This window comes from Glandiceps talaboti, chromosome 2 (genome assembly GCF_964340395.1).
Source record: "Glandiceps talaboti chromosome 2, keGlaTala1.1, whole genome shotgun sequence".
Classification (NCBI taxonomy): Eukaryota; Metazoa; Hemichordata; class Enteropneusta; family Spengelidae; genus Glandiceps; species Glandiceps talaboti.
Window position 1 is genome coordinate 12,488,163 of NC_135550.1, and position 52,358 is coordinate 12,540,520.

Below are 52,358 nucleotides of genomic sequence, written 5' to 3' on the forward strand. Positions count from 1 at the left end.
CCTCCTCCTGACAAAACATTTTTTCGTAACCCCCCCCCCTATTTTACAGTCATAGCTGTTTAATGGCGTTCTAAAAACATTACACAAATGGTGAGGTCGAGTGTTCGATTGAGACACACACACACACATAGACACACACATATACATACATACATACATACATACATACATACATACATACATACATACATGCATGCATGCATGCATGCATGCATGCATGCATACATACATACATACATACATACATACATACATACATACATACATACATACATACATACATACATAGACAAATAAACAAAATCCAACTTTTTTAATTTTGAAATTGAATTTCCTCATAACATGATGGATATAGCTTATTTTAAAAGGAAGCGGTAACAATGAATGCAGCTTATTCCCAAAGTACCTAGTAACATTGGAAATTAGGCGGCATTAGTTGAATCAAAGTTTAGCTTAGTATTTTTTGAGTCACCCCCACACTCCGATTCCTCCGGCCCCCAGGTCATAAATAATGACGGCTCCCTAAGATATATCTTGTAAACGAACTGATGACGTAATTTATTATACGTATCAAAATGGTGATTGAAATCCTTACTATGCAATCAACTGTTTGAACAATGCCATAAGACAATTGTGAAGTACAGTTAAAGAAGGCGTGTATTGATAGCCCATGATACTCGAATTATAGTTCAATCGAGGTTTACGTAAATACTTTCTTTCGTCAAAACATTTTAAACTCAGACATGCCACTTTTACGTATGCAAATTTAACGCTGGTCAATATAAGCGTACATGTATCTATACACAAATTACAGCAAATTTCACCGGACCTCGCCTAAACTGTGTGTACGTGTGAGCACCTGTATTTTCATCGTTGATTCTTCGATATGATTAATAGATATATAATGACAACACTTCAACATGCCAAGTCATTACAAATGGACGGAAATAGGATTAATTATAAAAAATTACTCGAGCTCGTATTCTATAATTTACACGGTCGGAATGCATGGAGTGTCGCCCATAGGTTTCTGTATTGTAGTATATGAAAGATATCAAATATATATGTATGTAACACACAGTTTTGGCGATATCTGATGAAAATGAATGTAAGGGGCACACTTCCTCCAGTTGGTACTCAGCTCGCGAATTAGCTCATATCTATCGAGATAAGCGATAGGGTTAGAGGCAGGTCAAAGGGGGGGGGGGCGGGCAAACAGATGAAAACCACAATTGTAATTCATAATAAATTACACAATAGTGTTGCGTAACCTTTGCGTTATATATTTGATGGTCATGCAATTATATGATGGTATTGTCTGCATATCGAAAGGTTGTCCTAATTTCTGCGTGCGGGCGTGCGTGCGTGCGTGCGTGCATGCATGCATACATACATGCATGAATACATACATTCATGCATACATACGTACGTACATACATACATACATATACATGCATGAATACATACATACATACATACATACATACATACATACATGCATACATACATACATACATACATACATACATACATATATACATACATACATACATACATACATACATACGTACGTACGTACGTACGTGCGTGCTTGCGTGCGTGCGCGCACGCACGCGCGCGCACATACATACATACATACATACATACACACACATACACACATACATACATACATACATACATACATACATACATACATACACACACACACACATACATACATACATACATACATACATACATACATACATACATACATACATACATACATACATACATACATACACACACACACACACACACACACATACATACATACATACATACATACATACATACATACATACATACATACATACATACATACATACATATAAACAACATAGTCTATTGAAATAACTTCCTGTGTACAAACAGTCACTCGGTTACATCATATGTTTATTGGAGTAAAGTCTTGGGGTATTAAAATACAAAAAGTCATACGACATGAGTTTGTTGTCACTTATTCATGAAGAGGTAGGTCATAACTTTAAATTAAACGATACTCTATAACAGTCACCAATATATGTTACTTCCATTGTTATGCGCTTGCTTTTTTCGTAACTGAAAAACATGTGGGTTTCAATGCAAAGTTTAAAAAAAGGGGCCTGACAGCTGTAACTGGGATACGCTGCTGCCATATGTACACGATTTTTTTTCTCTTTTTTTTCGGGTGGTGGTGGTGGTGGTGGTGGTGCAGGCGTTTATTAATCATATTTGATATGTATTTATAACAGCGGAAACCGAGCTTTCTCAGCTTAATTACCAATCCAGACACAAACTAAATCTATTGTTATGCAAGTGAGTTATAGCAGTATCTTTAATTGTTGTGTGAATATAATCACTCTGTAATCAATGAAGAGTAAACACTAGACAACGCCCCCCCCCCCCGACATGTACAAGCTCACGGAAGTCACCAGAAACACCACCCTACTGTGAGTACTATAAAACCTACGCCAATTGAATAACTCACATCAACATATCGCAACAACAGTTTTAGTTTGTGTCTATTTAAGCTGAAAACCAGACTTCCGCCGTCGTACTAGTAAATACCATGTACCACGTTGTGTGTGCGCGAGCAGTTATGTTGGGTATTATATTAACGTGAACTGTCAATTTTGTAGAGTGCCAGTACATTCATCAACATGCATGCATGGACAATAGACAATTCAAATAACTTCACCGGGTACTTTAGGAGCGCGAGCTATAGTATCAAACATAAACACGGTGCCTTATAAACTCTGACACATTTCTTTAACAAGAGAAACCGTATAACACTGATCAACAGGTGACGCCGGTACGCGCCAAACTTATAAACATAAAAATACCGCCAATAGCGTTGTAGCACAACTGTAGTTTTAAAAATGTGTATCCATATGCTAGTCCGTGCTAACAATAAGTGTTCATTTGCTGAATGACTATCCAGCTAGTTGCCTATCCAACCATGTTGCTATCTTTACGATATACACTATCATTTGGCTGTTGCTATGGGCGTGGTCATGTTAGATATATTTGCATACATTTTTGTATGTTTTTGTTCACTTGTGTATGAATTCCTGATATTATCTGTGCAATATACATGATCATTTGGCTGTTTAAGATTTTTGACCAAAAAATCACATTTTTGACCCAAATCATAAACCGCTGGTAGGATCATTTTGATTTGAACAATTTCCCAACTAGACCCCACAAGTAATATCCCTACCAAATATCATGGCAATCAGTTCAGAGGTTTTTGACTTTAAGTTGTTTACACACACACACACACACACACACACACACACACACACACACACACACACACACACACACACACACACCCGCACACACGCACACACACACACACACAGACAGACACACAGACACACAGACAGACAGACAGACGCCGGGCGATCCATTTAGCACTACTGAACCTTAGTTCAGTTGTGCTAAAAACAAACGGCTTGTCAAGTGAGGTGAATGACTTGTAGTGTTCACGGAGTAATTATTAAATACAACCGAATTCCTAATTTGAATAAGTTTAACACAAATATAAGAGCAATTAATGTTCCGGCGCATTAATTATACTGGTTACATAATTTGGGCCTACACTCAGAGATGATTAACTAATTAACAATGGAAACCAACAGAGTAGAAAGAAACCGCTGTCTGGCTCGACAAAAATCTCATCAACTGTACTACATTTGAGTGTGTACCTCCACAAATATCTTACTGACATTGCTACATATATTGTATTTTGTGACTCCATAAATATCTTACTGACATTGCTACATTGTATTTTGTGACACCACAAATATCTTACGAATATTGCTACATTGTATTCTGTGACGACATAAATATCTAATATTGCTGCATTGTATTTTATGACTCCATAAATATCTTACTGGTATTGCTGGATCTTATATACATCGTCTAACTTGGCAAAGAAATCTTAATATTAACATTCCAACGTGTTATCACCTGATATAAGAAGAAGTGATCTGAAGTACAATTTTACATTTTATTTCACAGACATGTTTGAAAACAGTGTATGCTGTTACAATGTATTCGATTTGGCGACGATCTGCCCAGATAACAGTAGCTCACGCAAAGACAATGCCGAAGTGGTCGTAAATATCATACCAGATCTAGACAATAACAAGGAAGTAATCTGAATATATTAGCAAAATTATTGTTGAAGCAGACGATATCTTGTTCCTACTCAACTGATTTCCATTGTAATAAATAATACATCCATATTGATACGTTTACTTCCTATTTTTGTAATAAATCTGAAAAATTTAGCAAACGAATTCTACTCTAAGGCCCGGAACAGTTTCATTAGCTTTCCTGCGAAATGTACGCGTTATGTTAATTTTGTTTGTGGCTACTGTATTCATTCTCCAGCCCTGCGTCTTAGAACAGCGTTGTGGTGGTGGAATAGCAACGGCAACGTTGAGGGCACTCCTATATACGTGGTTTTCACTCTGAACCGTACTGATCCGGCTAGACGCTTCCTTTGCGTTGTTGACTTGCGGTGACACTTGTGATGACCGTTTTCCACATTTCAGGATGACAATAATGGCTTCGCGAAACTGCAAAAAGGAAAAAATAAACAAGAAAAAAATGATGAACAGTCTTCACTCGTCTCATTTAGAAATTTAGTATATAATCAACGGTAGGTTTGTAATGCATTCATATGATTATATATCAAAAAGAACTGAGCTGAACGTAGCTCGCAGTGTTATGCCGGTGATGCGTATAAAAGCACAAGTTCCTGAAGTAAAAATCTATTGTGATACGCGATATGTGCACGTACATGTACCTGGTGGGATTAGACATATGTTGGGGTATATATATATACCCCAACTAATACCTATCAATGGAAAAACACTAATTCTGTCATTGAATGGTTCACATCTATTACCAATAAGCAATCATGCTCTTTCCTCACGTTTGATGTAGTTGAATTCTACCCATCAATCACCCAGAAACTTCTACATGAAGCACTTGACTTCGCATCAAATTTTACAGATATCAAGAACGAAGAAAAGGAAATAATTATGCATACAAAGAAAACCCTACTTTTCCACGATGATTCACCATGGCACAAGTCTAACCCGCCCTACCTATTTGATATTACTATGGGCTGCTATGACGGAGCAGAAACTTGCGAACTTATAGGCACCTACTTACTTAGTAAAGTCAAACATATGTTTGATAATGAGGTAGGATTATACAGGGATGATGGCCTAGCTGTACTCCGTAACCATTCACCATCGAAAGCCAACAAAGTAGCCAAGCAGCTAACTTCAGAATTTAAGAAACTCGGCCTTAGAATCACCACCGACCAAGGTATCAAAATTGTCAACTTCCTTGATGTCACTTTCAACTTGCGTGACGAGTCATACCGACCGTACACAAAACCAAATAACACCACCCACTACGTCAACAAGAAATCAAACCATCCTAAAGCCATAATTAAGACCATACCCAGCTCGGTAAACCAACGACTATCCAACATTTCCAGTGATGAACAACTATTCGACGCCACTACATCATCCTACCAAGATGCACTCAATGAAGCAGGATATAATCACACCCTCAAATTTGACCAAACAAGACACACTCAACGCAAGCGGAATCGCAGCCGTAATATAACTTGGTTCAACCCACCTTACAGTAAACACGTTTCAACAAACATCGGTAGAAAATTTCTCAACCTCATCGACAAGCATTTCCCTATATCCAGTGTACTGCATAAAATCTTCAACCGTAATAATACCAAAGTGAGCTATAGTTGCATGGACAACATGGGTAAATTAATCAGCGGTCATAATAAAGCCATACTTTCAAAAGCTAAGCAAACACAACAAAATACCTGTAACTGCAGAAAACCAAAGGAGTGCCCTCTCGCAGGAAAATGCCTCATAAAAAGCGTTGTTTACAAAGCAACAGTCACCACTAACCAAGATCACAAATCATACATAGGCGTTAGTGACACAGAATTCAAAAGCAGGTTTAACAACCACAAGTCTTCATTTAAACTTGATCACAAGAAGAAAGACACTGCACTCAGTAAATACATTTGGCACCTAAAAGACAGCAACATTAATTACGACGTACACTGGTCAGTTCTCAAGCAGGCTTCCTCATACTCTAACGTTACCAAACGATGTCAACTATGCCTCTGGGAAAAATATTTTATTATAACTGCCGACAAATCAACGAACTTGAACAGCAGAACTGAATTAATCAGTAAATGCCGGCACGCTAACAAGTTCTTACTTAATAATACGTAACCTTTGTTGTTAATCTTTTTGTGTACACACAGCCATCAGTGAACACACACAAGTTATGTACATAACGCAGGATGTATAGCTAACGAATACTATTAAACCACACTATTACACCTGACGATCCTTCGGGTGAAACGGTCCGTAGTGTAATTCCACTATGTAATATCAGACTCGTCTTCTTTCATTTTTATGTATGATAGCTCTCCAAGGTGATCGAGCACTCTACTTGGCGAAAGAAGAATGAAATTATATGTATATATATATATATATATATATATATATATATATATATATATATATATATATATATATATATATATATATATATATATATATATATATATATATGTTTGCTATGACATATACATCGAGATATAGAGGAATGTAACAATGCCTTCTCTCTGCCGTTCAAATTCATTTTTGAAGTATCACAGTTTTGAGACTCTTTTACGCGTTGGGACTTTTTATTTATTAGACTTGTAGTGGTCCAACCCTAGTCTAGTCCCTATACGGAATAGTTACGATTTACACATCCACTCACGTATAGTCAAAGTCGTTACTCTAGAAGTCCTGAGATGCCTGAGATGCAATCTAAACTTCATCCACAGCTACCCACCCACACATATAACATCATATCTTTTTTTAATCAATCACAAAATTGTAACCAATAACACAGTCCCTCGTAAAGTTAGTGTTTATTATATTGGGGTAGTTATGTAATGTCCAAATACGGTATATTTATCAGCTTAGGAAGTTACTTATACACTGTTTACATCACTATAACGTTTGGGGTTCACTGATTGGATAAACAAATGTTTGTGCTGATTGAGGGACTTTAACCAGACGTGGTTTAGAGACTACGTTGACATCCAGAATACATTGTAATCCAACCCATGCTGCCACTTCTTGCATTGCTATTACTAAAATCATAGTCAGGTACGGTGGCATTGTGAGTATAGACACACTCCTAATATTTAAAAAAAAGCATATGCTTGAGTAGGGATGGCCTACTTATTGATTTTATCCAAACAGCGCTATTGATTATTTGCATAAATTCACATAAATTATGACATAAAATGACCACAGTCACTCGTGAATAATCTCATATTTCGTATATTTCGTATAACTAACATCCATTGTAGAGCTGACTGATGAAAAATATGACTATTTAGAATATCTAAATCTACATCCCTTTAACAAAACATACTTTACACTAATTTGACAATACTTCACCATTATTAATCCTTAATAACTCATCTTTGAGTGAATATTTGACCAATGTATGAGGTTCATCAGCAATAACACTCCCAGAGTACATATATGGTAAACTTACATGTCCATACATACATACATACATACATACATACATACATACATACATATACATTCATACATACATACATACTTACATACATACATTGCAGCAAGAATGTTAGAAATATTGATGATATAATTATTATAAAGCTTGCTAAAGGTACCAGATGTGGATAATACGGATTATATTAATTGTAAAGTGTGATTACCAATGACAGTAAAATTAGATTAAGATGTGATATTAAAAAAAAAAGTCTCAATATAAACAATAATCTACTTGGAATATGGAATTCTAATTGCGATGGTGGCCGTTTTGAATTTTACTAGTTTATGCAAATTTGTATAATTTATGTAATTTCGTTGGTGGTAAGGTTTGTATGTCACTTGGCAGGCTGGACACGGTGAATAGAAAGTTCCTGTGAATGACAACTATTTATTACCCGGTGCGCAGTATAAAAATATCCCCCCGAAGCACCGTTTTTGTCACAACAATGGGAAACAAACATTGTTATTTCGTTATGCAATTCTTCAAACGAATAATATGTAAGTATACAGTCAAATTTAGCGTCGCCTTCGCAAACAGACAAGCGTTGGCCTCAGAAACAGACACTGCTACTATGTGCTGGAAAGGGCGGAAAAAATCATCCACGATGATGTTGATTTGAACTTCGACCTATGCGCAATACTGACCTTTTTATTCAGAGCGAAATAGATTATAGGATTGTAGACTGTGCTTGACTTTGCAACTATTGACGGGATGAATGCCATTGTCGTAGTCACTTTCTCAGCATTGCCAAAAGCAACGTATAATGACAGCACAGCATAAGGTCCCCAGCATATTACGAAGCACGCCACCATGAGTACAACCATCACAGCAACCTTCGTTTCTTTTTTGGCTAGATTGGTATGACGAGTCACTGTAGTGAAATCGGCGACACGTTTGCTCGACTGAAACACGACAATATACAAGACTTTATAACAAATAGCAGTCGATGACTATATTGTTCTATATTGGTTACCTTAACATTCCCAAGTTTTTGGGATTATTGTGTTTTCTATAAAAGCACCGAATTTCTTTTTCAAAACAAAACACGCGAAATCGTTATCTGTGATTGAACTAGCTTTTTGTCTCAATTAAGATTATCACAGGGTATGGGTTCTACCAAAATTACTAGAACTGTGTGCACCTCGTTTTGTTTAGATATTGTATAGACCAGTGTAGCTAGCATGGCTCATTCATTTCCCTTGCATGACAATTTGTTTTAGTGGAAAAAATACCTACGCCAGCGTTAGACTGCAACAATAGGTTGTCTTACCTTGTATACCACATAGGCAACGTTCCAATAGCAGAACACCATGATGACAAGAGGAATAAATAAAACCACAGTAAACAGAAATAGTATATATGATACATCACTTGGTTTACCGGACTCCCAGTTAACGGAACATGCTATAAAAAAGAAAGAAAGAAAGGGAATTAAAAATTAACTGCGTCAATAGAACATATAGAATACCACTACTAGTAAATCTTCTCCTTTCTATGAATTTATCTGTAAGTTATTCATGCTACATCGACGCTGACGCTGGTGGCGCTGTTCAGACGTAAAAATGACACTTTGAAATGAACGTATTTTTTTACATATTGTTTTTCTTTGATAATAAATAATGTGCATTCTATCTCTTGTCAAAAGTTGTTTCTCAGCGTACAAAAATAAAATGACATTAAAGTACCGGTGATCAAAAAAGTTAAGGTGATGGCAAATCGAAGTAAATGGTTCTTCTACTGTTAATGCACGTAACGTACTGTACGTATACTATAAACCCTGATGGCGAACGAAGGATCCCACTTACATGTACCGGGTCCTTCTGGTGTGTATCGACCCCATCCAAAGAACGGCGGCGTTGTTGTTATTAGCGTCATCACCCAGATCAAACTGACGTGTACTAGTGCCAATCGACGAGTTATCTTTCTTGTCGTTAGAGGGCACCGTATCACCAAATATCTCTCAACAGATAGAACGGCCAATGTGAATATGGAATTCACACCTAGACCAAGCATTAAAGGAATACACATTGTAAGTATTCGTTGGTAATTAAATTACATGAATTAAAAGGTTCTAACATACAAACAGGTGGAATGCGATTGTAACGAGGGGAACACCATTCCGGAGAGGATCGTATGATATCAGGACAGTCCCTACAAAATGTAACAACATAACCATACACGTATATGCTGACTGGACTTGTGATTGTGTCCACTTTTCTACCTCTGATTCAAATCAGCTCTGTTTCCATCTATTTTACTTAGGGAACGAACAGAATTTACAGGGGGGGGGGCACGAAAAGATTTTAAGGTGCTCAGAAGATGGGACGTTGAAAATTTTGACGGTCAGAAAGTGAGGGGTTTAAATATTTTACTCTTGATTTGTGCATGGTTCATTGAACCAACTTTAATAAACCTCAGGATTGGTCGTTTATCACTGTCAGTCATCACTTTTATTGACAGTAACTGAACTTGCGTCATAGACGCAGGGGCATATGAGGCAACATTTCTGATGAAACTCGAAAATATTATATGTATGTACTTGTACACTTTCTGGTCTTTTAAAAAAATGAAACATTTTTTTCTAATAATCGCAGAAAAAAAGTTTATATAAATATGGAAGACTCCAAAAAAGAATAAAGAAAAAAGAAAGTATACGGATAGACATGGTGCAAAATCGAGGCTGCAGTGCGCTCGCGACAGCTGACGTGCTCCGCTGCTTGGCGTGCTCGAGCTCAAACGTATTCCTTGCTTAAACTTCTAATACCATGAATACAGAGGGGTAGGACACGGCATCGAATAAACCAATCAGGACGCTTCAAATCGAACATGTGACCCATGAATTTTCTCTCGAAGCTTGATACCACCTGCTGCCCTAATAATTAGGGAACGAACAGATATATATTTCGCATGTTGCAGTACATTGCCAAACGTTGCGTCTTTTGCGAGGGAAATAAACAAAAACACAATTGATAATATCTTGGTTTAATCAATATTTGGTGCCGAAGAGTTGCGGCAGGGCTAGGCTCGAACACACAGTCGATTCCTGTCTATATTATTTTCGTAAAATTACGTAAAGATATTCAATAAACATTAGTCATCATATCTGTTTCTCTTCAAAATATACACTTTGAACGAAGGAGAAAAAGTAACATCATTTGACTGATTAAACAAATACTCGTAAGTTTGCCCAAAACAGAAAGTGTCCGTGAACGAGGGCGATGTGGTTTCTTTTTTAGCAAATGAGCAAATTGAGCAAATGCTGAGCTCGTGGATGTTGAATTTTCAAATTCCAGTACTTTCATGGACGTTTGCCAAGATTCGAATCATTCGAGCTCGCGATCCCATGACAAGACAGAGAAGTAAATTCTATGACCGTTGGGGGCGCAATTCAATCGGTACACGCCACAGCGCAGCGTCACGCGTCACGTAAGTCACATATTCCAACGCGATTCGATATGAGTTAATTATGTATTTCTCTGTGTATAATTAAGCAATAACCCCCGCCGAAGGCGGGTATACACGAGATTTTGGTACAATTCGCGACATATAGCACGAGCCGAATGGCGAGTGCTATATGGAGCGAATTGTACCAAATTCGAGTGTATACCCGCCTTCGGCGGGAGTTATTGCTATTATATTCTATCAAAATGTGTGTCAATTTCTTCTAAATGTGATTCTGTGGTTATTTATATGCCCGAAAAGGCGAATTCGCAAGTACAGAAAAAGATCGTCGGTAATAGATCGTCGGGAACGAGCATATTTCAATGAGTGGATACGTTCATGTAGCCACACACTGCATGAACACAGCCATACACTGCATTGCAATGCATTGCATTGATAAATTACTTTATTTACATCATTAAATGCATAACGAAAACGCGTTGAAAACTAGCAACGAAGAAAACGGGGCAAGAGGTCAAAGAAAGTAACAATTTTGTTGGGATATTTACATAAGAACGATACAATCTTGTACACTGCTAAAAATAGATGTCTCGGCGTTGAATCGGAGAAAGCGCGAGACAGTAAATCAGAGACGCGACGCGACACAGTCTACTTTAATTTAATATGTAACAAATTGAACATTGGCCGTACCTGAAAATGTACAGTATAAGAACGAACACATTCAGCTGGTATGTATTATTCATATGCTAGTTTAGGGGCCCATTTTACCATTGCCAGCCGTGGTAAAATGGGATTTTACCACAGTTATTATCCAATCAGAACGGCGCATAGTAGCATGATATAATATAATTATAATTATGGCAATGGTAAAATGGGCCCCTAAACTAGCATATGAATAATACATACCAGCTGAATGTGTTCGTTCTTATACCAATAAGTTAACACTTCCCCAGAGTAAAGGTGTGTCAGGTATCCTGTACAATAGTTTGGGTTACAGTAGTCCAAATAATTCCACTGATGACCTTGCGATCGAAAGCAACGATCGATCAGTGGCTTCAACATCACTGATAAGGTACAAGTTCTCCCCATGCAACGAGCCGTCTCAGCGTCCTACTCTCGTTACTATACGCGTTGAATCGAGCAACACCGATTTAACTTTTAACCATCAGTCAAGGTGCGTCAGGATTATTTCAAAACTGTACATTTTCAGGTACGGCCAATGTTCAATTTGTTACATATTAAATTAAAGTAGACTGTGTCGCGTCGCGTCTCTGATTTACTGTCTCGCGCTTTCTCCGATTCAACGCCGAGACATCTATTTTTAGCAGTGTACAAGATTGTATCGTTCTTATGTAAATATCCCAACAAAATTGTTACTTTCTTTGACCTCTTGCCCCGTTTTCTTCGTTGCTAGTTTTCAACGCGTTTTCGTTATGCATTTAATGATGTAAATAAAGTAATTTATCAATGCAATGCATTGCAATGCAGTGTATGGCTGTGTTCATGCAGTGTGTGGCTACATGAACGTATCCACTCATTGAAATATGCTCGTTCCCGACGATCTATTACCGACGATCTTTTTCTGTACTTGCGAATTCGCCTTTTCGGGCATATAAATAACCACAGAATCACATTTAGAAGAAATTGACACACATTTTGATAGAATATAATAGCAATAACTCCCGCCGAAGGCGGGTATACACTCGAATTTGGTACAATTCGCTCCATATAGCACTCGCCATTCGGCTCGTGCTATATGTCGCGAATTGTACCAAAATCTCGTGTATACCCGCCTTCGGCGGGGGTTATTGCTTAATTAGATATTAATTATCGATTCAAGATACTGAAATAATTATAAAGAAGAACATTTTCATGTTGTCTTTATTCATGTTATTCAATATTGTTATAGACACCAGAATTGTTGCCTCATACGTACCCTTGCATTGACAGTGATGGAGGGAAAGTGTTCAACAATGTCACATACTGCATACGGGCTTATCTATCAATCATACTGAGAAAGAAAAAAAGTGAAGAAAAAAAAATTTGTGCGACTTTTTCGGGACACCGAAATTACATAAACGATTAAATGGATGAGAATTCAAGTTCTTTACTCGTCACTACTTCGTATTTCAGAAGTTGTTCTGTTATAAACTCTGAAGTCCATTATGTGAATTGGTGTACCATACTATTTATATGTGCAGCGGGGATGGGGTGGGGGATGGGGGGTGGGTGGTTACTGTACTATTGAACATAACATTGTACATATAAAAATCTCTGTTGAGCATTGGCGCGGGGGTGGGGGTGGTTGGGGGCACAAAACACGTGGATTCACATGGGATGGGTATATTTAAGAGTGCGAAGGTGGTGGGGTGATCTTCTGAAAATATTTTGTCCAAGATATTCTCTCCTCACTCCCCTCCCTCGCTGTAAATTCTACTCGTACCCTTATATCTGATAACAACGATTCAACATACCTATACCATTATTCTTCCGTGGCTATACTAACAATTTTTCATATGAGCTATGCTACCATTAATTTGACTTAAGGAAATAAACAGCATTTACAGCTGGGGGGGGGGTAAGCAAAAATATTTCCGTCGAAATGATATTCCTTGGTGCTACTTAAAACTTCTCAGTCCCATTTTTCTCCTCAGAACCCTTGCCGTAAGTCCCACTCGTTCCTTACCTCTACAACCGACTTCTTATCACTCCTACAATGAAGCAAAGATCCAAGCCTTGCTTTCATTCCCCTGGATGCAATAATTACTCGTATACTGATGCTCCACTCACCTGCGGCTGCATTCAGAAATGCATAACAAGAACAGGCGGTCTCTCCATACAACCATCTACCCGTAACGTTGGCAGCAAACGTCAGCGGGGTGGCAAACACTGAGACGAAAAAGTCACCCAGGTTGAGATTGACAAGAAATATGGATATAGGAGTACGCAAAGATTTATTTTTCGCCCACGCCACTATAGTAAGCAGATTATTGAATGTTCCAAAAACTCCAATAATTCCAAGAAACACCGCTACCGTTGTGTAACCTCCTCGACTAAAATTGACGTTGCTGTTTCCAGTCTGATTTGGTGGCAGTGTTAGGTTACTGTTCTGACTTTCCATTATCGACTCTCTCTTCTCGTTTTCCTGGCAACCGTTCACTACATTTCGAATTGTGTCGTGCGTACGTCAAATGTCACTTTTACTTGACAGTAGATGTGTGAACACCAATTCAAATAAGTTATGTGATCTGGGAAGGATAACAAAAACTATAAGGTGGTTTGACAGTCAATGTTAATAGCGATATATAGCGATAGATTATTTTATAGACTGTGGTCAATCTAATCGTTTCTTGCTACTCTCCATACCATTCGCTCATTACACACGATAACTGTTATATTGTGTGTATACAATATATACTGATTGAAGTGTGATGCACTGAGGAGATACATCTCTTTACATGAAATGACTACGACATTGAGGTGATTTTACATGGACAAGACATTGAGGCAACATTAATGGAGTGATGCATAGATATGGCATTGTGGATCGAAGTACAGGGCCGCTGCTAGATTTTAAAGCAGTGGAAAATTGAATTTACTGGAACGAAGCCTTCCAAGTTAAGTATGCATACTTTTAGTAGGATTCCCCCCCCCCCACACACACATACATACATACATACACAAACTAACTTAGGAAATGTGTTGCGGTCCAAGGTCACGAATTACCCAAGAATCGCGTGTTCTCAGAGCATGTAATAATAATAATAATAATAATAATAATAATAATGTTTATCTATCATATATATATATATATATATATATATATATATATATATATATATATATATATATATATATATATATATATATATATATATATACGCTACTGCACATGCAATGAAATACGTCTTGGTTTTGCGAAATACAGACAAGCACGCAGTATAAACAAAAACAAAAACCAACGACAACGAACATACAATACATTTACATGGGTAAAAAGTTAAGAGGGGCGAAATCGATGCACTCTCGAGATATTTAGGTTAGATTCGTTAAAGGTTCTAACAGCTGTACGATAAAAACTATTTAAAAACCGATTAGAACCAGACTTGATTGAACGATACCGTTCAGCAGAACGCATCAATTGAAACAAATTACATTGCAGGGTGGTGCTCATCACGGACGATAGACATAGATTTTTTCAACACTCGAGCCCTGTAGAGATCGTCAAGGGATGGGAGACAGCATCCGATGATTTTACTGGCAGGGTTGACGACCCAATTGAGTCGCTTCCTGTCATCCATTGTGACATTTATTACCATACCAGACAATGAATGAGAAAGTCAAGACACTCTCAAACACTGCCCGATAAAATTTAACCAACAAATTGCCCTGGAATGAAAGGATTTCGATCATTACAAACTCTTAAATAACTAGAATCGCACAATTGAAACTAAATCTAAAATCAAACTAAAATAATCTTTACTTCTCCATGTCATCTTTTCGCTTCAGAAAATATAACTCGACAGAACACTTTATCGTTCACCGATTGTATTTACCATGATGGTAATCGATACAATCAGTGTTAAAGGAAGCCAAACACTTCCGGGAGAGTGTTTAGCTATCACTCGCCACATCGAGTGATTTCCGATCCTGCAATGCAATTAGTTCGCAAACGAAGAAGGGATGGTAAATGGTTAGAGTAGGGCATACAATATTACGATGCTTGGAATCTTAAACGAGATTATTATATTGGTTAGCCTACCTGCATGATGATCTATCCGGCAGTGACGATGATGATGACTTAGAGTGTGAACAGCAAGTCTACATTGACGCAGACAACATGACAGAAAGTAACAAAACCCGATACGCAACTAATTAATATTTTGAACAAAAAAAATATAAGAAGATGCCAATCAATGAATTCGTGACCGGAGACAAACTGGGCGTGGAAATGTACTATATATGGTATGCTTATTTTGATAAAGCAAAACGGGAAAGTTGCGTCCGCACTAGCTACTATAATGCAATCAGTGACTATTATTTCAGACCACTATAGAGAATATAATGGTCCGAGTTTTTATGTATTAAATGACATCTCATTAGGGGGCCACAATTAATTTGAGAACATTTGCTGACGCGCGCAAGTAATTGGAAGTCCAAGCAATTTACTGCAGACACCTTTGATTGAAGTGCTCTGCAGGGCCAAAGAAAGCGTCACTGTTAAAGTGGCCATATATGGATGATGATTGAGGGGTGGGGGGGGGGTGGGGGTGGGGGTGGGGGTGGGGGTTATTTATTTTTTATTTTTAAGGTACAAAATAATTTTATCATGGCTTCCTATGTGAAACAACATCGACTGAGTGTGTGTTTGTACTCATTGCATTGCAAAAACTAAAGAATGTGTAAAAAAAAAAGGAAAAAAATGTGTAAAAAGTTTGTTATTGTACGTACAATAACAAAGATTTTTAAAACATTTAGTGATTTAGTAATCTTTTGCAATGTATTGAGTTACAAACAAGGACTTGGCATTTGTTGTTTCACACAGATTTTTTCAAGTAGGAAGCCATGGTAAACTTGTTTTATAAATTAAAAGTTCAAAACAAATACACAATCCTCATAAATATGGCCACTTTAATATCAGATATAAACTAAATACATCCCGGAGCTTCCCGATTGTTTTTTCCTATACGAACCGCCGAATGCAAAATTTTGAGCTACTGTTCCCCTGTGATCTCCGCACATAGCCTACAGATGGTGTCTGGTCGTTTCACCCCATAACCAGTTCGCCCCATTGCCAGTTCGTACCTACTTAGTCGTTTCGCCCCAGCGGTTTGGTCGTTTCGCCCCATGTGGTAAACAATGGTTATGGGTTAGAATACGCAGTTTTGAGACAGTGCTTTCCCACGATCGAAACATTACGGCCACATTCGTAAAACAAATTACGGTATTTTTTCAGTTTACTACGTAGTATTTCCTGTTACTATACCAAGTAATGATGAAAACCACTGACACGTGCCGTGTTTATAATTTCATGATGTCGCCCTATTCTGAAGCAAGTTTGCTTGAAGTTTTACCGCGATCTGGTCGATTGATACACAACTTCGCATCAAAACCATGTACAACCCGTTTACGTTTCAAGGCGAATGGGTAGAGAGAACTAGATCAGTATTTGTTCACTTTATCTGATAGATGCGTTGCCGACCATTTACAATGGTTTCGGGTTTTTGCGAACGATGCCGAGTTTGTATGAATTTTTATGTCATGTCGACGTAGTTTAGTCGATTGATAGACAGCTGTCATAGCTTTTTCTATTCGTTGTAATCATTCACACTCCATTGACATAATCCATGATGGACAAACATGTGTCTATGTCAAGCCTATAGAATGACTACTGTTACGTCTTTGTGGCCTTGTCGGATCGTTCTCACGTCTTTAGAAACATTAAGTAGCAAACAATTGAATGACGACAACAGACTAACTAGCGGCGAGGTCGTTGAAAGAAAAAAGTTAATTGCAGCATAGACATTTTGTCTATGATTGAAGCAAATACAAGTAACAAAGATTGAAGTAAGATCTTAGACCGCCGAAGACTGGCCGTAGTTAGTCAAACCTTTTGAATACAATGAATAATACTTGGGGGGGGGGGGGGGGGCAAAGGTAGTTCAGATGACCCAACCCCCTACCAAGGGGTTTTCTTGACGATACATACCCTATAGCTGTGGGTGTAGGCGCAGTACATACCCCTACAACGTGATTGGTTCAAGCGAAGTCTTTGGATCAAAATTTAAATTTTCAGCTACGCATTAATACAGTATGTTTGGAACGTTCTTGCAAGAAATGATATTTTCATTTGAATTTAAATGGTTCAAAGGAAACAGTGCTTGTCATATGGGCGGGAATAAATAGTGTCGTTAAATTGTATCCAAGTCTTGAGTAGTTTTGATGCATGCAAATTGAGTGCTGAGAATGAGTGGGTTATAGCTAGCTCTCTAATCGCCTGAAATCCGGGCATCTGATTGGCCAAGTGGGTCTAGCCGTAGTAAAACAGTTTCTGTTGATCGAAGGCTAAAATGTCATAACATTGTTACAATATTATTTTATGGTATAAAATATACACAAGACCCTCGTGTACATCGCGTGAAGTATCTGCGTTTCTGACCAAAAAAGTGGGTACAACAAAAAGTATAACGTTGTGACGCAAGAGTCGCTTCCACCATGGAAGTATAAGTATAAGTTATACTTCCATGCTTCCACCGTACAACTTCAAGGGGTAATGATCGAACTGGTAGACCACCGATTAACATATCAAACAATAGGATTTTCTAATCTGTTTTTTCCATTGTCTGTGGTGTAAACGTAGACTTCTCCATAGATAAAAGATACATACCTGCCTGTAAAACAATGTCTACCGAGACATTCTCTTTGCAAAAATAAACAAAAAACAATGTGTTTTACTGTTTCTGTCCGTTTGGCACGTACTGAGATATTTGGGAACTTATTTTCCTTTAAAAAAATAATCTATCAAACACGTCATTGTCCTTTAGCTCAAGCGTTTTTGATGTAGGCATATGATCATTTTTAAATTGATAGCAACATGTCTGTAGATATTCACGTTTGAAAATACGTTGTCATTATTTTAAAACTATTTCTCTATTTTTGACGATATATACATGGACTTGGAAGCTCCTTTATCTGAAGACAAAACCTGTCTATTACACTTACAAGACAATTATTGTCATTACTTGATTAATACACTACATGTAACTGTTGTTACATGATCAGCTGGTCCAACTGAGTCTTTGATTTCTGTTCAATAGTGTATTATTTCCTTGATGTGTTGCGGTTGAATGTCACCATAATTATAGTTGCAGGAATATTCATACAAAATGTCATGCTATTTAAAAATAGTTTTGTTGGAATGTACGAGTTCAGTCCCCTAATTGTACAGTATAAACTGACAACTAGGACAGAATGACATTGAATAACACTATAAAATGCAGCCTTGTATCTTGTGCTTGTTTGATTTAGTTGAATATACTGTCAGGAGAAAGTATTTTTAAATGCATAATTATTCCAATAAAGCAAATATATTATGCATTGATGTATATACCATCATCTAGTTAAATTAAGCATGGCCCCAATTTTGCTGAAAATGGCCCCACTTTTTTTTCAGGCGAAAGGGGTCTGGAGGCCCAACTTTCTCCAGGTCTTGGCTAAACGCTGGTTTACGAATATGTTTATTGGAGTTAATTGTTACATATATTGTGATTCAGTTCACTACCTCATTCCCTGCAATACATTCTAATGTAACTTGAAAAATTGATCTATTGTATCTATTTATTTATACTTATACTAATGCAAAGTTTAAATTTGTTTAGCAGCTGGTGTTCAACTCGCCATTTCTAGAAAGTATCTAGCATGCCTTAGAGTTTATGTTGTAAAGTTATAGTCATGTCAATACAACTTATTTCGGTCGGATCTGTTTTACATTCAAATTTGAATTCAAATATTTATCTTATACTGCAGAATCAATATAATCAATGTATCAACATGCGATTTCTTCATTTACGGTAGGAACTTGACATCACAATGTCAGACTCAACGTGTGAGCAACACATTTATCTGTAGCGTTTTCGGCACACAATAACTCCGAGTCAATAAAACTGCAATAAGAGTTTCCCCAATACTTCATACTTCAATAAATACTCATGCCTAGCTGATGGATGGGTATTCCCGGAATTTTTGAATGAAAAAGTTAAATTTTTGTTGCTCGTTTACAACTGACAACGGGGTTATTGGGTAATTATTTACAAAGTTTCACGTACCTGCAGAATGATGCACTTTTGCAGTATACACTAATACCCCTCTCATGTATTGAAGTTATTATCATCTATGGAAACTATATACAGCAAAACAAGTGACCTCATTACCGTGAGAGTTCACTCCAATCAGTCACAATTAATCAGACTGTACAATGAATGACGTCTTTTATTGTTCCTGTCATTACAGTTTCTAAAGTAATAATTATTTCATCAATTGGAACTGATTTCAATGAATAATTTACTTTTCTCGATACGAGTAATCATCATGGTTGCTTTGGAGGGTTTCAGAGATGTTTCTTCGAGTATTTATTTACCATGGTAATTGTTGACTTGTTTAAAGCCAAACCACATTGTTAATGGCGTTGCTATATAGTGAAGTTGTGGTTGCCACACATTTTCATCATGAAATCTTTTTAAAATTAATTAACTGGCATCTACCAGTCATGTCAATCCTTACATCACTATGCATGTAGTTTGCAGTTGCCACGGGCATGGTTACTTTTGCAGGAATTCTTAATACAAATAAGGAAAACTCATTTTTAAACATAACTAATACTTTGTTTCACTCAAAATACCTTGCTTTTGGCAGGAGTCACGCTTGCTATGTATTTTCCCCTGTTCTGGAGTATTGCACACTTCTCAATGTCGACATCCCTTGGAACAGCTATTATCAAGTATTATTGAAAAATACCAAGGTCTTAGTGACCTCCACGCATTTTGACCAAAACATCACACAAACAAGTCGCATAAGTGGTATTATCAGAATGATTGAAGGACTGTCACAGATGAAGTGATGTTTGGCCAAAAAACTTCTCGCCGTTGCACCAATACATATATACATGACAAGGATTAGATTATCTCTCCGATTCTGTATTATTACTTCATAAACTTAAACCAATAAGAATATTCTCAGATATAGAACCAATTCACTCAGCATTTCGTGAGTTTTAGCTTGGTTGATGCATGGTCGTGTTACATTGTAAATCGTTAGCTCTCATGTATCTCGATGGATACTCGAGATACAAGAGCTCACGATGTAACACGACTGCCCAGTAAACAGACTACTTGAGAAATTGTAAACACTATAATTAGCATCCGAAATATCCTTAAACCAGCTGCCGTCTAAAAGATTCACACACTCGTTTGCACACACCAACCAATCACAATTTCACTTCACTTTGACGTGGGTGGCTGATCGGGCAAGACATGTTATTATCTCATAGGCTACGATAAAAGCAGCAAGACACACACAAGACTACTATAGCACTACTGAACTTAAAATTTTCTTTTTTCACATATGGCTAGTTTTTTTTTCATACATCTCATAGAATACAGACGTTGTTTTCAAGTGAAGCACAACTGTAAAATAATGGTAACGTTTATTCATGATCAAGATTGTACAGATCTGTCTTAAGTGCAGGATATAGTGACGGAGGAGAGATCATAGGAGTGCCCCACCACCACCACCACCAAAATCAATAATAACAACAACGACAACAACAACCAAGTTATAAGAATTACCAAACTCATGAAGAAAGATTTTGAAGTACACTCTTTAAATTCAGTGTACATAACCTTATTTCTTGTCGGCTGTTGTCAGAGAGATTGGTGGTTGTTACTGTTCAGGTGACTGTGGGGGTGGTTATTGATGTGGTGGTAATGGTGTTTGTAGTGATGAATTCAATAGTGGTTGCTATTGGTGTGGTGATTATTCAAGTGGCAGTTGTCGTGGCAGCTGCAATGATGGTTTGTATTGTTGTTGTCGTGGTGGTAGTTCTCATTTTGTGGTGATCGATGTACATGGTTACTGTATCATGGATACGGTAGTTGTTATAGTACATGTACTGGTAATACCATTGTTGATTGTTTAGGTTGCAGAAGTCATTTCTAGTTATGTACATGCACAACTGTGTGACAGACTTAGATGGCTGTAATATACTATGCATTTGTATGAAAAACATATAAATGTCACAAAAAAGTACAGACACATGCACAGAAATGAGCATAAAACTTATCAAGTTTTCTATCAACCTAGATGAAATGGGTAATTTTTCTACTCTTACAAAGTTGATGTGTAGCATATTTTAGTGAGTTGTGGCAGATGTCTCTAACCCAACATTGAAAAACAATGTCATGGTAAGTGAAAAAAATCCAAATTTGAAGGAAACAAGACCTATAGCTATTTCAATAGCCGATGGGCTACATCGCTCTAGTTGAGACTTTATACTTGACCGTTCAACTCTTGGTTCAATTCATGCACCCCTTTTAAGTCCAAACAGGCAATTCACTAAAACCTCCCAGGTGTGAAGGCAACCACTCTGGACGTTTTCTCTTTGAAGGCAATTAGAAATAACTTTTCCACTCTAAGTCCAAGCCACAATGACCTTGCAACTCTAAGGTCAATTCACAATGACCTTCTACTCTAAAGTCAATCTATAATGACCATGCAACTCTAGGGGCAATTCCAAATGGACTTTTCAACTCTAAGGGCAATCATTAATCAAAGGCCTTTCAACTTCAAGGTCAATCCACGAGGGCCTTGCAACTCTAAGGGCAGTCCATAATGACTTTTTAACCTTCAAAGATGACATTTCAAGTTCAAGGTCAACACATTTTTTTTGCTGCAAGCACTGCTGGATAACTAAACATTCTCTTTTGAATGCTGATGATCTGGATAAGACTAGAGTAGTTATAGACAGTGCTCATGGTTCATTTGTGATGGCCAGGTAAAAACACAGCAGTTAGAGACTAGACTGTCTTCTTCACAAACATCAGATCAGCTGGATTTGCTGTCAAGATAAACAGAAACAAACATATCTAAATTTACTCTGCTACAATCCATATAGGCAAAAGTGAAAGACACTCGATCATACACTGTGCACTTTACGTTACTTTAAATTTTTGAATTCATTCTAAATACATGTAGATACATGTAAAGTTTTGTTTTCATCATCTAAAACAATGAAATGAGATAAATTGAATACGAGAGAATTGTCATCAATTGTAAGCCACATCATTGTAAAATTAAACTATCAACTTACCTCAACATATCAGGTCGGACCCATTTCAAGGCCGCACCAGATGGAATTTTGGGATGGCTATAACGACAATCCGATCTAGCACAACTTGTACCATAGCGACATGGCTGTAATTGAAAACAAAGATGTTTTGTTATTGTGAATCTTCTCAGCTAATTCCTCCAGACTGATTTATTTATTATATTAGCTTGTTACACTGGTGATTAAGATTTGTATGGTCTAAAATTAGGTACTGATTCTTTGTCAAAATGGGTACTGTATAATGAGGTCTGGGGTGGGCAGCATTGGCTGCATACCCCTACCAGAGCTAGAACTGGCCCAAACAGGTACATCTAGGTTTGCACATAATGTAAACTGGAATATTGCCTTACCTTGGGGTGTAAATATGGACAATCCATCTTCTTACAGTTGTTTGGATAAAATCTACACACTACTTGATGTGGTGAAATTACAGGTGTAGACAACGCTGCAAAGTGGGCTCCAATTGGCCTGGTTACTATCAATTAAAATCAGAAAGGAATATCAGTTATTTCACATGTACCAGTGATTACATGAATCAATATCTGCATACATGTTTATATAGCAGTGTAATGCTGAAAACATGTATGCAAATGCGTATGCAAATTTATACAGCAGTGCGATGCTAAAAACATGTATCCAAATGAGTATGCAAATTATACAGCAGTGAAATGCTGAAAAAATGTATGCAAATGAGTATGCAAATTTATACAGTAGTGCAATGCTGAAAACATGTTCGCAAATGAGTATGCAAATCTATACAGCAGTGCAATGCTGAAAACATGTATGCAAATGAGTATGCAAATTTATATAGCAGTGCGATGCTAAAAACGTATCCAAATGAGTATGCAAATTATACAGCAGTGCAATGCTGAAAACATGTATGCAAATGAGTACGCAAATTTATACAGCAATGCAATGCTGAAAATATGTATGCAAATGAGTATGCAAATGGTAGGTGATCGTTCCTTGTCCACAAATCATTTGAACACAGTAAGATTTCAGAGTAATTTGCTGTTTTGGATACTAGTCAACAGAACCACATGTCATGTGAGTGCCAGAGTGGTGAGTACGCATTGGTATTTGTACTCATATTTTTGGTGTTTTTCTACAACACTCACTCACTTCACCCGTGAAAGTAGACATATATGGCTGTAAATACCCCGAGTACAGTACACCACACTGGCACTCGCGTGTGTCATGGGGTTCTGTCAAATGATTTGACAACATGAACACATCAAGTAAATATTTTACAATGTAGATGGACAGCAAGGTATATCTGTACACCTAAATACCGCCAGTGGTATTGATGCACAGATGCTAGCACTGGAATGATATCAGTTTGAGAGCAAGTTGGTCATGTCACAGTGTTTACGAATATTTGTCCAAAGAGCAATGAATGAAGTATTAAAAATTTTATTCAATAAATGGATAAGCAGCATAAAATAATATGTCAAATTTCTTCACATCTCCTCACATGGCTACTACCGAATTAATTTCAAAGTGGAAACATTACATTTTTTAAAACTACAATACCATATACACTGTAGCATAATTCTGCTTTGAACAAAATTGAAACTAGAGAAACATTGAAATGGTCTGCCCACAGAGGGAAGGAGGATTTAGAGATAGTGGAAATTACCTACCTGGAGAGGGAGGGGGAGCTGGGGGAGGCAGTCCACTTCCTTGTCGTTTACTAGCGTGTGTAAATGGACAGTCAACTTTACCACATCTAGCATCATACTTGCAGTTGGGGTGGATGTAGAAACATTTATCTCCATAACGACACTTGGGAAATGCCCTACAAGGAAACAAAATAAATTAGTTGCCATGGATTCCTGCTATCTTACGTGTATCATAATGATTCATTCTGAAAAATTACATCATAAACCATGTCGGTTTTCTTTCTTTCCAATAATCTTGTTCACAATACTCTTCACTGCTTTACAGTAGCACACACACACACTCTCACTCACTCTGATGTTCATGTGTGTTTGTTTCAAGTCTCTCTCTCTCTCTCTCTCTCTCTCTCTCTCTCTCTCTCTCTCTCTCTCTCTCTCTCTCTCTCTCTCTCTCTCTCTCTCTCTCTCTCTCTCCCCCCTCTCTCTGTCTGTCTGTCTGTCTGTCTGTCTGTCTGTCTGTCTGTCTGTCTCTGTCTGTCTGTGTCTCTGTCTCTGTCTCTCTCTCTCTCTCTCTCAAAGGAAAGTAGCAGGTAAAATTGGGAAAAGTACATTGTAGGCTGTAAGGCTATGAGGGACTTCAATGACCTTGCCCAATAATGCATCTAAACTATAGTGGTTGAAACAAAGAATGTTGAAGCATAAATTCCTGAAAAGGAAGCAGTGAGTCATTTGCGGAGCAGCTGATTTTTTTTTTATGGCTACCAGCTCTTATTTACATCCCAGTCTTCATATTCTATTTGTATACATGATGACACAGACGAGATAAATGTAGTGGAAGATGAGATGTACATGTCAAACTGTTCATTGTACATATATACCAGGATGGAGAAGGCTACATACTTGCAAGGCACATTAGGGTGGTGGTATGGACAGTTGTCACCATTTTTACATGTTGGCCAGAATTTACATCTCTCTGTCAATTTCGTCTTCTTTGGAGGTGATGTATCCGTTACCATGTCTTCTTCTGAAGTAAATCAGATCATAATGTGTTAAATGTAATTACTCCTGCTGAAACCAACCTTTCACCTTATCGAGATTGACACAAACTAAAACTTTTGTTTGCTGTAGTAGATTACACAAGTGGGTGGTAGAAAATATATGTGTAATACCCCCTCCCCCACAATCAAGAAGAGAGTTGGAACACTGCCAGATCATGGAAGTCATCAGTAATGGCACCTTGTTGTGAGCACAATTAAACCAATGTCCATTTAATAGAATATATTAATGTCACAACAATGATTTCAGTTTGTGTCTTAGTTAAAAGCTAAGTTTCTGTGATTTGTTAAAATACACAGATTCATTTGTATGCTACCTGGAAGAGTCCACATTGTGAGTTCAAATCTTTCAGACTGACTTGTTCACAAAGGAAATACAATATAATACATGTATATTACGATACAGAACATTGGAATACGTCTTTTTTTTCACTGGAAATTTATTCAAGCTATTTTCATGTGAGCAAATTTTTTTCTAAGAATTCATTCCAGCATGTAACAGGGTATCAATCTACTTGGCCATGATCTACATGTAATTGCATTACCAACTTTCCCCTTCTCTATATGCATGGAATTGATGTATTATAACTTACCATCTGACTGTATCGTTTTATGGATTACAATAGGTTGTAATTGTGTTCTCTGTCTCACAACACAAGCTTCCATGTACGCATCATCATCTTCCTCTTTTTCCATCTCCTCTACCTCTTCCTCATCCACAACTTCTTCTTCCTCCTCCTCCTCTTCCTCCTCCTCCTCGTCATCTTCCTCAAGCTCATCACCAACACCTTCATCATCAAGTGTGACATTTATCTGTTGTCTGTTTGCAGCTCTTGCAGCAGGGTGAACTCTCTTCTTTCCTGCCATAGGGGTTTGTCTTCTAGTAGGTGGATCAACACCATCTAGTGTGACAATGAACTTTGGACTTACTGCTCTTGGTCTGTCTCTGAAAATGTAAATATGACAGTGACAAATCAACTATCAGTGGAACTAATACAGACGAAAACTTAAACTATAAAGTGTTGATATAAGCTACATGTATCAATGGACATTACACTCAAAGTAAGGTGGCACCTTTCCTGGTACAAATGTAGTTAGTATGATTTCTCAAGTTGTCATATGCCATTCAACCTCATTTCAAAGTTTGATACAGGTGTACATAACTTAAAGTATTTACATTACATGTACATGTTCATTATCTTGATTACAGGGTATGTCAACATTATACCTAAGGCATCACTGTCAACAACGTGTAATCTACCACAAGCAAACAACAATGGTTTTTAGTAAGTATCTATCTTCATTTACTGATGATTCATGTTCATAAGTAATGAGAGTACTAGTATTAAGACATAAAGAGGACAAGTTGACATGAGAAAAAGCATCATAATATGAACCATAACTTTGAAATATTCCAAATACACCTACTTTTAAGTTTCCCAGCACCATCCACATCCTTGCATTTACAATGTAGTACATGTGGTAATAGTGCCCTCTAAGCCAAATGTCAATTTCCTGTGACACACGGTACACCAAGATTTGATGTTCTCTATCACTTAGTGTGTGGTGACTCAAAGTCAAAGGAAATCCCTGTTTTTGTCGTTTTGGTGTACACCAAATTTTGTCATTTATTAGTGGGCACATATTGCATTGTATTTTATTCTACACATGTACTGACATGTACATGTACAAAAAAAAATGTATGAGCATTCCTGTTTAGAATGGCAATGTATCTCGTTAGATATTTTATGATTCAGTTCCTCAATTACGGTATACATGTAATGACTACATTGTATATTCATAAACAAGATGCAGCCAAATCATTAATTTTGTTTCAGTAAGTAGAATCATACTCACATGTAAGTGTACCATCCTACATGTATCTAACTCAAAATCAAATATGGTAAAATTGATTGTTCTTCCCACTCACACAGTACTGCACAAAAAGGGAATGCTCACCAGAAAACTGTGTAACATATACATGTATACATTTATAATCAAGGCCTTGAAGTTGCTACATTTGATAAATGACAGCTCTTTTGTAGTTGAACACAGCAAGGTCGTAATGGAGAGGATACATTGTATGGTTTGTTTACATTTACATATAATTCAGTCAGTACGACTCCCTTTAATTGCAATCCTATCGCATTCAGCAATACAGCCTTCAGTGATTGGCTCAGATCATGTCAAATGTTATGGACTAGTGACATATAGTGACCTCAATTTGCATAGGATATTCACTAATCTTCCCTCTCTTCCCTAGGTCACTATTCATGTACATTTAACATGGGAGTCCTATGGGTGATTTGTTTTGACTGGGAATAATATGTGCCTGAGAGTTACAAATGTAAAACTAAAATACTGTTTGTATGGCCTTTTTCGGACACTAGTGCATGTAGATGACATATTACCACTTCTGTGGTTATGTAGCAACTATTTCTTCAGCTTTCAGCCTCAGGAAACAGTTGCTTTATAAAAGTCCTTGGGGCATGTCTACTAGTCCAGGCAATAAATAACACATCTATTACATTGTCTGTCAATATGTCATCATGTGGTATGTAAAGTTTTTGCACTGTTGACTGCAAATGATGTTTACTGTTCAACAGTATGTAGTGCTGTTGCCTGTACGGGCAAAAGCACTAGCAGCTGTTGAATGATGACATCATGTGCACATGCGTGCATGTTTTCAAAACAAACAAATGAACCTGATGTCTTCTGTTGGCTCTGTGAGTCACATGAGCATAGAAACTTCATGTGTGGGTCACCCCAACACAGACTGTTTCCCTCAAGCTTTGCCTTCAGGAAACAGTTTGTGTTGGGCTGATCCACAGCCCCTTGAGGAAAAATATGTATGGTGTTGCCTTCATGACCAGTCATCATGTGTATACTATTACATATTGTCTTCTGGCAAACACTCCCTTTTTATGCTGTACATGTATCTACTACTGGCTCTGGGAGAGTGAGAATATTACAATGTACTTACATAATTGTTCTATGAAAGGATCTTTGATTAGGTGTGCTATGTTGTCTTAACACTTTGGGTTCATTAAATATTGGAATTTCTTCTGTTGTAATATCTTCATCTACAGTACTGCTCGATTGAAATATTCTTTGGTCACCGACTTGAAATGACATCCCTCTTTGTATTTCCACATTGGGAATAACACTTGAAACATGTTGCATTTCTTCAGTCACTATTTGTGTTCTCCGTGGAGTTGTGTCCATTTCATCTGCAACCACTAGCATTCTCCTAGGTGCTGTTTCCATTTCCATTTCCCTGGAAACTATTTGCGTTCTCCTGGGTGCTACATGTAAGTCCATTTCATCGGATACCATTCGTGATCTCCCAGGTAGTGTGTTATCTGCTACCACTCGTATTCTCCTTGGAGCCTCATCCATTTCATCTGCTGCCATTCGCATTGTGCTTGGAGCCATGTTTATTTCATCTGTCTCCATTCGCATTCTCCTTGGAGCCGTGTCCATTGCATTAGAAACAACAAGCATTCTCCTGGGTACTGTGTCCATTTCATCAGAAACCATTTGTGATCTCCTAGGCACTGTGCCCATTTCATCCGAAAGTGTTCTCGCTCTTCTTGGAGCTGTGTGCATCTCATCAGTCACTATTTGTGTACACCCTGGTATTGCATCCACTTTAGTCAACATTCTTCCACCAACAGAGGTTGTGGTGATGTCATCAGAAAACCTCCTACAAATGACAACTGGTGCTGTATCTTGTTCTAAAGCAGTTGTCCTATGTGCTTTTGTGATTAGTTCATCAGAAACCCTCCCCCTAACTACAGGAGTTGCTTGGATTTCACGTGCAACCATCCTTCTGACCACAGGACTTGGTTCTGATTATGAAAAAAGAAAAAAAGAAGAATGAGTTTTCTAATAATCTTGAGAGATACATAAAGTTGAAGAGCATACGCTAGGTTCATCAATATCAATTAAGGTTTGCAAAAAAAAAAATTGGATGTTTATTTCCTGCATAATTAATATTAAATTAATGAGATAATCATGCCACTGATAATAGTTTGAAAACATATATTGTATGCATTTGATTCCTGACTGAGATGCTTCCAAAATGGTAACAATCATTGTTGTAAATGATCTGCAGCTGGTGGAAGCTGGTGTGTGTGTGTGTGTGTGTGTGTGTGTGTGTGTGTGTGTGTGTGCGTGTGCGCAGTAATGATCACTGCACAGTGCGGAATTTCACTTATTAACATACTTTCACTTGAGACTTGATCTACTAACATCACCAAGAAATACAATAGAAGTTTCAAACCCCTGCTTATCGATCCCTGGCAGAATGTGCACACCATGGCCATTTGTACATTGTATATTGCCATACTATGGCATATGTTCAACTTGGAATTGTTAGAGGCTTACCTTCTGGTTCCAGAACATAGTATTTAACATCTTCTTCAGCCTCTAAGTCAGAGACTTCAACTTCCGTCTCGGTGATGTCTTCAACAGTGGTGTCATCTTCAGCAGCCAGTAGTTGTTGTTGTTGTTGACTATGTTGACTTACTGGGTTGTTGACCACAGTGACAGTTGGTGTACTTGTACTTGTAGTCAATGGCTCAACTCTTCTCACTACTTGTACTAGTTTTCCAGTCCTTGGTTGCCGTGACAATGATTCCTGGGCATCAGTCATGGCCTTCAGGATAAGTGCTTTGTTGCCCTGACTTGCTTTTGAAGTTGGTGATTTTACAGTTGGTCTAAAACAGAAAATTGAAAACAGGACTTGATATCTCCAGATACAAATTACCTGTGCCTGAACAATGAATCAAAGGTAAAGAATTTGTTTAGTTGTGCTTGACTGGTACCCTGAATACTGTATCTAAAGATAGCAAGTATGCTGCCTGGTACCATGAATATGTTATCAAAAGAGAGACTATGTTTACTTTTGACTACCTTGCACCCTGAATATGATATCTGAAGATAAGTGCTATGCTGCCCTGAACACTATGTCAAAAAATATACATACATGTTTGTACAGATGTACATGCCTCCTTCTTTTTACCTCTGCCTGCCTGGTAAACTGAATACTGTATCAAAATATAGGCTATGTTTACCTATATGCTTGCCTTGGCCCTGAATACTGTATCAAAAGATATAGATCACATGTATGTTTACCTCTGTCTGCCAGGTACTCTGGAGACTGAATCAGCAGCTTCACTGACAGCTCTGAGGACAAGGGCCCTACTGGCTTGTTTAGAACGGGGTAGACTAGTCCTGTAGAATAGCAAATACAAGAAATTGCATGACAATGCATTTCAAGACAGGGCAAAAGAGTTTGATTAGTGATTCAAGGAAACCAATGAAATTACCAATTTGTAGATTAATATTTGGAAGGTAAACTCTATATGTATGTCATAAACACAGTGACTGGACTGCATGCACTATAGTATGGTCATTGTTTGTGTGACACATATGCAGAGTTCACCTTCCGTGCATAGATAGAGAACAAGAACACTGAACATTGTAACAGTGTCTCATTCAAAACATTAGAATATGAGAACTGTTAAAAACTTGTTAATGGTAAACTGTTACTGTTGGCTCAAATGCTTGTACACAGACCTGTAATACATGTCGGTGTAATAACATTTTTGATTTGATTGTAAGTGATTCTGTAAAAAACACTTTACAACAAAAACACCCGCTGTCTCCCTCTGATATTCTCACAAACCCTTTCATCATCTCTCTGATGTTCTCAGATACACTCACTGTCTGAATTTCTCAAACACATTCACTGCCTCAATATTCTCATGAACACACTCATGGTCTCTCTGATATTCTCACAGACATGCTCATTGTCTGAATTTCTCTGTCTCGATGAGTCGATATTATCACAAACACACTCATGGTTTCTCTGATATTCTCAGAAATACACTCATCATCTCTCTGATATTCTCACAGACAAACACGCCACTGCTGCCTCCCTGATACTCTAACAAACAAACAAACACACTCACCGTCTTTCTGATATTCTCACAACGCTTGCTACACCTCCCATTCTGGAGACTTTGTAATCGTCGTCGTCATCATCATCGTCATTGTCACGAGTGATAACTTGACCTATGACAGAACCAGGAGTTTTACGCTTCCTTGTCACAGGTTGTACCTATAAGTTAATACATGAAAATGACACTTTTATACTAGATTTTGAACCCCTTACTGATTAAAAGTGATTCCAACATTCAACTGCTGTAATGGATATACATGTAGTCTATGTATAGCACAGTACAAAGTGTGCCAAACTGTACACTCTCTGTCACAGATTTTCAGACAGGGTCATGTTATTGACGATTACCATTAAAAAAAAATGCAGGTAATCTCAATAGTGCCAGGTTGTGGCACATAGTATGGTATTGAGGTACTGGTTGTTGTGTTCAGGTTGTTGTAATTTCTGTGTTTGTTTCAATCACTACTGTCATTACATGTACACTGTCTAAGCTCTCTGATTCACACAGCGAAGTACAAGTTGTCGGTCGTTCTTACATGTACATGTACCTCTACTTTACATTACAATTCCAACAATTTCAACAGGAATTTTAGTGAAAATGGTTTTCTTCTCTGGTAAATTTGCTGGTGTATGTATGACTCATGATCCCAGGTACACATACATGTAGTCTTGGTTACCCAGACTCTCGTCGTTGAGGGCATCACCCCCAGTGAGGGGCTGGAAAAATACAATGTCAGCGATTGTTACAAGAGGATGACCCACAACATGACTCTCTCTAATCAGTGACTACCTCAGATTATCTTGACAGTGGCCATATGCCTTACAATCACTGATGTTGTATTTTCCCATACTCTTACTCGGGGGTGATGCCCTCAACGGCAAGAGTCTGGGTAACAAAGACTAGATCCCAGGCCACAACTAATTCATGTAATCAAGACGAAATTCAAACGTAGGGGTTTAAATATGGCCTCAAAATCACAAGATGTACGTGTATTTGTCATTACATTAAGATAAAGTCTGGAACATAACTAACCTTGCTGACAGTGATAGGTCTCCTGCTTGTTGGAGCTCTGCTAATTATTGAACTTTGACCTTCAGCTGTGGTGGGTGGTACTGTAGCTTTCTGAACTGTTTGTTTTCTAACATTAACAACAACTGGTATGAAAGACTCCTTTCCTGTAGTGTCACTTTTTAACTCTTCATCTATGAAATCATTACTTTCAGGCTTCAATGAAATGACAGCTTCCTCTGGTTCTGATAACTCATATGGTGTACTGTCTTTGACCTCTGACACTGCTTTCTGTTGTTGATGTTGTTGTGGTGGTGGTGGGGGTGGTGGTTGGGGAGTTGTCTGTACATATATTTCTTTACTTCCAGCATGTTTTGGGTCTGTTCTTTCACCGGCCTGTTTCCCTGTTGCTGTCACTACTTGTACTGTGCTAGCAGATTCTAGTGTTGCAGATTGAAGCTTTTGAAGTACAGTGTGCAACCTGATAGGACACATAATAGATTAATACAGATGTACATTGTATTACTACATTGTTTTGTATACATGTAGACTTAGCCAATGGAACAAAAGTGAAACTTGTTGCAGTCTGTCTGTTGATCTCTCTTCTGTCTGTCTGTCTGTCTGTCTGTCTGTCTGTCTGTCTCTCTCTCTCTCTCTCTCTCTCTCTCTCTCTCTCTCTCTCTCTCTCTCTCTCTCTCTCTCTCTCTCTCTCTCTCTCTCTCTCATATATCAATGAATAAAGTGGATTACATATACACTTACCATGTAGTGAATTTGTCTGTATTATTGCCAAGGAATAAAGATAAATCATCAGCCATTTGTTCTTGTGTCTTCTTATTGGCTATCATCACCATGATATAATCAGGGAGTTCGTCATCTTGGTAAACAAACATATTTTCAGTGATAATGTGACTATAGTGATGAATGATTTTAACAATATCAGTGATTCACCAACAGATATCCAAATCTAAATACTATAGATAAGGTTCTGTTAACCATGTTACTTATTGTCAACAACTGCAATTCTTGCTTTAGTACCAAATTTTGCACATGCATTAACTTTTCACAGACAACATCAGAGTCATCAACTCATTTTGGAACTAAAACATGAAGAAAGAAACTGAGACATTGGGAGTTTTGGACATTATAATGTAGTGGTAAGAGCAAATTAACAAGCTTCTTCCTTCTTTTTCCGTTGAGTGGACCTGCATTTGTATTTATTTATTCACATCACATCACATCACATCTTCACTGATTTTAGATGGTAAACACTACAAGAACATATCTAGGAGAAAATGTGGTTTTTACACTGAAAATCGATTGGCATCTTAAAGACAAATAAAATAATTTGATGGTTTCCTTTTGAGTTTAATTGTCATTTCCAAGGTATCCAGACCATTAAAGTACAACTACAAGTTCAAACGCATCCCAGCATACATGTACACACCAAAAAGGCTTGGCTCATTGTCCTCCTGGACCTCCAAGCAGTCCAATGTTTACAGCTTTTCTATTACAGGTTGACTTTCATGTTGGTCAGGAATTATTTAAATGATAAAGCAAACGACTTACCAACATAAGCTCCTAGATCCACCAACTTTGCCTTGATGGCAGACTGAAAAACAAGAGAGATAAGAAGACTGAGGTTCTGTATGTAAGAGGAAATGAAATTATTTTGGACTACATTGTACATAGTATTTATAACGAAGTCAAAATCTGTGTTTTTCAACTACATTTGTATAAGGGTCCTCTAAATGTATCCTAGAAATAATATGAAGTACAAATCTCAATTTGATTATTTTTGGGAGGTCATATTGAGAATATTAGAATGCATGGGTAATAATCAGAATCAATGTTGTAATAGTATAGTCCGCCTGCAAACAGAACTGGTTCAAATCACGGAGGTACAAGTGTAGGTAGGAACAAGGATGTATTGGTGAGATCTCACGGACACGTCGGACGTGGGTGGTACTTCCAATCACGAACATTCGGAACAAACCAAAAGCAAAAGCTGATATGAGAATTATTTTCATCTTTATTTATTTTGAGGTGAATTTGAGCGAAAAAAAACGTTGTCATATTCTCAGTATCAAGATGTAACGTGAAAGCAGTCAATTTACAAACTACACCGTACACGTACGTACGTGTAGCTCAGAGCTCGCCTTAATCCTGCTTGCAGATTACTGACATGGGGAGAAGAAAGTGACGACTTACTCAGTATGCAAAAGCAGGACTAAGCTCGCCAGTGAGGTCACCTTGGCTTTGATTCGAACATGGACGTATCATGGAAGTAGAACCCCCCATGGACGTATTGTATATAGGTAGGAAGGAATGAAGGTATGTTGCCTTTACCACTCAAACTACTCCCAGTCGATTCGTTACAGTCGGAGAATACTCTGAGAAGCAAAAATCGCTGGAGTTCTAACTTCTAAGGAAAGCATCCACAAAGAAAATCCTGAATTTAGCGCAAGGCCAGGGCTCAGCTGGCCTCCTAGATTCGGTCACGGCAAAAACGGTCTTGCACCGCAAACGATAAGGACACTTGTAACTAACAGTCGCACCGTTTAAAACAGAAATGACGGACGCATAATTTCAAATCATTGTCTTACCCTTATTTTCTGACTAATTTCTGTTCCAATTTCCATGTTGATATGCTTGGAAACAGACGAAATAGTCAGCTATGTGCAGATAATAATAAACGACAGATGGGGTACTTCCGGCAAACGTTTGTTTGTCGTTTCTTTTTCAAAGGGATAGGGTTGTGCTATTTGTTCATAGGTAAGGATGTTGCGATTACTCCCCCAACGTCGAAGAACTTCTCCTCTTTCCTTTCTACACCTCAAAGATCATCCAAAGAAAACATGGATATTAAAAAGACAAGAAAACGTCTGGGTTCATGACTGTCTGGAATTAAATACAGAAACACATAATTCAAATACCCCGTATAATTATATAGTATAATCATAGGCCAAGGCATAATAACCGAGTCTAATAGAATAGTAACCGAGATAACATGCTAACGGTTACATGCAACTAGCGTACGCAGTCCGTAGGGCTAGGGGGTTGGGTTACTATACTAATGCTACATTCAATTTGGTTCAGCCCGTCCATGTGTGCGTAAACCCAACATGTATGTATGTATGTATGTATGTATGTATGTATGTATGTATGTATGTATGTATGTATGTATGTATGTATGTATGTATGTATGTATGTATGTATGTATGTATGTATGTATGTATGTATGTATGTATGTATGTATGTATGTATGTATGTATGTATGTATGTATGTATGTATGTATGTATGTCTGTCTGTCTGTCTGTCTGTCTGTCTGTCTGTCTGTCTGTCGTCTGTCTGTCTGTCTGTCTGTCTGTCTGTCTGTCTGTGTGTGTGTGTGTGTGTGTGTGTGTGTGTGTGTGTGTGTATTATATATATATATATATATATATATATATATATATATATATATATATATATATATATATAATTTGTGATTGGCAACGAGACCAATAATTTAATATTCTTAAAAATGTATGAATGGATTTTTCTATAGGTCTTGAATTATGCTTCGACGCATTTACAAGTATTTTATAATTACCGGTGCATTAGACATTCTCTACCATGGCATGAAACTTGTTTGTCGGAATGAGACTTATGGTTGGAGTAGTTCCCACGTACATGTCCTCGAGACGATCGAACTTTTATGACCTGGTTATGTTCTTAACACGCGTGTCAACGAACGCACATAGTGCAATGTAAAGGGCTGAACTTCTTGTGGAGAAAGTAGTACATATTAAAAGATCAACAATAAAGTTTCAAGTTTCAACATCCCACACGTGAAGTTCTTAGGTGAATCAATAGTAAACACGTAACAAGTTCGATCAAAGGACTCCAAGTTTCAAGTTACCTTGTCAGTCTCAATACGAGTAAAGGGTAAGCGTTACCTTGAAATAATAATAATGATTAATTGTCTTGTTTATGTGAACAAATTCGAATTCCACATATCTGACATTATATATAGGCAGTTTCCATCTAATCTTCTGGTGCTGGGTTCCTTCTGTCCCATTACTGGGACAAGCCATTAGCCAAGCAAGTTGACTTGTTATCAAAGAGTACCAATATTTACACATGTGATGATGGGCTCTTACATAACACAAGTAAACAGCTGTAAAACCTCTATTCGGCCGTCTGCATGGACTGCAATTGAGGCAAACCTTATCTCTGTCTTATATCAGTTGTTATCAATTTATTAGGCTATTATAAGTAACGCTACAAACAGCTTTAGAGATGCAAACAACTTTTATGACACCCGTTTTCGCCAGGCAAGCCCGCGGGTTTGTTGCACTTGGACCGCTAATGGCTTGTGAATGTCATGCTGTCTGTCAAACAAAAAGTAGAAAGCCCCGTTGATACTGCTTTATGATAGGCATATTAAAATGCCCTAGTCTAATGCTGACGGATGACCTTACGGTAGATTTATTGTTTTTTATTTGAAGCGTGTTATCGAACAAATCTAACATTCACTCAAAACACCGCTATCGCCATTGGAAGCACTTTTTTACTTCAACTTTTTACGGATGGAATTTCGTCGCTTGCCTTTGTATAAACTTAAGAGAACTATGAAAGCAACATATGCAGTTGTGAACTAACATCATTTTCAAAACTTGAAGTTTAGGCGATTGGTTTCTAATTTGGTTCTTGTGGGGTAATACAAATAAAAGAAATGAAAAAGAAGGCAAAATATACTGGGTTTTTCTGCTTCACTTTTTTTTAAAGAGAAATATGCAAAATCGTTCAAATGTCGGAAATATGCTAAATGAATACACTGCTGGGTTACCGGGATAGAATAATACTCCATTCTGATATTTCTTTGGTTTAAATCATTGGACCTCAAAATCAGTTAACATGGACGACGTTGTTGTTGTTGTATTAGCCCAGAGATATCAAGGAGGCTTAGCTAATAATAAATTCAAGTATGTGCCATGCTGTAAATAAAAAGACTCATAAATTTGAAAGTCTGCAACACCTACAACACGCTATTGAGAATGTGTATCTACGTCGTCACTGAAATTCGGAATTTCCATTTTCAAAAGAATTAGTGTACTTTGCCATTTTGGCTGTCTTTCATGATTTATTAATTAAAGTGTTTGCATGAATTGAATGTCCACAAACACACACAGTTTGAACGTAACCCGCTCATTTATTTGGGGTTTTGCTTATTTATATTTTCACTGCATATCTGGAAAAAATGTGTTTATGAAACCATATAGAGTAAAAATTTGAAAGTAGCATTTATGTGAGAAAATTGTCAACATTTACTTGGCACTGTCCAATTTAGACCATGGAATTTTAGGAAAAACAGTAAATGAGCAAAACCCAAAAGAAATGAGCGGGTGTAAGAGAATGGGTACATGACGGTATGATGTGATCACTGTGTTTAATATCAAAGAATAAATGTACAAAGTTTGTGTAAACACTCATGGCGTACACGAACGATAGATAAGTGTTGTGAAGTTAACAGCTATTAAGTAAGAGCCACACAACTGTACAGAATGCGTCAATGGTTTTGACGTTTGGGTATATGTCATGAATCTAGACTATTAATTTGTAGTAGTACCCCGAATAACAGTTTCTTGTTATACAGCAGACCATGGCTGAAACATCCTGAACATCATATGATAGTTTCACCAGATCCATTACACTAGAATTATTTCATGAATGTGGCCATCTCTGAATCTATCTCGTGACAACTTTCTTCTTCTTCCAGAAACAAGGTGTAACAGCACAGATAGAAAAAAAACAACTTTAGATGAACGTTTCACCTGTTCACGGTTTGTCAAATTAAATAACGCTAATGGGGAGCCCATGACATTATAAAATAAAAGACATTCATTTCTAGTGGGAAATCATATTCAAACAACCATCTATTAATATTGTAGTATACTCGATTTTATCACTTCTATAAAGGTTCCTGTAATAAACTCGATCGAATGAAATAAGTTGACATAATATACTATGCACGGTAAAAGTGACCTCGAAATAACAATTTATTGGCTTATTCATAAAACATAATCCACTATCTGACATTCCATCTAAACATTTATCGCCTGATCAATGGGCTCTTCTGGTCAGTTACTTGGACAACAACGAATACATTGTTACCTATGGTAAGATTAATATGGTTATGTGCCAGCTACATTAGTGCTTCAAGTGATGAAGTGTTCTATTGGAGCTGTACCCACCCGGCGAGCTAGTCTACAATTGAAGTTACTACTTGTACAGCAGATATTTTCTACTCACACGGTCGAGAAATAATCGGAGGTGTTTGTTTGTTGGAATTACTAAGCTACTAATGCATACTACATATATTTACATTATTGGGAATATAAAGTGTTTATTTGAAGAATTCGAATCAATTAGTAAGGATCGATGTCACGCTTATATTTCATAGATTTTGTCAAGAGAGAGAGAGAGAGAGAGAGAGAGAGAGAGAGAGAGAGAGAGAGAGAGAGAGAGAGAGAGAGAGAGAGAGAGAGAGAGAGAGAGAGAGAGAGAGAGAGAATCATGAATAGAAATTTGGACGGATGAAGAAGGTGATAGGGCGAACGCGAGGAGGAGCTCTTGAGTAGGTTTACTTATTTACTTTGCGTCAATAACTTTAAAGGTTAACCCTTTTGACTTGTTTATACATTCGTATGCGATAACAGTTTATCCCAGGGGCGATGGAAAGTATAAAAGCGCCAGTTTGACACACATCGACATTACTATAGGTACTTGAAGATACACGTTCCACAAATAATTGGATGTTTGTGTTCTTGTATGGCAAATAGTATGGATAGCATCAGAAAAGGTGAGAATGAAATTAATATCAAAGGTAACTAATGTTTTATTGTTATCATTTTCCTCCATTTTTTGTTAACTGAAAGTTATAGTACAGGTCAGAGCCAATTTAATGTTCTAAATACGACATTTTTGGGTAAACCCTTCTGTTACTTTGTCCAAGGCAAAGCCACCGCGAAGCAGATGACAAAATAACTGATGTGTTTACCCAAAAGTGTCCTATTAAAAACATTAAATGGGCGAAGACCTGCACCATAACAAAGTTGTACTTTGAATTCGACAAGAACATCAACCTTATAACCTACAGTCCCTTTTTCTTCCGTAAGGAAGAGATATATTTATGGGTGGAAGTCTGTGTGTCTGTGTGTCTGTCTGTGTCATCGTTTTCTCCATAACGGCTTGCTTAATTCAAACGAAATTTTGAAGACGTATTCCGTAGGGTATTGGCAAGACTTGATTAGGTTTTGGTAAAAATCCCGTGAATATTAATGAGCAATTTATGTAATTAACGATTTTCGGTAATTAGGCTATACATGTATCTCAAGAATGCACGCTTCAAATTCATTATAACTTGGTACACACATTTGCGATACCAAAGCGCACCTGTCCTGAAAATATTATTGATGTAGCTTTTAGTTTTAATAAATTATTGGCATATTTTTGTAGGCCACTAAAAAGGAAAAAATAGTTTCTCATCAGGAAATGTTGTCTAAAGTGGTACGACGATGCGCTTATTTTTTTTTTACATTCTCAACAAATTTCACAGTACATGTTGTGGTTGGCCAGGATGTCACTAACAGCAATGAGCAAATAGCAATCAATGAGAAAAAATAACTTATTACATATGTTCTGTTGTATTCCAACAATTGTCTGTAGGAACGACAATCTCAAAACTTTGCCCTTACGGAAGACATTCAGGTCACATCTGGTTCTTAAACGTAATGATGTACAATCACCCATAATTATGTTAATGAACAGATTTACAATACAAATACCATCCTGCACATCTCAGCCAAATAATGCGATGTTTTCCCCAAAAGGTCAGTTTGAAATCTGTTAACCGGGCAAGGACCTGTGTTATAGCAAAGCTACAGTCACAATTCGAGCAGTTATTTCCATTTGTACACCCTGAGAGAACATCGACATTTTCTACTGTAGCTCTGTTAGGTAACCCTCGTGCATGTACGGGTTGTTCCATCAAAGGGTAACCACATTTTCATAACACATGGTTTCTGGAGAGTCATTTCATGATTTTATATCACCTACAATTATTTGCGATTTCAGAGAAACATCACGTTAATCTTGTGCATTTATACGGTATCTCTGCTATGGGCTATTGCATCAAGGGGGATAGCTGAAATACATTATTGAATGGTTGAGCACTGAATATTCATGAGTACAATGCTATACACCAATGTGAAAGAGCTGTTGTATATACTACGTAAAAAGTACATCAATCATGTGGGATTTGTTATGGTTGATGTATGTATCAAGTTAACTGAAATTTGAAGTTTGCACTCTTGATAAGTTCTTGTGATTTGCATATGGAAGATTGTGTAGCAAGTTTCATTAGAATCGGTGCTGTAGTTTTTGAGATATCATGTTCACAGACAGACATACACTGTATATGGAAACACAGAGAGACAGACAGACAGACAGACAGACAGACAGACAGACAGACAGACAGACAGACAGACAGACAGACAGAAAAAAATTAACTTTGACGTGACGTGTCGTCAATTTTCTATTCATCCTTACTCATAGAGAAAGAAGTTGTATCGACCAGGAAGCATGATGAAAGAAATACTGACCGATGGGTCATCAAGGACATACGAATATTTGTGGCATTACTATTCAGTTTGAGAGTCCCCTATTATATCTGCTTTAGCACTACGATCGCAGTTTTGACGACTATTGAAAAAAGATACAGGTAACAAAGTAATAATTTGACTCTTTCCAGTGGCTTCTCCTAAAACTTAAAATAACCGCCTCACCCAGATGGAAGTTCATTTTACACACACACACACACACACGCACACACACACACACTAACAAATACAAAACAAACAAACATATATACATACATACATACATACATACATACATACATACATACATACATTATTACATATATACTATACAAATACCTACCTACCTACCTACCTACCACCCTACCTACCTACCAACAGACAGACAGACAGACAGACAGACAGACATTAGTTTGTCGACTAGTAAAAGCAAGTGAAAACGCTAGCATGGATTGGTGTAATTAATGCTAGTATATCATTACCCTCTGCAGTAAATTTCTGCGACCAGAAATTACCATCGTCATAAACCACAGCCTCTTTTACGGCACCGTCCAAGATTCGCAGTGTCGCGAAAGAAATAACAGCTCTGGTGTGCGAGAATGAGAAATTATATGTATTACATATTGTCAAATTCTGTCCAGTACCTGTTACTATATAAAATACAAAGAATGCCATGGCAGACAATTTCTGAATTGATTTCTGAAGTACTCTGTAATTTGTACTTTTACAGCCTGTCAGCAACCCAGCAGGGATTTATTGTATCAACCGCTAATATCGGAACGCTGTGTACTATTCCATTTGTAAGTTTTTTCATCGGTAAACCCTCGAACCATCGTCCACGCTGGATATGTTTTGGCTTCCTTTTGTTCAGCATAGGATACATTTTCCTCATCCTGCCGCAGTTTGTATCACAGCGATACACATTTGACAAGGCTGGCAATTTTTCATCTGGGGCTGGCAGTCTGTCTCGTGGTCTTTGTGGTTCAAATATCACGAAGGATTGTAGCGATCACCAAAGCACCGAAGGAGAAGATAATGCATTTGCGTATCGTTTGTTTCTCACTGGTAAGGTACTTGAAGGTATCGCGTATGGTTTCATATTCCCACTCTGCTTTTCCTACGTTGACGACTTTGCTGGGAAACGTTCTGCAATATATTTGGGTAAGTGATGTATGTACCATGTAGAATAGTACATTTAATTTTGTGACAAACGTACAGTCTGAAATTTCACCCGTGTGAAGTCGGTACAGGGTGGATAAAAATCCGAATCACTTGAACTTTAAAAAAAAAAAATACCTAGACTGCATGAGTGACGTCTTACAGACATTGTACGATCGCACGTGAAGACATTCGTCACGTGCGCATAAGAATGCAACGTTTTATTGTAATTCTGTTTTAGTATATGATAACCAGTGATTAAATTGATGGGGAGGATACACGACAGAGGAGCAATTCCTAGTGTAACACGTTGAGACTGGCGGCTGTGTTCGAATTTTAATGGCATAACATTGGACGGGTTTGTTTGTATTTCGTGTGACATTGTGAATGACCTACATAATTATGTACTTTGTCGACATTCATGACCTTTGTGTGATACTGGAGTAGTATATGTCAGGTGTCATTTTGAAATAGATAAAACATAGAATTATAAACATGCCGTCCAAATATTGTGTTCCTGATTGCTACAATATATCAATCAAGAACACAGATTTACATTTTTTTGCCTTCCAAAGCGAGCCGTGAAACTGAAGATATTAAACATTCTTTCAAGGGTTTAATAGTTTACCCCCCCCCCTCCCCCCCTCCCGTGAGCATCTAGCTCAGGACGCACAGATATGGGTCCAGTGCAACGACCTACATCACATCCTTAACCCTAATAATGTGTATTCATATGAACAATTTCATCCAATGAAGTTCATGCAATAGGATCAGGATCATTCGGCCTAAAGTACTATCTAATTAAACAATACCGAGACTTTAAATCCAGACCGTATTTTTTTACTTCTGAATCCTCAGGTTTGATAGATAGTGCTGCCGGATTAGGTATCCCACTAGGTTTTGGCGTGATCTCTCCAGCCACTCTCACATTATACGTCGACTTCAATCGTGTGGATATGTCAGATATTAACATAGATGATTCCGACCCTAGGTGGGTTGGTGCCTGGTGGCTGCCGATAGCTATATGCATACCAATATTGGTTATTTTGGCATTTCCACTGTTATTATTCCCTAAATATCTTCCAACAAGCGACATAGATACTGCCGAAAAGGGAGAATCGTCCGAAAGAAGAAGAGAACAATGGCATATCCATAATGTTAGAGGTAACACGTTTAATTTATATTTGTATTGTGCAAGATTATGTATGCATATATATGAATTGTCATTTTTATAATTATTAATTTGATGTTTCCTTAACAATGTTACGTTTTTATACTCATTTACTTCAGATAAATAGTCAGTCAATTAGGAAATAAGCGCGTAGAGCTCCTACAAGTCACGAATATTTAGTGTGCATATGTAATGAATATTCGTGTTTGCTAAGACCCATTATGCAATGGTATATCAGTGAAAGCACTATAATGTTGACAAAGAGTTTGAATTTGGTACTTCTTGGCAACTGAGCATAATATGTGATATGAAATGACTCTCGAACCAAAAGTGTAGTACAGTGCCTTTCCCTAAAGCGAGTCAAGCTATGAAATGAACGATCAAGATCAGTGAGTCTGATCACCAGGTTTCATGTTGAGATAGCTCCTGACCTTGACAGTTCATTTAATAGCTTTGACTCGCTTTGGGGAAAAGCACTGTAAGATATTTTTATTTCCTGGAGACGCGTTCCCCTTTAATAAAAAAAGTTATTCTATAAAGATGCAAAGCTAAACCACTGGCACTGACTAATTCAATTATTTTTCAATAATTCTATTTCCCCCCGGCCAGATTTTCTAAGATCGGTATGCGCCATATTGAAGAATCCTGGTTTCATGCTGACTGCGTTAGTTTACACACTAAATGCTCCGATTGGCTTTGTATTGTTCATGCCGAGATACTTCCAGAAGGATCTAGGATTCACAGCCAGTATGGGAAACATGATTATGGGTAAGGTCGGCAATTTATTGGTACCGGTAATTGAAACGTATTGTACCGAAGCAAAAGGGAAATGGTACATTTATTTAATTCAGAAGGGTACAAGGCCTTGGACGTCAATTCATATTTGAACTAAGTGATTACGAACCAAAATCCTTACTCTTCAATAGGGTCATGGGGGCTTCTCGGGTAGATCCTATACATATCATCTGTCTTTGCTCTCATAATAAGTAAGTGTAAAGATATACATGCGTCTATTTTACAGCGAAATGTCAAATATGTAAACTTGCGTCAAAAGCATTCATCAAAAAAGGTAACGTTATTGATTAGCAAAAGATATTCCTTTGTAACATGGTACATATTTGATTTCCTTGTAATAGTTATGAAGATTATAATTTTGATGATGATGATGATGATGATGATGATGATGATGATGATGATGACGTTGTTGGTGGTGATGGTGGTAACAAATTTAACCTCTAAATTCCAGGATTCTTGTGGTTATTTCCAAACTTTCCAACCGGATTAGTTAATGGTATTTTGATTAAGAAGTTGAAACTTGGAATGCTTGGGCTAACCAAATTGGTGCTTGTGATCATTGCCGTTATCATAATAAGCAATACTCTGGTCATAGCGTTACCATGTGAAGGGCCCTACGTGGAAGGAACAAAGTAAGTGGAATCACCAATTCAATTACTCTTACTCTTCCGATAGCTTTTTATTTGGGGTATGCATTCAAGAATGGTGCTTACAATCAAAGGAAACACAGTTGCCCAAATAGTTACTGTGGATTGTTGCTGGCACCCCTTGGTGACAATGATCAGGGGTGGCAGGAATGGGTACATGTAAGTGATAAACTGTAATCAAGAAATGAAAACTGAGTGCCTAGTATTGCTTAATTAGTGGTTCATGAGCCACATCTCATACTTCAGAAGCCATTGACACCAAGGAGTGCCAGCTACTATACAATCAACATCAGTCATTCACTGTGTGTCTTTGTTTGAAATAAAATTTGTCTACTTCTACATCACGATTGCCCCACTGACTTAATCTCAGCTGTATACATCTTATGACACATAATATATTTTGAGTTTTTTTTTATAACGTCTAAGTCTTCATCCACAGGTCAGGACAAACAATGGATCTACAGTGTACAGACTGCCACTGTTCAGTAGAACATTACCAACCAGTCTGTGGATCCGATGGATTGAATTACTACTCCCCATGTTACGCTGGATGTGAAACTGCAGTCAGTGATAAGGTATATGTCTGTCTGTCTGTCTGTCTGTCTGTCTGTCTGTCCGTCCTATCTAATCTATCTACTTATCTATCTATCTTTCATACTAGGAATAAGAATGTCACTGTTCTCTTCAGAGACACACCTTTATTATTATTAAAATTATGATTATTATATAATATTTATATAATAATAATACTCTAATAATAATAATAATAATAATTATTATTATAATATATATATATATATATATATATATATATATATATATATATATATATATATATATATATATATATATATATATATATATATCTGTAACGCTGCAAAATCTGCTTCATAATATGATTGTATAGAATGTTCTTATGTCAGTAATGAAGACTAGTGTGTTTCGTACTGGGAAAATATTCAGGGGCATCCGTGACCGTTCTGAATACTAAGTTGTTTATTGCAGAATTTCACCGACTGCCACTGTATCAACCCCGAGATTAGCAATCCTTCCGATACCTTCGCATTTGACGGACTTTGTGAAATTCCCAGGTGTAAATACTTTGCAGCTTTCCTATTTATTCTGGGTTTCTTCGCCATCGGTAACAGTGCTATGAGTTTACCCACAACGATTATAACTATGAGGTAAATGCAATTCAAGATATATAATATGCAATTTGCTTTTTTCACAAAATTTACAAAATACTTCTGAATGATATTTTAATTTATAATGAATTCCCCCTATGTTTATTCACGTACCATTTGTATACTGCATATTACGCTTTTCGACTTTGTGCTCAAAGTGCTTTACAATTATTACCCCTGACACGGATCTATAGCCGCACAACATCCCTTTATACTTCCTCAACTCCCTGGGGAGCATACAATCCATTGCAGCCGTTATAAGCGCATAGGATTAAAGCATTCACATCGCAACCTTCATCCTACCAGGTCCCCGAATATACAGCTGGGGTGACTGAGGCACAGTCGTGGTTCAAATCTTGTACAAAAAGGACTTTATCCATTCAGATGGGACTCGAACCTACAACCTGCAGATTCCACGCCGGCCACTCTAGCCGTTCGCCAATCATGACTCAATACATACATACATACATACATACATGTTTATGATAATGTGACTTAACAAAAGTTAATATTTGTAGACAACTGACAAGTTAAGAATGTCTCTATCATGTATATTAATGCTTCAACTTTATAATCTTTCATTTCAATCTAGTAACGATTCCCATAGAATCGAACATCGAAACATCGAACGATCAAAATGCTAACTTAAAGTGGCCATGTAGATGAGGATTGGGTATTTATTTTGCATTTAAAAAAAAAAATTTAAAACAATTTTATCATGGCTTCTACTTGTAAAATGTGAAACAACATATGCCAAGTCCTTGTTTGTAAATTAAACACAATACAAAATTGATTAATAACCTGGGGTCACATGAGTACGCCCTCTGTGTTGCGTGACTACAAAAATCCTTTGTTATAGTAAGTACCATAACAAACATTTCACACTTTTGTAAAAGCCTTTTTGCAGTGTATTGAGTTACAAACACAAACGTTGTCGATGTTGTTTCGCATTGATTTTCAGATAGGAAGCCATGTGTGATATTCTTTTTTTTTTAAATTAAAAATCCAAAATAAATAGCCAATCCTCTTTGAAGAGATGTATTATTCAGTGTATCAGAATAAGTATTTCAATGAGGAAGATTACTGTCAGGCGGGGTTTTTCTTTAGTCATGGACTTGTATGCAGATTTGCATAAAGGCACAATTACAAATGAAAGGGAGCGAGACTTTTCTTTTGGTTCTACATTGTTATATAATATTTTCTTTTCGGTTAGATTGCCATTAACCGTAGCATAACCTTATTAGTTCCTATTTGCTTTGGCAATTTCTGACACATAACATAATGACAATAATGATAAATGATATGCACAAATAACTGAAAATAGTTTTTCTTCTGTTGTTTTAGATCTGTTGACCCACACCTTAAATCGTTTGCCTTGGGTATGAGAAGTGTCATTTTTGAACTGTGTAAGTATAAAACAGTGCATAAGCCGTAATAGGTTAAGAAAAATGTTATTTAATACATGTAATTAAGTTTGTTCCATGACTCGTTTTTCGTTTAAAGTAATGTATACCCATGTGTAAGATATCAGTAATTTAAGCTTGGGATACATCATCTTTTCAGTGCGACAAAGATTGTTTTCACAATAGATATCCGCCCTTCCAAATAGACTTGAACATATAGAAATTAAGCCCATTGTGTTTGCCCAACGTGAAACAAGTTTAACACAAACAAATAAACACACACTTACACACACATACATACAGGATCTAATATTAATTGAAACAATAGACAATTCACTATTATATCTATCTATCTATCTATCTATCTATCTATCTATCTATCTATCTATCTATCTATCTATCTATCTATCTATCTATCTATCTATCTATCTATCTATCTATCTATCCATCCATCCATCCATCCATCCATCCATCCATCCATCCATCCATCCATCCATCCATCCATCCATCTATCTATCTATCTAGCTATCTACCTACCTACCTACCTACCTACCTACCTACCTACCTACCTACCTACCTACTTACCTACCTACCTACCTACCTACCTCTCTTTCTCTATCTATCTATCTATCTATCTATCTATCTATCTATCTATCTATCTATCTATCTATCTATCTATCTATCTATCTATCTATCTATCTATCTATCTATCTACCTACCTACCTACCTACCTACCTACCTACCTACCTACCTACCTACCTACCTACCTACCTACCTACCTACCTACCTACCTACCTACCTACCTACCTACCTACCTACCTACCTACCTACCTCTCTTTCTCTATCTATCTCTCTATCTATCTATCTATCTATCTATCTATCTATCTATCTATCTATCTATCTATCTATCTATCTATCTATCTACCTACCTACCTACCTACCTACCTACCTACCTACCTACCTACCTACCTACCTACCTACCTACCTACCTACCTACCTACCTACCTACCTACCTACCTATCTATCTATCTATCTATCTATCTATCTATCTATCTATCTATCTATCTATCTATCTATCTCTCACTCTCTCTCTCTCTCTATATATATATATATAGTTTTGGTAGTACTGGAACTCTTTCTTGGTTGTAACTCGGAGTTTCACGCATAGTGCGATCGTCAGACAACTCTCTATCTATCTATCTATCTATCTATCTATCTATCTATCTATCTATCTATTTATCTATCTATCTATCTATCTGCGGTATAGAGCACTGTCTTAGCAGATTGACACTCACCGAGTTATATATATAAAACGTTTAATTGGCGGACGAAATACCACGTTTACCAACTTTTCAACTTTATATGCGGAATTACATAATGCGACTTTCATATCTTTTCATATTTAGTCACCTACGTAACTCCTCTCATAACGGGCCTGTTAATCGATTCTACATGTATCCTATGGAGAGAGGAATGTGGAGTGCGTGGAGCATGCGCACAATACGACAATTTCATGTATCGGGTTTTGTTTATGAGTGTCAGTGCTGGTTTCAGTGGTGTGGCATTCTGTATTATGGTCTTGTTATTGTTTATACTAAAGAGGAGAGAAAATACGTCAAACAACATTGATGATTCAAGCTCTTTGAAGGGAAAGGAGGACGGTGGAAATGGTGTGCAACTTAAAGCAATCAAGGTCGGTTTAATTTACCATAGTAATGTACCTTATTAGAACGAATTGTTTGAACGAATTCAAACAATAACACTCACTTCATTGATCCTATAAGTACGAGGTAAGGGCGTAATCATAAGCCTGGCATGCATGGTAGGGATGGCTAGTTCGCGATGATCGTGTTGAAATTGGATGCTATCCTCTTCAAGACCCATCGACATTTGGCTCAAATATATAACGTACAACGACATTAGATATTGATAAACAAAGTTTGAATTATTTTGTATTGGTTTCCCCGTGACGAAGTAGTTAGAGTACATCGCTTTCTTTGGGTACAATTTCATACTGCATACATCACTAGCAACGACTGGAAAATGTCAGCACATTTTATCCTAAGCATAATGGGAATTCGAAGACATTCACATTCTCGTTTTGTTAGTTACGGTGTACATGTCAAGTGGATATATATATATATATATATATATATATATATATATATATATATATATATATATATATATATATATATATATATATATATATATATATATATATATATATATATATATATATATAACTCGGTGAGTATCAATCTGCTATAAGACAGTGCTCTATACCGCAGTGGCAGAGCGTAATAGTTTTGGTAGTACTGGAACTCTTTCTTGGGTGTAACTCGGAGTTTCACGCATATTGCGATCATCAGACACTCCATTATATATATATATATATATATATATATATATATATATATATAATGGAGCCTTAATAGCAATTGATAACCCGTTTTGTTCTTTCTCTTTTGTATAGAATTTTGATCACGGAAACCCTGCTTATGAACCTGAATAAGAAGATTTTAAAATCGACACTGTTTTGGAACATTTTTTGTCTCAAGAGAATTAACATATCGAGTGACAATGTAGGAAATGCTAGTAATCGTATATCCCAGTGATGTGAATCTTTAGAAGAACTTTTTTTCTTGTTTGTTTTAGTAATTTTAAAGAGGCGTAATCTGTAAATGAGGCTCTATTTCGGCACACTAGTAAGTCAGTTTACCAAAATATCAATACACGATATTCACTAACAAAGCATGATAGAAAATGCGCAAAAAGACTTGGTAACCGAGATAATTTTTTCCTACCAGCAATTTAGATAAATACGAAAGAATAATGATAATCGATGATTTTATCGGTGACGTTCATCCTAGTTTGTAATTATTTTAACCACAAAGTGTACCAGCCCTTTATCATTCCTGCCCTAGCATTCTTGCTTTATGAATTAAATGAAAGACCATACTGTCACAGTGTGGACATAATACACGAGAAAACACTAGGAAGGAAAAGATAATATTTTGTAACTGAATCAACTACTATAGTGAAAAGAAAAGATTAACATATTTTTTTTTCATTATTGAGCACCGTATTATTTTGTCTTTTGAAAAGTGCCATATTTCAAATTTACACAGTCACTACTATTTTATTTAGAACTTGATGAATAAGGACTATTTAGTATTAGTTTGTGTGAATTGAAAAGTTGGAATATTTGAAATAATGCTGCATTTTTGTACACCATTTAGAAATTCAGTTTACGTTTTCTCACAGAGATACCCAATATTCAAGTGATATTCAGTACGTACCACTCAGGGTGTGAAGTACTAACTACTGTACTTAAGCTAACACAGTTCTGTGACGACTGACGGACAGACGTTAATGTACAACAACCAGGAGTGTCAAATTATGAGACACAAATGAGTCAACAATTTATGAAGATACAGTGTCGTGTCGTGTTGTCTTACATACTATAGAGGGTGTAAGTCAACTCGATCGAACGACTTTTCGGGGCCGGGCAGTGATTTTGGTGCGGACCCAAAAATAATTTTTGATTCGATATATTATTAATAGGGAAGTTATATCTGACAAAACTGTTTCAGAAAACCGTTTCTATTGCAACTATTACAGCTTTAAGGTAATTTAGCTGGTGAAATAACATGATTGGAATGTGTCAGTGCAGTGCATGGTTGTTGCGTCTTTCAAAAGCTTTTCTCCAACATTACAGATGAAAGTTGAGTACCTAGCGGGCAGGGCAGTCTTTGAAGTTTAGCCAGACTAGGTATGTGAAGGACAGTGGGCGATAAAGAAATAGTAATTTAAGCGATTCCTTTGGACTAAGCGATGTAATGTGATAGCTGGGTAACGGGCCTACCGTCTTGCTATATGTCCCCGATGACGTAAAAATGGAAATATATACAGCGTTCGTCACCTGTGCGGACTGCCTGACTGATGTCAAAGGCTAAATGCATAAAATAATAAATAAACAAATAAATAACAAATACATTCATTATGCCAAGAAATGTGTTAAAGTTATGCCCATTAATACTTCAACCGACATCATTGGTAGATTTGTTGACAGTACGAATCAAATAAATTGTACTCATTTTGACAGACAATGTCACTTTTTACTTGACAGTCATTTTATTAGAAGGTAGTTTATTGATTTCGTTGTCCTTCACTGCAATGAGTGCGGCGACGTGACCTAAATGTATAAACACCCATTGTTAATTGAGAGAGTACATTACTTTTAATTCATATTTCAAGACCAAAATACGAAGTTGAGCAAGTACACCTCGGGATTTAATAACTTAACCATTTCCAGAGTGCAACGATCATATCATTAATCACACTACAAACTAATTACTCATAATTTTGCTCACTCAACAATTCAATACGTACACGATTATAGTAAACAAAATATATGTTATAGACATTGCAGGCCCTGTATGGGCGATTACATCTTTGTCCACATTTAGAATTTGATATGCTATATCTTTTGTAACGCTTACAAAATTATTACCCATGAGGAACAGAGAAAGAATTGAAATTTGTTTGATGAGTGTGTGCGTCGACCATGTATACGTATATGTTTAGCCATACTGACGCTTGTTGTATTTTAATCATATATGTGAGAGTAATTAGAAATTCGTATTTACTTCTTTGGAATACGAACGCAGTCATACAAGGGACGTTGCATAATGGTAAACACCAGCCGTTGTCAAAAAAGCCTAGTTACTTTGTGTCAAT

General features: G+C 37.1%; 3 protein-coding genes across 3 annotated transcripts; 1 reads left to right on the forward strand and 2 right to left on the reverse strand.

The window, feature by feature from the left end:
• Positions 1–4,319: 4,319 nt before the first annotated feature.
• LOC144444333 (visual pigment-like receptor peropsin) lies at positions 4,320–14,200 on the reverse strand. The gene is made up of 5 exons (XM_078133749.1): positions 13,870–14,200; positions 9,483–9,677; positions 8,948–9,081; positions 8,322–8,579; positions 4,320–4,613 (listed from the first exon to the last, which is right to left on the reverse strand). Exons 1-5 carry the CDS (start codon positions 14,198–14,200, stop codon positions 4,320–4,322), a joined length of 1,212 nt encoding a protein of 403 aa, XP_077989875.1.
• Positions 14,201–21,296: 7,096 nt separating this feature from the next.
• Positions 21,297–35,319, reverse strand: LOC144452797 (uncharacterized). Its single transcript, XM_078143957.1, has 14 exons — positions 35,218–35,319; positions 34,181–34,223; positions 33,374–33,488; positions 32,636–33,092; positions 31,613–31,761; positions 30,774–30,872; positions 30,024–30,355; positions 28,618–29,485; positions 26,228–26,580; positions 25,480–25,603; positions 24,604–24,758; positions 23,311–23,435; positions 22,943–23,046; positions 21,297–22,690 (listed from the first exon to the last, which is right to left on the reverse strand). Exons 1-14 carry the CDS (start codon positions 35,251–35,253, stop codon positions 22,678–22,680), a joined length of 2,973 nt encoding a protein of 990 aa, XP_078000083.1. The 5' UTR covers positions 35,254–35,319; the 3' UTR covers positions 21,297–22,677.
• Positions 35,320–37,514: 2,195 nt separating this feature from the next.
• Positions 37,515–50,130, forward strand: LOC144444342 (solute carrier organic anion transporter family member 1A2-like). Its single transcript, XM_078133757.1, has 8 exons — positions 37,515–37,582; positions 41,988–42,418; positions 43,274–43,579; positions 44,196–44,354; positions 44,833–45,013; positions 45,468–45,603; positions 49,216–49,308; positions 50,092–50,130. Exons 1-8 carry the CDS (start codon positions 37,515–37,517, stop codon positions 50,128–50,130), a joined length of 1,413 nt encoding a protein of 470 aa, XP_077989883.1.
• The last annotated feature ends 2,228 nt before the right edge of the window (positions 50,131–52,358 follow it).

Excerpts from the sequence above, each read along its gene's own strand:
- LOC144444333 (XM_078133749.1), bottom strand. The coding sequence starts at position 14,200 with ATGGAAAGTCAGAACAGTAACCTAACACTGCCACCAAATCAGACTGGA. Across the intron at positions 9,082-9,482 it reads ACCAGAAGGACCCGGTACAT|CATGTTCCGTTAACTGGGAG; the intron begins GTAAGTGGGATC and ends TCTTTTTTATAG. Across the intron at positions 8,580-8,947 it reads TTGCCTATGTGGTATACAAG|TCGAGCAAACGTGTCGCCGA; the intron begins GTAAGACAACCT and ends GTCGTGTTTCAG.
- LOC144452797 (XM_078143957.1), bottom strand. The coding sequence starts at position 35,253 with ATGGAAATTGGAACAGAAATTAGTCAGAAAATAAGG. Across the intron at positions 33,093-33,373 it reads ACAGACAAATTCACTACATG|GTTGCACACTGTACTTCAAA; the intron begins GTAAGTGTATAT and ends GTGTCCTATCAG. Across the intron at positions 30,356-30,773 it reads AGAGTACCTGGCAGACAGAG|ACCAACTGTAAAATCACCAA; the intron begins GTAAACATACAT and ends TTTCTGTTTTAG.
- LOC144444342 (XM_078133757.1), top strand. The coding sequence starts at position 37,515 with ATGGACGACGTTGTTGTTGTTGTATTAGCCCAGAGATATCAAGGAGGC. Across the intron at positions 44,355-44,832 it reads TATGGGAAACATGATTATGG|GATTCTTGTGGTTATTTCCA; the intron begins GTAAGGTCGGCA and ends TCTAAATTCCAG. Across the intron at positions 45,604-49,215 it reads AAACTGCAGTCAGTGATAAG|AGGAGAGAAAATACGTCAAA; the intron begins GTATATGTCTGT and ends TTTATACTAAAG.